Below are 60,948 nucleotides of genomic sequence, written 5' to 3'. Positions count from 1 at the left end.
CAAGGAGGAGTTTATTTTTCTCATATTTCAGCCATTCTAAGTGCTAGAATCTGTAATCGGTACATTCACGAAAGACCCAAAAAATGTGGGTGAAATCTTGAACTTTATCTATATATAAACACCCATTAATACACAGTGACCTAAAAGTGCATAGCCATATATAACACATAAAAATAATATTTTTATAATGCTTTCATAGTTTCCAGTTATTTTTCCACTGCTACTCATCCTTTGGCAATTGGAATAACAATAAAACAAACAAATACGAAAGTACAGAACAGACCATTTTCAGAAAATATTGCAGACAATTTGATTTAATAAATGGCGACTTGTATTTACAGGTTCAGTAATCATAAACACTGATCAGCTACAACATTAAAACACCTGCCTAATACCATGTTGTTCCCCTTGTGCTGCCAAAACAACTCTAAAGCATCAAGGCATGGACTTCATAAGACATCTGAATGTGTCCTGTGGTATCTGGCACCAAGCAAGGACCTTTAATGGTGGGGCCTCCTTGGATTCAATTTGTTGGTCCATCACAACCCATAGATGGATTCCCAATCGGATTGAGATCTGGGAATTTGGAGGCCAAGGCAACACCTTGAACACTTTGTCATGTTCCTCGAACTGTTCTTGAACAACTTTTGCAGGGTGGCTGAATGCATTATCCTGCTGAAAGAGGCCAATGCCATTGCAATGGAGGAGTGTACGGGGTCTGCAACAGTCATTAGGAGTCAAAGTAATATCTACATGATTGCCAGGACCCAAGGTTTCCCAGCAGAACATTGTCCAGAGCACAACACTACCGCCGCTGATCAATGACACATGACAATGGCCCATGACCGTGATGCTGGTTAACCGGTTGTCCTTCCTTGTGCCACTTTTGTTAGGTACTAACCATTGTACTGAACACCCCACAAGACTTGCTGTTTTGGAAATGCTTTGACCTAGCCGTCTGACCATCATTAATTCTCAAAGTCACTCAGATCTTTTCACATGCACTTTTTTTTTTCCTGCTTCCGACACATGAAATTTAAGAAATAGATGTTCACCTGCTGCCTAACATATCCCACACCTAGACAGAGGCCATTGTATAATCAGTGTTATTAACCTCCCCTCTCAAGGGTTTTAATGTTATGGCTGATCAGTTTACAACTAGTTTTAGTAGTTTTATTTGGGTTATTTATATTAAAGATGCAGATTTTTTGTACCAGCACATCCAAAATACCAAAATAGTGATGAAACTTACTGTGAGAAACACAATATAAAGGCAGAAAAACAAACGGTCAATGACTTGGCCCAAATGCATCCAATCCTCTGCGCTCTTATCAGTTGTCAAATATTTTTCAACTTGCTGACGGATGGATAGTAACTCGTTGCTTATCTTCTGAAGTTCCAGAAGAGTGGGTGTCTTTTGTATCGCTTTCCTCTGAGGGGTTTCAACTGCAGGTTCACAGTGTTTGGTCTCAGTTTGGTGCTCTACAGGTACAAGAGAAGTTACTGAAATATTTTTTTTTCTTCAAACATTTACTCATGAAAACCTAATTAAAGGCGACATCGGATACCCATTTTCCACAGGTTGGTATGACTCTTTAGGGTTTTCATGAAATGTCTGCAACATACTTTGGTTAAAATTCCTCATTGGTTGTGTAAAACAACACCCTTTTTACCTTGTCAAAAACACTTCTGTTCGCAGTGACCCATTTTGTTGATAATTATCTGAGAGTGTCACAAATTCAGCGCACACTGCGTTTGCTGCTACGACCTACGTCTACTGACTAGCCAATAAAATGTAAATAGTGTGAAATGGCATGTTGATCAATGCAACATGGTGCTAAAACTTAAAACTGCTTGTTTAGCAGCTTCCTCGTTTTTTCAGCAAACATAAAAAGTACCACTGCCAAACTGTGGTTCGTCATGCTCTTTTTATTTACTGCTAGTGCATACTGATGACATTTTATTCTTCTATAGTAAGAAGTATTGCATTTGCACTACTATTGCATTGTAGCCTACCTACATAACACTAGGTGTCATCGTTGTAGAATCTGCATACATGTCGTACACAAGTTTATTAGGTCCATGTCACACAGTGTGATTTGAAAAGATCTTATAAGATTGCTGAAATTGCACAGTCTTAGAAGGCATTACGACTCTTACAAATTGTGAGAGTATTTACACTGGAAGCGTTTGTACAGTGTCACAGCAGTGGTGTCAAACCGGGCCTTATGTTCACTTTTTACATCCAACTACAATACACCTGCATTGCTTGTAAGTCATTGTTGTCGCTACAGCTACTCAAGCGCTGAAAAAATGGAGGACAGCATACAATTGAGGGTTTAAATGTGCTAATAAGGTCTCTAATTAGAGTACTCTTAAATAACATTTGGAATACTTAAGATGAACAAAATATTCTTAATTTTGGCTGCTCCTGTTAGGAGTTGCCACAGCTGATCATTAATTTAATAAGCAAAACTAGATAGACTTAATACATTTTACATGGGATGAATCACCTTCAGGGTTGCAGTTTTGGTCACTGGGTTTCTTGCTTAAACAAACAAGTCTGGCGACATAGTTGAGGAAAAGCGCATTGGCCCATTGAGGTAAAGGTCCATAGTGAATGGAGCCACACTGGATATTAGTGATGAGGATTGTCTCCAGAAGACTGGCCACCATCAGAGCAAAGCAGAGGGAGAAAAATGCATCTGGAAAGAAATTGAGTTTAAAAGAGAGGTAATCAGCTAGAGAAGAAAAAGGCACTTTAAAACTGTTGTAACCAGCAGTGACTGCGATGAGTTACGAGAAAACCTACATGTCACTTGGCTGATTAGAACACAGTGAAATGCTACAACAAAGCTTTTATACAAACTTATGAGAGGTAAGGAGTTTCCAGTGACGGGCAGCAAGTCGTTCATTAGCAGCAGGAATACAGTGTAACCAAAAATGAGGGTCATTTTGAAGGCAGAACGATCCACATTTTGGGGAGGCAGAAGAAAGCTGAACAGATCTACAGTAATGAGGAAGCAGCTGGGAATCAGGAGGTTCACCACGTACATGGTGGGTCGGCGGCTGAGAATGACCTGAATCATAAAAATATTTGTTACTAATTATTTTAAGTGATTTACATTCCAATAAAAAATAAATGGAAAAATGTTTAAATAAAATTCAGGATTTTTTTTTTTTTTCAATTTATCCTTATACAAGTTATAAAATTGAACCAATTTGTGTTCATACATGGTAAATGAGTGCATCGTAAGTAACATTTAGCTCTTCAGGAAGTATCGGAGGTTTCTCAGCATGCATGTCGACAAGCTCCCACTCTCCTATAGTTTTCATCACAGATAAAGAATTCTGAAGTGTTTCCTCCACTGGTTCAACAAAGAACAATTGAAGATGCACTGCTGTAGAAAATGCCAAACCAATGAGGATTATGAAGTTAGGAGTTATAACTAATAATGCATCCTTCAGTCGTGCCAACTTACCAGTGAGCTTGTATGAACTAAAGGTGAATGTGCAGTTCTGAATATCAAATGGAAAGGTGTAGATGTCCATGTTGCAGGAACTGATCACATGAATGGGAAGATCATCCATTACCCAACCAGTATGATCAACATAGAGGTAGTGTGCGTCTGGGGATTTACTTTCATCCATGCTTTAAAATAAAACAAAACATTAGGAACAAGTAGTGTTGAAATGTTACAGAGCATTTCTTCTATTGTCCATCATATTTTGAGTCTGTCTCAAATGTACTAAAGTTCTAACATGTCTGGTGGCATTTCATGAAATGCAGGAGAAAGATTTCAGATTTGTATGCAGTGTTCAGCATAACATAAATATAATAGCTTGATATGTTTGAACTCACAATTCATTAATCACAACATCAGGCATCCACAGTTTTTTTCTTGGCAGTGAGATTTTATCTGTTCCACATTCAACAGGATCCCAGTTCAAGCCTTCAATATTCCAAAACTACAAACACACAAAATAAAGTTGCATGAAAAAGCGGGAAATCGCACCGCTTTCACAGAAGCCTAAAGACAGGTACAGAAGGACTTACCAAATACACCCAAATGAATGAATCAAATATTTGAGCTTTTTCATCCTGAAAGAGAAAGATTAAGAACATACAAAATTTTATCCCTCAATTGCCCGAAGACCTGCTCACTAACATGTGTGTCTTATAATGAATTATGGAGTATCATTGTCAAACCAATTCAATGTGACTTCAAAATGGTGAGTTGGCAAATCCAGTGTTTAAAGGAAAAAAAAACAAACAAAAACCTTAAATTTAAATGACAAACTTCAAACAGTCCAGTTTAAAAAAAAAATAAAAATCTTAATAAATACTAATACATAATTTTTTAAAACCCCAGGGTTCGGTGCTTGGCCTCTTCCACTTTTTGAAATACACAACCACAGTGCCTTTCCAATTACTGCTATGCAAATTATATGCAGCTCCATTTATCATTCCAGCAAGACAACTCAACAATGTCTGATCGTATTTCTGGCTGTCTCGCCTTTTTAGACTCTTGGCCCTAATTCTAGAATATGTGGCTTACCCTTTTGCGCTACTTTCCATGTTTGTTTGTCACTGATATTAAATAAACTTACCACACCTAAAATGCCATACAGAGTGAAGCTCATACTGATGTTGGTGGGAGTTTTCTGGTAATAAACTGGCCTCACATCAGTTTTATCCAAGATGCTGTCCTTCAGGGCAACTAAAAGAGCATCTGAAGTGGGTTTGGAGCAGTTGATAGTCCCCACAGATTTCATTAACAGAGCTGCAAGAATAAATTAATACATTAAATAAAATGAGATATAATCATGAAAAACAGCTTTGAATGAAATATGAGAAATGAAGGAAATATCAATTAAAGAACATCAGATGTTTTTCAGTGTTTTAAAATGTGGTCTAAATTTGAGACCAAACAGTAGACAACACGTTATACCATTTTAGAATAGCAACTGAATACTGTAGAAATCATGAACATTTATCACTTAACATTCATTATTTATTCAAAAAATAAATAAATAAATGCAATAAAAATAAATAAATAATTAAATAAAGAAAGAAAATAACTTAAAAAAAAAAAATCTACTATTCCTTCAACTTTACATATGATTAAAGTATTTTTCAAAATACAGGATTAAAATCTACACAAACAACTATGTAAAAGTTGAACATTACATGACTTAATGTAAAAAGTGATAAACTTGTATTCTTAGTGAAATTTTAATTTGATCTTACATTGTATGAGGAGACAGTAGATAATGAGTTGGAACTGTGAAAGAACAGCTATGAATCCAGCAGCCTATAATGAAGATTAAATAAGTTATTTGTTGAATTATCAAGTATTTTCTTTCATCACATGTAATAAACACAGAAATAACAACAGTTAATAGTGAATCCCTACACCTCTGACAACAGATTATTTTTTTTTAATCTTATATGTCATTGTACATTTGACATTATAGAATGTTTACTGTTATTAAATGTGAAAAGAGAAATGGCAAATATTTATTTTTCAATACAAAAATTCCTAAGATTTGTGAACATTTTACAGAAACACCTAAATGTGTAAACTGTTCCTGGAAACGATTACATATTAAAAACAGTTAATTGCATATGTAATAACACCATAATGTATAGAAGCCGAACAAGAGTATATTATCAATAATTATTGTATTAATATTTTATTCAACAATTTGCATGCAGTAGACAGTGTTGAAAATAAACATTCAGAATAATATCAGAAATGTACTATTTTAACGTTATGTCTTACCTGTGGTCGTGAGAGCAAAGCTACAGCCATCATCTTCTTAAGAATGTAAAAACAGTTGACAAAATCTTACAAAATATCTTTAAAAATATGATTAAATCTGTAGTTTCATGTTGTCTGCAAGGATTCAAATAGAGTGTCAAACTATATACCAAAACTGATTTGCCTAGATATTTGTCTGTCCCATAGTCTGAGAAGCCAACAACATGCAAAGCAAAAAATATGTGGTGTAAATCCCACATTACAAATATGGTGGTTTCTGTGTTTTCCATTTGAAGAGCAAAATGAATAACTGGTAAGGATTAAGAATTTATTTTCAAATTTTAATGAAACAATAAACAACACAAATCAGTAATAACTAATAAAACCATCTTAGTTTTACAGTTAACATGTTTTCCTTGACATTTCATAAACCTTGTTAACACTGATTAGTTTGTGGTAGTTGCCGAATGAAATGTTCATTTTCAGATATTGTTAACCAAATCCTGATAACATTACTAAAAAGTTTAAGTGTTAGTGTGATAAAGATACAAATATGAAATTCCAGTTCTGATTTTAACTATAAAAATTCTCTTCATGTAATAAAATTGAGTTTTATTTTAGCAATTTGAAATGAAATGTGCAAACACAACAAAATGAACAGTCTCGATAGAAAATACATTTCAAATATGATTGAACCTGTTTTGATTCTACTTTCAAAAATGACTCAAATGCAAAGTCACTCATGTTGAGTCTTGTGGAGTGACTCAAAAGTCTATTTTTAACTTTCGAGTCATAAGAAACAAAACCGAACCTAGTGCTTATGCTATCTGTTTTGATTTCCAAAGGCAAGATTCCAAAGGTCAAATTAACAGAGATAGTGGACTATAGCAGAATAAATTATAGTATAAATATGTGATTTTAACTGTAACCTCCTGATTTTTAAGCTAATACCACATCCAGTGTTGGCTGATTGAAATTGCATGAAAACTATCACAAGACAGTTATCTGTCATAATGTGTCCGTTATCATATCACTGCATCTGTCACAAATCATCAAGTCTGTGATAGCAGGAATCACAGAAATGAAACTGAAAGTTAATTTTCAGATTAAGTGCAGATAATGTCAACATGAATTTGCATTCATAATTTTTGCTCCTATCCTTATTGTGCATAATCATAAAGTATAAATGATTAAATAATGAATTATAAAATAAAAAATTTAAATCTTTCTTTTAAACATTTTTCTCCACCTCTGAAACAGCTTTCCTTTTCCCTTCCTTATGCCAAAAATCCCTCCTTGCCAAAAATCCCACTTTTCCCACAATTAACATCCAGTCAATTCCTAATAGATGACTTCAAATCCTGCCCTACATTTTGTTCTTTCTGACTGAAATAGATTATGTCCACACACATGATATTTTCTTTATGAGGGGAAAAAAAGAAAACTACAAAGTGACAGATAAGCGACAGTAAAATCATTTTTTAATCCCAAAAACATTTTTTTAGTCTATTTAACCCATATTATAGCATTTCATTCATTTAAAAAGGATTTAAACATTACAGAATTACATTTGTGACATTTTTATTTCCAACAGCTCAATATTGTTTGTGAACCGCTAGACCACAGCTCTGACAGGACTACAAATTTATGAATTCATAATTAATTAGTTGTGTAATAAATACAGCAAGCAGAGACAAAATACAAAAAGTAAAGAAATTTTGCAGAAAATATTAACTATTAGCCATACATCAGTATTACCTTGCATTAATAAATAAGCAATATAGGTTCAGTAGTCATATACTGTACTCATCAGCACTCATTCCTATATAGTTGTATTTGGTTTATTTATATTAAAGATGCATTTTTGTTATACCAGTACAACCAGAAGGCTAAAATAGTGATGAAACTAACTGAAAGAAATACAATATACAGGCAAAAAAGCAAGCGGTCGATAACTTGACCCAAAAGCATCCACTCATCTGCGCTCTCATCAGTTTTCAAATGTTTATCAACCTGCTGACGGATGGATAGTAACTCGTGGCTTATTTTCTTCAGTTCCAGAAGAGCTGGTGTTTTAAACGCCGCTTCGCTCAGAGGGTTTTCAACTGCAGGATCACAGCATTTGGTATCAGTTCTGTGCTCTACAACAGGCACAAGAGAAGTTGTTGAAATAAATGTATTCTGGTATTACAGGCACTCTGAATACTTAATTCTGATTGGCCAGTCGTTGCATTCAGTTATTCATGGAAACACTGATTGACTGCTGATGTTTTCTAAGAAAGACAGCTGTTGATATCTTCCATTTTAGTTTTGTTGCAGTATGCGTCTAGTAGTTGCTTGATTGTTTTTTTCAAATTCACATTATTTCACATTCAAATAAGCAAAATAATATACAGTCAGTGATTCATTATGGCAATATATAGAAGCTTTTTCTGCCATAGAAAAAAAAAAGTTATTGCGTATTTTCATTTCACAGTTCACTTTTCCCCTTGCAATCTTGAGTTTATATCTCACAATTCATTAATTTTCTCAATTCAGAATTGTGAGATAAAATTATGATTCTGAGAAAAAAAATCCTGGTTACACTTTATTTCGATAGTCCACTACATGTCAACTAATTCTCATTAATTTGTAACTACATGTCTACTAACTCTCAGTAGGGTAGGTTTAGGGTTAGTAGAATAAGTTGACATATACTTGCAAAGTTTCTCATAGTCAGTATGTTGTATGTTGTGGACCCATCAAAATAAAGTGTTAGAAGATATTAAACAGACAGTCTACTAATACTCTAATGACTGCTAGTTGACATGTAGTTGCAAAGTTACTTAATGTTAGTAGAATGTCTAAAGTGGACTATCGAAATAAAGTGTTACCAAAATCCAAATTGCAAGATGTTACCTTGCAATCGTGAGATATAGCCTATAAACAGTAGTCCAAATAGTGGAATTATAAACTCGATAATGCGACAAAAAGTCACAATTTCTGTTTTACATCGGAATTGAGTTTATATTCTGAATTAACATTAAAAACCCAGAATTGAAAAAAAAAAAAAAAAAAAGTCAGAATTTTAAGATAATTTTTTTATGTGATGGAAATAAGCTTCCATAATATAGATGCCAAAAAGGAGCGCATGACAAGACTCACTTTCAGGATCACAGTTTTGGTCACTGGGCTTCTTGCTTAAACGAACAAGTCTGGCGAGATAGTTGAGGAAAAGTGCCTTGGCCCATTGAGGTAAAGGTCCATAGTGAGTGGAGCCACACTGGATATTTATGATAAGAATTGTCTCCAGAAGACTGGCCACCATCAGAGCCAAGCAGATGGAGAAAAAAGCATCTGGAAAAACATGGATACTGCTTCATTAATTCATTATAATATACTGTATAAATTTTTAGGTAATGTATTTTTTCTTAATGTATAACATTTAAATAAGTAATATAAATAAATAATGTCTTATAGTTGACTCAAACTGCAACACCAAGAAATATTTTAACACCTAAAAAACAACACAGTTAACAATGTTGATGTATGGAGTAGAGAAGACACAAATACTTTAAATTTATAATGACGCGTCTATACAAACTTATGAGAGGTAAGGAGTTTCCAGTGACGGGCAGCAGGTCGTTCATTAGTAGCAGGAATACAGTGTAACCCAAAATAAGGGTCATTTTGAAGGCAGAACGATCCACGTTTTGGGGAGGCAGAAGAAAGCTGAACAGATCTACAGTAATGAGGAAGCAGCTGGGAATCAGGAGGTTCACCACGTACAGAGTCGCTCGACGCCTGAGGACGATCTAATAAAGGACAAAAGTAATTTAATCAACTTCAATTAGAATGCAATGCATATAATTAAAAAAAAAAAACAATTCTACAATTCCCTGAGTTGGTATGAATTCATACAATTTGATTTGTAGAAAAAAACTAATCATGAGGGTCCATCCCAAAACCTTAACTCTTTGAGATTGTATGAAGACATTCAAATAAGAGTCATACGAATTTGCTGGCAATTAACCAAAATTTTAAATAGTTATGAATTGCCATGATAGAATGTTGGCCTTGACTAACATTATTTTTTAGTTTAAATGTAAGTTTTTAATTAAGTTAAAATGATAATACATAGTAAGTAAGCTTGTCCCGAGAGACATTCATTTCCTGGGGAGGTATTGTAGGTTTTTCAGCAAGCATGTCGACCAGCTCCCACTCTCCTTTAGTTGTCATCGCTTTAAGAGAATACCTGAATGCTTCCTCCACCGGTTTATAAAAGGACAACTGAACATCCAGCACTACAGAGAAGAGCAAAAAATGAGAGTTATTGGGGTCATACCACATGGTAGTTGTTATAAGAGACATTTTACTCTTCAGTCAATATAACTTACCAGTGTGCTGGTATGAATTAAAGGTGAATGTGCAGTTTTGAATATCAAATGGAAAGGTATAGATGTCCAGGTTACAAGAACTGATGACATGAAATGGAAGATCATCCATTACCTTACCAGTATATTCTACGTAGAGGTAATATGTGTCTGGGACTTTATTTTCATCAATGCTTCAAAGTAAAAAGAGGTATGGGTGTTATGATCTTTCTGGTGTCCATACAAAGCTTTAAAGTTTTTTAAATAAGAAAAGGTCTCCAAAAATCTAGGAATCTAGATTCAGAAATACAGATATGTTTAAACTCACAATTCATTGATGATAATATCAGGCCTCCACAGTTGTTTTCGTGGTATTGAAATTATGTCTGTTCCACATTCAACAGGATCCCAGCTCAAGCCTTCAATATTCCAAACCTACAGAACACAAAATGTCATTATCGGTAAATTTATCAGTAAATATGGATCCAACAGATCTACTACTGTGTCTCCGGCAAGGTCACTATACCATCGAGGCCTACACATAGTTCTTCTGTGTGTGGATGAGCCAGTCAAGCCATGTCTGCCAAGAAGCATATGTGACTTCAACCTTGAACAATATGTTGACTTGGCCTTAAGACTTTGTCTTTCTCCTTACACTATGAGCTATGGCTCACTGTCCCCTGTGAATCCCAGTATTTCTCTCTTAGCACTCCCAAGACCACTGGTCTCTGTGTTCCCTGGACTGGTGGTCTCAAGTTCATTGGTCTCTGTGCTCCTTGGCCTAGTGGTTCCAAGTCTGATGGTCTCTGTGTTCCCTAGCCTGGTGGTCCAAAATCAATTGGTCTCTTTGCTCTTTGGCCTGGTGGTCCCAAGTCAATTGGCCTCTGTGCTCACTGGCTTGGTGGTCCAAAGTCAAGTGGTTTCTGTGGTCCCAAGTCCACTGGTCTCTGTGCTACCTAGCCCAGCATTCCCATGTCCATTTGTCTCTGTGCTCCTTGGCCTGGTGGTCCCAAGTCCATTGGTCTCTGTACTTCTTGGCCCGGTGGTCCCAAGTCAATTGGCCTCTGTGCTCACTGGCTTGGTGGTCCAAAGTCAAGTGGTTTCTGTGGTCCCAAGTCCACTGGTCTCTGTGCTACCTAGCCCAGCATTCCCATGTCCATTGGTCTCTGTGCTCCTTGGCCTGGTGGTCCGAAGTCCATTGGTCTCTGTACTTCTTGGCCCGGTGGTTCCAAGTCTGTTGGTCTCTGTGCTCCCTAGCTGGTGGTCCAAAGTCCATTGATCTCTGTGCTCCTTGGCCTGGTGGTCCCAAGTCCATTTGTAACTGTCAAATACATGTTTTCAAATAGATGTGCATTTATATCTTTCTGTTACAAATTCATATAAATTTGAGTTAATTTATTGTTTAATAATATTTGATTAAAATGTACAAATGTGATTTACAAGTTAATAAATAGAGAATGTGCTCCCTTAAAATGTTTAAAGTTAGGGGTTCTTTAAGAAAGATTACTATTGAAACGTAATAGGTCACATGTCCAGGTTGAGTTGAGTGCGGGACCGTTGCATTATGGGTCAAACTAACATGGATGTAGAGAAACGCTGATGGTATACAGTCTGAAAAATAGTTCCTTTATCTGCATGGTCTAAAAGAGCACACACAGTAATTCATGTTTAAATGTTTTGCATTTTGTGTATAATGTTGTTTTATATCACTTTACGTGAACAATGTGATTTGTTAATAGTGATGTCATTGGATTCGGATTTAGAACATGTGTTCACTTGCATATCAGCGGACATTTACATAAGATACTTGAAAAGGACTGTAATAAATGCATATTTTGAGCATTATATGCTTTTATTTCTTGTAGTATTCAGAGTGTCTGCTGAAAAGAGAGCGAGAGATACAAATAAACAGCAAAAACACATCTGTATGAAGCATGGCTATTATTTCATAGGACCAATGCAGCTACACCATTTGTGTCTGTGCTCCGTGGCACAGTGGTTCCAAGTCTGATGGTCTCTGTGCTCCCTAGCTGATGGTCCCAAAGTCAATTGGTCTCTGTGCTCCTTGGCCTGGTGGTCCCAAGCCCATTGGTCTCTGTGCTCCCTAGCCCAGTGGTCCTAAGTCCATTAGTCTGTGTGCACCTTGGCCTGGTGGTCCTAAGTCAATTGGTTTTTGTGTTCCTAAGTCCACTGGTGTCTGTGCTCCATAGCCCAGCAGTCTAAAGTCCATTGGTCTCTCTGCTCCTTGGCCTGGTGGTTCCAAGTCAATTGGTTTCTGGTGCTCCCAAATCCATTGGACTCTGTGCTCCCGAGCCTGGTGGTCCCAATTCTAATGGTCTTTGTGCTCCCTAGCCCAGTGTCCAAAGTCCATTGGTCTCTGTGCTTCTTGGCTCGGTGCTCCCAAGTCCATTGGATTCTGTGCTCCCTAGCCTAGTGGTCCCAAGTCTGATGGTCTTTGTGCTCCCTGCCTCGGTAATAATAAAATAAGCTAAACTGTCCCTGAACTCACTGAGCTCCCTGTCACAGCCATAGAGGCAGCCCCTGAACTCCCTCTCCCCTGTGCTCCCTGTCTCTGCACCCGCCATGGCCTACAGATCTCTAGTGGTCTTCAGCTCCACCTTGTTCTCCGGCTCCACCCTGACTTCCCGCTCCGCTGGCTTCGCCATGGTCTCCAGCTCAACTGGCTCCACCGTAGTGGTTTCCATCTCTTCCGTGGTGTTCTTCAGCTTCACCAGCTCCACTGTGGTCTTCTGCTTCACCTTGGTGGTCTCCTGCTCCTCCGGCTCCACTGTAGTCTCTTCCTCTGCTGGCTTCCCAGTGGTCATCTGATCCACTGTAGTGGTTTTAAGCTCCACTGCCACACTGTGGTGGTACATGGATCTGTCTTCTCTGTCATGTTAGTTTTCTCCTCTGCCAGCTCTCCCTTGGCTTCCTGCTCCACCAGTGTTCCCATTCCTCCCCCTGGTCCACCTCTGCTCCTCCACCCTCTTGGACTATTTGTTGTTGTCCTTCAGTGGGGAATTATGTAATGTTTTGTCTGTTCTCTGTGCTCTTGTTTTTATAGTCTTTTAGTTTGTAGTTTTCCCTGTTCTGTTCCTTTTTCCTGTGCCTTGTTCTGTAGTCATTTTGTAGTTTTTATTGTGATTGGTTACACTTGATATTCCCCCCAGGTGTGCCTTTTTATCTTAATAGCCCGTGTAAGCACCACTGTTCTTGTGTTCTTTGATAGGTCTTGTCCTTTCTATAGACAATTTTGTGTTCGAGTTCTTTGTGTTCTTGGATGTCTTTATTTTGTTTTCTTCGTTATTAAATTTCTATCTGCAATTGGATCCTGCTCTTATATCATCTCTGAGTCTCTTGCGCATTACACCTTTTCACACTTTTGTACTGTTCTCATTTTTAAGTTAAAATGAATTAGTTTAATTAATTTATCAGTTAACAAAATAAGAGATATTGCTGCAGTTGCAGTATGACTTACCAGATTCACCCAAATGAATGTGTTAAGTTTCTGTGCTTTTTCATCCTGAAAGAGAAAAACTGACTTGATTTTGTCACTATTACCAATAAGCAATTGCAATTCATAAACCAGTTATCAGTATGGTGGGTTTGCAAATTTACTTGAAGTCATGAAATTATACAATTTTAAGTATCACAGTACATGTAGTAGTGTTGAAATATATGTTTTTAATCCATTGTTTTATAAAATATAATTTCGACCTGAATTATTTAAAGACCCTTTATATATATATGTATAGAATGCACGACTGGTTGCAAATGGTTGAGCACAGTTTCTAAAGCAATGAATACTGATTTAGAGTGGCCATAATTGAGAATTGTTGGATTGATTAGAACTTACCACATCTAAAATCCCATACAGAGAGAAGCTCACACTGATGTTTGTGGGAGTTTTCAGGTGAATAACTGGCCTTATTTCAGTTTTGCCGAAGATGTTTTCCTTCAGGGCTGTTATGAGACCATCTGTAGTGGGTTCGGAGCAGCTGATGGTCTCTGCAGATTTCATCAGTAGAGCTGGAAGAATAAAATTGCAAATTAAATATTAAACGTTTTGTCTGTTGTATTGTCACATTCTGGGTTAAAGGAAACCTTAATATGTTGAAACACTATTTTTAGCTGTTTTTTGTAACAATTAAAAAAACATATTTATGTATATTATTCATGTTGTAAACATAATTAATAACGTAAACCATCAATGATTACAACACTATTAAAACAAATATGTACAATAATTATAATTTACATTATTTGTAAAGTTGCAAATGTTAATAATGTAAATCACAAATGTTTACTACATTCATATAAATAAAAACATTAAGAGTCATGAATCAAATTATATACAAACTGCTGTGGGTTTTTGGTTGTTGGTTCTTACATAGAGTCTATGAATTTGAAATCAAATTTTTTTCTTACACTGCATGATGAGACAGCAGATAATGATCTGGAAATGTGGAAGAATAGCTGTGAATCCAGCAGCCTGTGATAATGGTTTTAACATTTTCAATATTATACACTTTAATAAAAAACTCAACAATACTATAAACTTTAACTATTGCATTACTATTTCATGACTATGACTTACCCGTGGTCTTGAGAACAAAACTAAAGCCATCAGCTGAAGAATGAGAAGGCAGATAACAGTAAAGATGCTATAAAATATATTAGGCTTTTACCTCACAGTTTCATGATCTCTGTGAGGACTGAAATGGACCCTCAGGCAAACTATATACAAAAACTGATTTGTTTAGACAAACCAAAACCAAAAGAGACATTTGACCACAACATTTCCATTTATTTCATAATCCCAGAATACAGAAGCAACAACATGCAAAGCACAATATATGTGACATAAAACCCATAATAAAAATAGGGGGGTTTCTGTGGTAGCGTACTAGTTTACATTAAGCAGGGCTGCAGTGAATTCAGTGAAAGTGAAAGATTAAAACGTAGAATAATCGATTAACAAAGAATAGAAGTCAACTGACAAGCTTAATCTTGGGCAGTTAACAAGTTGTTCATTTTAGCGAATATTACAAATGTTTTCAATAATATAGAATAATATAGTCACTTAGAAGATTTGAGCAATGAAATCAGTCTCAGTTGGCTTGACTGCAGATGCCAAGCCGACAGGCTTCACAGTGAGCACTTTCATGTGGCCCATTAAGTCTGCCATCAAACACTGAGGATCTGTTTGTTTCATCCTTTTCTCCGTAGCATTTCTTGCGGATATTTCTAACCAGTCTCTCAACCAGCACATCAGTGTTTTCCACTGGGAAGTTTGGATCCTCCCACTGAGCTTCATTGCACGTCTTACACTCCTGTTTGTAGCATCGTAGTTTAATGGTTCCCTGTCTGCTTTCTCTGTTCAGGTGGAAATGAAACACCACCTGCACTCTACTAGACCCCCAGGTTCTTCTACAAAGAGAACACCTGAACCTACAATCGAAAGGGAAAATAAAACAGTTTATGCATCTACTGATACTTCCAGGTCCAGTCATTACTATGTATGATGATTTAATGATTAAATAATTTATTATTATTATTATTATTGGTTGGGGGTATTTGGCACCTTTATGTAGTATTTAAAAATTATTAATTAATTTATGTAATTTTAAGTTTTATCTGATAAAAGTTATACAGTGTAGTTTAACTGTAATACAATAGTTGTGAGGTTTATGTGTATATGTGTAGATTTCTGAATAGTGTACTTCCTTATATTTCATTTTCATTCCATCAAAATATCTCATAAAAAAAAAATCAATAAGCAGCCTATTTTAGTTGATGGCTTAAATTGTCTGTTCAAAAAAATAAATGTATAGTAACACTTTACAGTAATGTACCATTTGTTAACATTATCTACATTTCATTAGTTAACATGATCTACATTTACTAATCATTTTAAAAATCAAAAGCTGTATCTGTTAATACTAATTAACAAACCTGAGCTAACATGAACTAATAATGAACAGCTGTATTTGTATTAACTAACATTAACAACATCATAAATCTTAATACAGTAAAAACACTGTTTAATATCTTTTACTGTAGTAAAGTTGTGCTCTTACTCTGCAAAGGAGCCAGAAATGTACTGGTCCCAATTAGGAGCCAGACTGTTTTCCACAATAGTCTGATCAGTTTCAATGTTCCAGGTGTCGCCATGAAGATCACTTGCTTTCTTCTGTAAAGAACTGTTCCACAGCGATACCATGTCTGTTTTCTCACCGAGATCTCGTAGGAATGATGCTCTGCCTTGTTTTTACCCACTGACTATTTATACTGTAGCTATCTCTCAAAAAGCAGAAACAAAACTGAAACTACGTATCTAAGTATGTATCTGTTTTCCACAAAACAAAAGTGAACACTGCTTTTTAAAGTAACAGATGGTGAATAAGGAATATGGCAGAATAAGGACTTATGAACTGTAAACATCATATTAATTTATACACATGTATGGTATTTATTGTTTTATTGTATATATACACAGATAATTAATTTAAGAACTTCCTTGTCTCCCTGGTTACATACACTGCTTAGACTAGTCTTACAAGTTAGTCATCTGATTTTTTTAAATATTAAAAGACAGGTCATAAGACAGTTACATAAAAGGTAGATTGATCTAATTTGAATTTGATAAGTAAGACTGATTAAGACTTGGTTAACTGCTAGTTGGTCAGACTGTACCAGTCTGATTCAGTCTTAACATAACCCCAAGATCAGTGTTGAATCTACATTTCATAAACACTGTGTAATTTCCACCCAATTGGCTCAACGAAGGTATCTAGGAAAGGGCACACCCTCTGCAGTAAACAAAATATCTCTAAACCCTTAGAATCTGTATTACCTTATAGCAGGGCCCTTCAACTCGGCTCCTGGAGGGCCAGTGTCCTGCAGAGTTTAGTTCCAACCCTAATTAAACCCACCTGACCAAGCTAATCAGTGTATTCAGGACTATTTAAAAATGATGAACAGGAGTGCTGCATAAGGGTTGGAAGTAAACTATGCAGATCACTGGCCCTCCAGGACCTTAAATGAGTTATTGATAAAAACATCAGTGCAGTTGTTATTGTTTACCTCTACATACTGGACAATATGGTATATGCAAAAGGAATATACAGTGTTCATTGTGTGCAATGAGTAATCAGTATGTGCATATTTAATTATTTAATCTGTGTTTTATTCATCTTTAATTATTATTTTTTTTAATTTTGTTATTTTTTAATCTTTGATTTTATTTTCCAGCACTTTGCATGATAAATTGTTTAAAATAGCTATAATTATGAAAAACTCTAACAATGTGATAAGCTGACAGAGCCCTCCATAAAATTTATATCTTAAAATATGTATTGTCTTTTTATTTCCCCCAATATTTTAACGTTTATACTCATCTTCATGAAAACCGAGTGGCATCAAACACACCTAAATACCGTCTCTCCCTCACTTTTTCTTAGGTCCTTAGGTTCAAGAGGCTTGTCAAGAGACACATTAAGACCCTTCTGCCCTCTAGACTGGACCCCTTAGAGTTTGCATGCTGCTGCAAACGTTCAACAGGCGATCCTATCACCGCCACCCTCCACCTAGCTCTCACTCAACTGGACAAAAAAGACACATATGTAAGAATGCTGTTTACAGACTTCAGCTCAGCATTTAACACCATCATTCCTCAGCAAATGATTGGCAAGCTGGCCCTGCTGGGCCTGAACACCTCCCTCTGCAACTAGATCCTGGACTTGAGACCTCAGACAGTCTGGATAGGAAAACGCTTCTCCCACACTGACACCACTACTCTGAGCACAGAAGCCCCCAGGGCTCTGTGCTTGGTCCATTGCTGTTCACTCTGCTGACTCACGACCGTATTATTAAATTTGCAGATGACATGACTGTAATGAGTCTCATCAGCAAAGGTGACGAGTCAGCACACAGGAAGAAAGTGCATCGACTATCAGGCTGGTGCAAACGTTGCTGAACGTGGACAAAACAAAAGAGATGGTTGTTGACTTTAGAAGAGCACACAATATCCACTCTCTGCTGAACATCGATGGCTCAATTTCTTGGTGTTCATCTGGTGGAGAACCTCACCCGGTCTCTTAACACCAACCACATAGTGAAGAAAGCCCAGCAGTGTCTCTACTTTCTATGAAGGCTGAGGAAAGTTAATCTCCCACCTCACATGCTCACCATGGGCCTCATTTATAAAATGTTGGGCAGAAACCATCCTATAATTGATCTTACGATCATTTCTCAAATATGCATATGTGTGATTCATAAAATGAATGAACGTACAGAAAACGCACGTACGTGTCTCTTTCAGATGTGAAATCAATGAATCACAAATGATCTTGAACTTGTGCTCAAATGAATGGTTTCAGCTCTCTGCCTTGCAAACGACTCCTAATTAATGTCAGTAACATGTAAAAGATCACAGTCATCAACCACATTATTTAATTTAGAACAGTGAGCTGCAAGAACAGCTTACATTTCTAAAAACGTGCAGTACTCCGACAAAAAAAAGTGCTCAGACCCTGATGTGACGCTAAGCACTTTTCCTCTTCAAAGACCGTTTTTAGAAATATGAGCGCTGGTGTTGATTTAAGCATACGCACACTCTAAGATCAAATCTGAGCATACACACGCTTTATAAATGAGGCCCCACATTTTACAGAGGGACTATCGAGAGCATCCTGAGCAGCTGCGTCACGGTCTGGTTCAGGAATCGACCCTTCACAGGGAGTTTGATTGGCAGGTGATCTGACCAATCATAACACCGAATCTGCCATTTTTGTCTGAAAAACAAACCAGACAGAGGAGAGTAGATTAACGTCGTTGGCTTTGAATTTGAAAAAAAATGATGTGTATTGATGTCTTTCCACGATTGAAACAGAATACCTTCTGATGTTCATTCATGTTTATTTCATGCTATAACTAGTAAAGAGGAAGAGATGATCGGTTCACATGACACATTAAAAAGCCACAAAACGGTATTTATTGTTTGAATTTCTTAAAAATGACAAAATTTCGACACTCAGACTTTTTTTCATACCTAAGGCTGGCTACACTTTAGAAGATTTTAAGGCAGATTTTAAGCATGATTTGCACCCCTGAACGATCAGGGTGTGTGGCCCGATTCAAAACAATTGGAAACAATTTTTGTCCAAAGAAAAACCATTGTGTGGTGTCTTTACGATTATTTAACTGCTCCCGAATGAGACGGAGCATCCCCGAGCTCAAATCGTGATCGGACTTGAACCTTGTATATTCAAAGCATTCTTGATCAGGCTGCCTCTGACGTGATACCTGTGATAGCCAATGAGAGCAAGCGCCACCCACTGGATGTTGCGTGCTTCTATAGCTGAAACTTGGCAGCCACAAAAATGCCACAAAAGCAGAATACATCACCCATATTCTTTTTTTATACTTTGTTTTTCACTGTGAAACAGAACGCATGTCGGGAGAGCCAGCTGACAATGTTGCTTGTTTTCCATTTGTTTTTTCTTCTCTTTTTCCGTGAGATCTCGTGTCACTGTGAAATCATTCCTACAATCAACAAGTGTGTGGTCTGGTCGAATTGTCTAGTATGCATGTTCAGAGGATTACAGTATAAGGAAAAAAAATGGTTAAAACTCATTATGTCTGTGGCCTCCCATGGTTTTAAAATCGGTTAAGATTTGAAAATAGTCTAGTGTGTGGCCAGGCTAAAGTAACCTGCTCTGTATTGCCTGTCTGCACATTGTCAGTTTCTTCTTTGCTCTGTGATGTATTTTTCACTGATGTGTTGCATTAGAATGCAATGGCTTGTCGCAACGGTAGCGAAGGGGGGCGGGTCAATTGCACCATCTCGGAATGCAAGATCCTGCAGCGGATAGTGAGGACAGTTGAGAAGATCACTGAGGTCTCTCTTCCCTCCATCACTGACATTTACACCACACACTGTATCTCCAAAGCTATCAGTATTGTGGATGACGCCACACACCCCTTGTACTAACTCGTCACCCTCCTGCCATCAGGCAGAAGGTGCAGAAGTGTACATGGCCAGAATGTGGGACAGTTGTTTTTCCCAAGCCATCAGACTCCTGAACTGTAACCACAATGGGCAATAACTACACCCACATACAAACATCCATTTTAAAGCAATCTTTGCACAAATAGACTTTGCACAAAAATATTTTGTATACCATGTATGCTGCTCTCCCACTAATGTACCCTGTCCCTCTTATACTGTTACTTTTTTCTTCTCAGGTACACACAATTGCACGTGATGTAGTCTTGTGAAGTCAGCGTTTAAATGTTCAATTTTTCTGTTTTTTTCCTGCTCTTCTCTTTTATCTTTCGTTTTAGTCTGTTTAACATAATTTAAATTATGTACAGTTTGTTTTTGTAATCCTTGTTGTTTCCTGTCTTATGTAGCACCATGTTTCACTGTGTACAGGCTGTATTGAGCTGAAATGACATTTCAAGTATCAGTACACATTAGTAAAAGGATCTACTCTGGCCTGTGATTTCATCACAAACAGAAATATCTATTATTGTGTAATTTTACTATATATTATGTTATTTACTCAATATAGTATTATCTTACTTAAAATATTATGTATGGTTATAAAAGTAATCAATAGACTGATCAATATGCTGATTATTACAATACTGGATGTCTTAATACAGATTGTGAGTCTTAAGGGGCCATCCAGTGGACAGTACTGGTGTCTTCCATTAGATTGTACCAGTGAACTTAAATAACCCGATGAACTTTGGGTGATTTCCAGGATATGACAGGTACAAGTAAACAACTTTGATATACGACTCATGTGACCACCTCCAACCAATCGGAGGCCATAGAATAAAAGTTTTTAAAAAATGGTGGATCTGGCCAAATACCACCATTAAAAATGGACCAGGTGGGCTGGTAATAAATTGTGGCAAACCAGACAGGCGTAACCAATAAAAAACCGGAACTACCAAATATGGTTCTCTTAGACAGATATAAAAGTGGATGCCCCGACGGACAGAGATTAGATGCGGCGGCCGTCATCTCGGCTTTGTTGCTGTGGTCAATAAAGTCTTATTTTGACGTCTGGAACTCTGCTTCTTGAGCTTTATCGACAAATTTGAGAAGACCATCGTTTGTTTCCACAACAAATTGGCGTCACGAACACGATTAGAGTAGTAAAGAGTTTTTGTGTGTGCACAAGAGGTGCACGGTGCCTAAGAGAGGCATAAAAGCCCGTGGTTGACGCTTCCTATGTGGGGGCAAGGGATACCAGGGAGCTGCTTGTGGGATGGTTAAGTGTGGCTCTGGTGGACCCCCACAGCGGAAGGGCTGCTCGGACGGGTGTCTGCAGACGAGAAAGAGTTAAACTGTTAGTCTTTGTCTGTCCATTGAATGTTGAGAGAGAATTGTGTTTGTGCATGCTGCGCGCTGGATACATTAAGCGCTGATTGCTTGGCTGAGATACTAACCACATTAACTGTACTGGGCTTGGCATGAAGCTAAATGTGCTGATTTTATATGTTTTATGTGACTGTTTATGATTGCAATAGGTATGAAAAACCAGTGTGAACAATGGTAAAATAATAATGAAGGCAAGATGGTGATTGGAATGTAAAGAGTGTATAAAGAAAATTATAAGAGTTGAAAGAACAAAGAATATTCCAAAGAACTGGCTTTGTTGGGTGTTTGGACATCATCCAAGTTGCCGACGATGTGGTCCAAATTGTGAAACAATTATTGATAAAGAAAAATGTAAAAAGTAAAAAGTGACTGGTTTTTTGTTCCTAGAACAAAAGAGAGACCAAAGTTGGTTGGTGCTTCTTTCTCATCTGATCTGTGTGTGCATGACAGAGGGAGTGGAAGCACTGAGTGGGAGTGAAGGAGTAGCTGTGTGTGTGTGTGTGTGTGTGTGTGTGTGTGCAAGCAAGGAACCTCTGTGTGAGTGAGAGAGTGAAAGTCAGAGGAGTGTGAGTGTGTAGAGAGAAAGACAGAGAGAGCATGCATATGTGTGCCTGAATGCATGTGTGTGTGCACCCACGAAAGTGAGAACCTGTATGTTGGTCTGACTTTGTGCGTGTGTGTGACAGAGAACAAAGAGCAAGTGTTGTGTGCATGTGTGTGTATGGGTGTATGTACGAAAGAGATTGTGTGTGTGTATGCATGTGTTTGTGTATGGGTGAGAGATAGCGAGAGAGAGAGTTTAGTATTGAGAAATTACACATTAGATACCAAACAGTTGCAAAACACGTGAAAATCCTTTGCTCTCAATTATACTGTTATTGAGGTCAATATGACCCCAAACATTATATGCATGTATGTCATAACGGACATCAGAAACATTATTAAGTAAAAACAAATTCCTAAAATAATCTTATGTCATTAGGAAATGCATTAAATATCAGGATAATCATAATAATAATAATAATAATAATAATAATAAAAGATAAAAACGAATGATACATATTTTCACCACATAAAGTGGGTCTGGGGTCTATGTTATACCCCAAGCATAACATAAGGTTTAGTGTAAATGAGACAGGGAGTGCACTGGCATTGCATAAAACCGTCAAGATACTGAGACGGCAGATGATGATGATGATAATTGTGTTGAGAAGTAGACCATTACACATGTACATATGTTGGTAGAAATCCACCAGCATTAAGAAATAGAACAGCAGATGTTGAGATCATTACTTAATAGATTTAAATAAAAATAAAAAAAAAAAGAAGGGAAAAAAGATTTTCCATATAGTTAACCCCATCTTTCACTTACTCAATTTGGGCAGGAGGAGTGACGGCTACAGGTCAAATTTCATTTGAGGAGGCTGTGGAGTTTTGAGGCATTTAGCTCGGGAGAAAACATAGTTTGGACGAAAAGTAATTTGCGATGGAAAGAACCAAACGGCCTTGAGTTACCCTCCACATTACTAACTAGAAAACATATTGTAATTATTTTGAAATATTTGAGACAATCTAACCAAATCCCACAAAAGTGACAAGTCCTCCGCCCAGCAAAAGTCCAGGTGGAAATCAGGGGTCGGATACTTTTAGTGATCCTAGTCTGATGAGTCTGGTGAAGATTAACTATTAATTAGGACGCTGGGATTAGAGAGGTAAAGCACTGAGGGAAAAATAAAAAGAAATAATTAAAAAATGTCAACTCCAGTGGAATTATTGGCTTCTAAACATCCAGCCTGTGAAGAGATAATAAGGGAACTCTCGAAAAGATGGGCAGAGAGAACAAAGAAATTGGCTACTAAATGGCCAGCGGAGGGAACATTTGATGTGGTAAAGTGTAAAGAAATGGAGGTCCTTTTAAAAAATTACAAGTCCAATGACAAATCTAAAAAGAGAAATAATAAAAAAAAGAGAACAAGAATTAAGGGTATTGACCCTGTTCAAACAATATGGAATAAAATTATTAAAATTTGAAAAACTAGAAAAAGAGAATAAAAATAATGACACAAAAGAAGAAAGGCCACCTCCATATGCTCCTTCCTGCAATCAAGATGTGAACCAATTGCCTTTAGTACAGGGAACAATAGATTTAAAGGGGCCAACAGAATTTGAGAGATATGTAGAAGATATAAGTACAGAAACTGAAACGAATGAGTAGAGCTGCAGAGGTGAATTGAGGAAGAATGGCAGACAACAGGGAAGAAAGAGACACACACAGCCATGAGGGAGGGGCTAAATCACAGGGAGAGAGACTGAGAACATCCACACCAATGCCTCAAACAAGACAGAGAGAGAGGGCAGCCCACGAGGTGGAGCCAAGGCTTAAAGGAGGAGGGGCCAAGGACCATAATGAGGAGGAGAAAATAGGTGAGCCATACACATATTTCATTATCTGTCAGAAATGCTTAAAGACATGGAAGACTGTCACAGACATCTGACGTCAGCCTGTGGAGACTTGGAAAACTATCAGGCAGGAGAGCCTGAAGACACACCTGAAAGAACAGCAACACCTTCTGACTCTGTCCAGGAAGCACTGGATGAGATGGAAGAAAGACCCAACAAAATGAGAGAAAGGATCAAAGAGACATTGGACTCTGGATGAACTCGAAGGTGGATGTGAACTAATGCAACCACACCCAAGCCCACATGATTATGTCCAGCGGAAGCAGTACAAGCAAGTACCTGGGACACTGGTTATGCAAGATTTAGAATATCCAGATGACCGGTTTCAAGTTCTCCAAACACAAAGACGAAGAGAAGAAGAGGAACACAGATCAACAAGGGCATTGAGAAGGGCTGAAACACCAAAATTTGAGTGCCCAATCCTCATCAAGCAAGGTCACGCCCAATACATACCCTGGGCAGGTCAAGATTTGGACACTTTGGTTTCATGAAGGTGCTGGAAAATGGTTCAGAACATTTGAAGAAGAAACAACTGGAAAACTTCTGGCCCTGGGTGAAATTAAAGCCCTGCTTGCCAAATGCCTGGGAGCCTCCAAGATGAATGACATCCTTAAGCAGTCTGGCCTTCTTCAAGCAGTAGACAGGCCTCAGGCAGACGGAGTATCCTTTGACAAGCATCGACGTGACATCTGGTTGATGCTGAGGGCTGAATACCCAATGCAAATGGGGGAAACTGAGAACCCCACCACCTACATCCAGAGACAACTGAGACGCTGGAAAGAGAAGCTGGAGCGAGATCCAGAACAAGACAAGGTACTGACAGCACTCTACGGGACTTCCATTGTGGAATCCATGCCTACAGCAGTAAGAGCTAAGCTAAGAGACATGGTTGGTCTGAACTTAAAGACACACAAAGAGTTCAGAGACCATGTGGTCCATGATGTGGAACAGTACAGAAGACAAGAACCAAAGATGAAGAACCAGGAAAAGGAACTGCAAAGAAAGCTGACTCAGCTACAGCTTGAGGAGCTGCTCAACAAGAAGAAAAAGGTCCAAGCTGTGCAGAAGGATGATCATTCAGCAGTGATGGCACCAGTTAACACTCCAGTGCCTATCAATCCACCTGCAACAGTGAATGTGCCTGCATTAGCAAATCAGATTACAGCAGCGCAGGCAGCACCCACTGGAACAGTTCATTCACAGCAAGGACCAGCACCAGTTGTCATCTATATCAAGCCAGAGCAGTCAAACAACAGGAACTGGAACAGACAACAACAAGAAGGAGGACGTGGCAGAGGAAGATTCAACAACAATCAACAGAGAGCTGGTGGCGCACCAGGAGTATGTTGGGGTTGGAATCAACCTGGACACAACAGAAGAGACTGGCAACTGAACCAACCAATGGCCCCAGGAGTCAACTATGGACAACAACAAGTGTAAGCTCAAGCTCTAGGCCCTGTCAACCCATGGCGTGGGCCTGACCAAGGTTATTAGGGCTGCCCAGAGAATACTACGGGGAGGAATCAGCTTCCAATGATATTATCTGATGCTGACAAAGAAACAATGTTGCAGGTTAAAATCAAAGGCAGGGCTAAGCCAGTCATGATCAATAATGGGCTGCCTTTACTTGATTTAACAAGTATGCCTTGCATTTCCTCAAGTCTGGAAAATAAGTAAAGCCAATATAATTCCTGAGATTAATGCAGCTGGTTCCTATGATGGCCCCTGTAAGCATAAACCTAAAAGAAATAAGAATCCAACTTCTAGTCTCAGAACTAAATTATTATTAATAAGTTCATTAATTTATTGGGCAGAGACTTTATGTATGGACTAAAATATGCAGAATATGTGCACACCAGATTTAATATACATAGATGATAGGAGTATCAAGCCGATGAGAGTTTCTGCATTGTAACAAAGACAAGAATTGTGTGTTAATATACTGGGTAGGAGATTTAAGAAGAAGTAGGGGGAAAAAACACTGTTTGATTTTACAATGAAGTATAATCAAAGTAAAAATCTAAGTTTTGAAAGAGCTGGCTAACAGACAGAAAAGGGTTAAATATCCTTATAATCTCACAGTACATAATAATAGGACCAAAAGCTGCAGCCTTGCAGAAAGATAAGAAAGAATTTATTAAAAATTTGAGGTACCAAATTCAGTCCCCCATTTAGCTTTATATGCAAACACAGGGTGAGTTTCCAAAGATTTGCGCTAGGCTTAATGATGCAAAAAGCAGGAAAAACTATAGATAATCCTCTACTTTTTCAATAACCAGACAGAGCAAATTTCAAAATTTTGTGTGCTACCCCAATGATCAGTACTCCCAGAATGGTCATAAATACAAAAATTGAGCAAAAAGTTAAAGAACAGCATGACACAGATTTGGGGTTAGTGAAATCAGCTAATCCAATTAAGAATAGCACTTAGACCTGGAGCTAAGTTCTATAGTTCTAAGAAAATTGCAGTACCCATTGAACCAGAAGTAGAAGAGGGAATCAAAACTAGAGGGAGTGCTTGTTGAAACTACAAGCTATTGTAATACCCCAATACTGCCAGTGGCTAAAGCAGATAAGTAAAAATAGTGTTTTATGCATGACTTGAGAGCAGTGAATGAGGTTGTGGAGGACTGGCCTGCTGAAGTTCCAAGTACATTTGAATGGCCAATTAACGGAATACTAGAGCAATTTAAGGCAAGAATGAGATAAAATATGGATTTAAGTCAAAATTCATAATATAGATAACTCCTATCAAGAATATAGAGCAGATAAACTATATTTATTGCAATCAGCAAAGATTTATTAACTATATTGATGATGCATAGAAAAACATTGAACTGGTTGTTGGTTGAAAAAGGCGTATGTGTAATGTTTGGACCTGACTGTTGTACTTATATTCCAAATAATACAGCCCCAGATGGATCATTCACCAAAGCAATGGAGAGACTGAAAAACCTGAGAGATGAAGTGACTGAGAACACTGAAACAGACATACATACTTGGGATGGGTTTGATTCACTTTTTGGGGCTTGGGGAGAATGGTCAACTAAAGTGGGCATCATAATAGGAATTGCCGTTGTTGTGTTTCTTCTGTTGTACCTTTCATCAGATCAATGCTGGCCAGTGCTGCAGCCAAACAGATGATTAATGTGTCGGTAAGACCAACTGGAATTGACATTGGGTGTTTCACCGTGCATACAGTGGGACCTGGACTGGATGAATTGGTGTAAAGCCTTAGTGAAAAACAATAGAGTGGTAGGGAAGGGTGCCTTTTATTTTCTGTTCTTTATTTTATTTGTATTGTAACTTTTGATAGAAAGGGAGTTAATGTCTTCATTGTATTTTCTTTTTCATATTATGTAGTAGTATTAGAATACTTGGATAGAGTCGGCAGGAAGTTAGAGGGTGTTATGTATTTTATTTTGGCATATGCCCCTTCCTGAAGTCATTTATTTTTGAAGTCATTTATCTTTGAATCATTTCTTTTAAAGAGCATTTATTCTCCTAAATAAATCAAATGTAAAATGTGATTATTGTTGGAAAGAAAGGGGACGATGAAGGTCTTAAGCAGGTCATTGTCCGTGTCAAGAGGCAATGCGTCCAGAAAAGGGGACGATAAAGAAAGATTGCATGTTTACTTATTATTTGAAAGTATTCATCATTTGACCTCCATTATCAGTATATAGCCTGTTTCTTTTAACGCTGGAAAGTCATCACTGGAAAATATGAAAAGAAGAAAGGATCGACGAGCACCTCAGTGCTTAACAGCATGAGTAGATTCAACTGGAGGTTTAAAAATCCACTATCTACTCCAACACCAGATAGCGCTGGAGGGCAATGAGATCTGCCTAAAAGCTCCTCTGGCAATGAAGGACAGCATCACCAGATAGCGCTCCAGGCTACCGGAAATGCTTGGAGTTCCTCTGGCAGCGTGGGATAAACCAGTGCATCATATATTGCATTACATTACTTTGTTTTTACTCATTTTGATATTTGATAAGTTTAATCATTTGACTAATCATTCATATACTTTACATAACCATGTCAACCATAGGCAAGTCTAAATCGTTCCATGCACATGCTTTGATACACATGGCTGATTGATTCATTGTTCATTGACCCCCAAGAATGTATAGGTAGAGAAGCTGATTCTTTTACTCTTCTCTAGTCAATCGTGAGGAGAGATGTTTGGATCCGACTTCCTCTGGAGTGCAGCATCATAAAGAAGCCATTTGTTAAGAGGTAATGGAGGACCATTATTGGTTCATAGATGGATAGAAGGATAGGGGGACTTGTGGTGTTGCACTCTGGGCAAAGGGTTTAGTGGTGAGACTTGGTAAAGTCTCAGAGGGGGGAATATATTGTGCAATTTTACTATATGTTATATTATTTACTCAATATAGTATTATCTTACTTAAAATATTATGTATGGTTATAAAAGTAATCAATAGACTGATCAATATGCTGATTATTACAATACTGGATGTCTTAATACAGATTGTGAGTCTTAAGGGGCCATCCAGTGGACAGTACTGGTGTCTTCCATTAGATTGTACCAGTGAACTTAAATAACCCGATGAACTTTGGGTGATTTCCAGGATATGACATGTACAAGTAAACAACTTTGATATACGACTCATGTGACCACCTCCAACCAATCGGAGGCCATAGAATAAAAGTTTTTAAAAAATGACGGATCTGGCCAAATTCCACCATTAAAAATGGACCAGGTGGGCTGGTAATAAATTGTGGCAAACCAGACAGTCATAACCAATAAAAAAACGCAACTACCAAATATGGTTCGCTTAGACAGATCGTTTGTTTCCACAAAACTATAACTCAGTGTAAAATAAAAGGATAGTTGTCATTTGTGACATTCCATTGCAGTAAAGCCTTTAGTCACCCAATACACCTTTTAATACATTTATTATTTTAGAGTATTATACAAAATAAATATCCCGTAATTTTTTTTTTTTTTTCAAGATTTATTTGTGTTTGCATTGGTTACAACATTGGTAAAAATATTTTATAATGATAAATAAAAACAAGCCATTTATTCATTTAGATCAATAAATTAAATCAATTTCAGTTGGCCTGACTACAGATTCCTTTATGACAGGCTTCACAGTGAGCACTTTCATGTGGCCCATTAATTTTGCCATTGAACACTGAGGATCTGTTAGTTTCACCCAGGTCTTCTCTGTAGCATTTCTTGCGGATATTTCTAACCAGTCTCTCAATCAGCACATCAATGTTTTCCACTGGGAAGTTTGGATCCTCCCACTGAGCTTGGGTGCATCTCCGGCACTTCTGTTTGAAGCGTCGCACTTTAATGGTTCCCTGATTGATTTTTGTGTCCAGGTGGAAATGAAACAGCACCTGGACTCTTTTGGACCCCCAGCCTTTTCTACAAAGAGAACACCTGAACCTACGAATGAAATGGAGAATAGATCAGTTTAGTGCACTCTGATACTTCTAGGACCGATCATTAGTACGGCAGGTTTGATGTTTTAATGATTCATGTATTTTTGTTTTTACCAGGTTGGCAGCTTTTGGCAGTTTTTTGTAGTATTTCTAAATGCTGTAGTTGATTAACTGAAAATTTAACTGATAACGACTATAAACTTTTGTAGCAAGTTAACAATAATAGTTGTCATTCAGACAGCAATTGCATGTGACAGTTATGTGCACGTTTATTTTACCGTACATAGGGAACCATCAAAATATCTCACAAAGTGTCATATTTTAGCTAATGGCTTAACTAACTTGTCTATTTCAAAATGGCAAGACTTTACAATTAGGCTGCATTTGTTAACATTAGTTAACTAGTTAACATTAACAACGAAAAAAATACATCTAAAGCATTTATTAATCTTAGGTAATGTTAGTTTTAACATTTACTAATACATTATTGAAACCAAAAGATGTATCTGTTATATTACTTGTACTTGGATGTGATCTTACATGATCTAACAATGAACATTTGTTTTTTATTAACTAACGTTAACAAAGCAATAAATTATTACCGCAACAAATGCTCTGCTCATTGCTAGTTACTGTAGATAATGCATTAACTAACGTTAACTAATGGAACTGTATTGCATCTATTCACTGTAAAAAGTGATAAGTTGACTTAACTTAAAAAAATTGAGGAAACCTGTTGCCTTAAAATTTTTAAGTAAACGATAATTAAAAAAAAAACAAGTTAAGGGAATTGTCAAGTTCACTTAATTTTTTTACATTTTTTTTTAATGATTATGTGCTTAATAATTTTAAGGCAAAGGGTTTCCTCATTTTTTTAAGTTAAGTCAACTTATCACTTTATATGTATAGACCACCAAGTTATCCAGATAGCCAACCTCACTTTATGATATCTAGCAGTTTCCTATGAATATTAGTGAAAATTGCATAAAAAATTCGCATTTCCGGGCATTTATCCTATTCAGTTGTAAAATGATCAGTCCTGCCCTCTATATCAAACTTGTTCTATCTGTCTGTAAGACCTATACATCTTTAAATTACAAAGCTTTTAAAACAAGAAATAATGTACTAAATAAACAATAAGCATAAGACACATATGATATATATATATACACATCATAAATCAGTCAGAACACACATTGTGCAAAGAAATGTTTGATATCTTTTACTGAGGTAAAGTTGTGCCCTTACTGTGCAAAGGAGCCAGAAATGTACTGGTGCCAATCACGAGCTGGTCTGTTTTCCTCAATAGTCTCATCAATTTCAATGTTCCAAGTGTCGTCGTGAAGCTCGCTTATTTGATCCTGTAAGGAACTGTTCCACAGCGATATCATGTCTGTTACTCAAGAATGATGCTCTGCCTTGTTATCATCCGCTATATATGCAGCTAATCTCTCGTTTCACTAAAAACGAAACTGAAAGTTATAATAAGTATCTGTTTTCTTTCAACACAAGAGTGAACACTGCTTTACAAGTAAACGTAACAGAGACAGTGAATGAGGATTATGGCAGAATAAGTAATTTATGAGCAGTACTAATGTTTGAATAGTATTTATTATTTTACTGTATTCGAATGGAGTTTCTGATGTCTAAACCAACAACCAAAATTTTATACTCTGCATTTCTTTAGCACACAAAGCTTGCAACGAACATTTTTTATTTCTTACTGAAGTAAGTGTGTAGATAAACATTGTGCATTCCATTAAACATGCATTATTATGTATTTAACTTAAAATTATGGAATTATAACTATACCATCTATAACTATAGACTACTAGCAATAACAACTAGCCATTTATATCAAATAATGTCGGATAACAGAGACAGTGGTAAGACGTTTTTTATTACTCTTTCTTAATTCTTTGAGAAACTTCACAAAATTTGTCATATATATAAATAACAAGCTGTCTTATCAACGCAAACAGTGAAGAAACCGTTAAGAAAGTTAACAGGAAGAAATGGTTATTACAGTTTTACCTCCACCTACTGGACAACATGGTGTATGCAAACGGTAAGTGGTGTTGATTTTAAGTGTTTTGTGTTTGTACTTTGATGACTTTTGCAGTTTCTTATTTAAATGTGTTCAATCTAATATCATGTAGGTCTATTTTATTTTAGAAGTCGCAGATCTCAATAAGTAAGTGATAAAGTACAGTAAGCTGGTCATGATTGCAAAATAAACCACAGTAATGAGTTCACAATATGTGAGAAGAAAGAGAGTAAGAAATGTTACGAGAGACACATTAAACTAGCACGGCTGTGAAGGAAATCATGTGTGTAGATCAACAGTTGGTCAGGTTAGGTATTGTGTTCATGTTGAAATGCAATATTTTGAGGTGGCGTCCAGTTAAGTTTTGGATCAGCTTTGCTGGTATGGTTAGGTTTAAGTGTAGGTTTGACAGTGTAGATGTAACAACAGAAATCAGTTTCTGTACTTTTGTAACTACAGGAAGGTATTTTTAAATAAAAGTACAATGGAAAAACGTGTATGTACACAATAAGTGCACTGTATCAAATATTTAAAAGTAAGTACATAAAGAATCTTAATATAATGTGGGGCACAACATTTAGGTAGATTAGTTACAAATTGTAATCTGTTACTGATTACAAATTACATTATGAAAACTCTAGTCAGTATCGTAATCTAGATTACTCATTTCAGGTAATGTATTCTGATACTTTTTACCTAACTCACGAAATGCATTAAACGTGACATTTTTCCAGGGTTTCTCAAACTAGCGTAAATGAGAGAACTGCAAGGGTTTTATGAGTTGATGAAAAGCTAATAATGAATTAATTAATAAAAATGTAAAATTAACACAAATTAATGCATGGCCATGTGACCATTACTGTGAACTGTGAACATGAATCGACTTGACTTGTGTTTCACACCTGATAGACAACAGAACAGTGACACTGTTACTGACCGAAATAATGACAATATTGTCATCTGTAGAGCTGTTTAGATCTGAAACACGACTTTCTAAGTCTTATAAATAATAAAGGTTATTGCAAAATACTTTGTTACTATTGCACAACATACTACATGTATTATTGCTTAATTTTTGTAATAAAGACCTACCTTAACTTTAGTAGCAGGAGGCAGCCTCAAGGAGGGCCGTCAATGCAAAATGAGATGCATGGTGTCTATAAATGCTTAACCAGTACTACGGTTTTGTTGATTGAAAGGAAACATTTCACTATCAGCTTAGAAAAAGTGAAACTTGCATGCGTCGATATAGGTCGGCCCACCGGTTTTTTTTTTAATAGGCCATATCGCGTTTCTCATTAGATATTCAGGACAAGCCTGTGTGGGTGCTGGAAACTCTTCGCCATGCAGCTTACAGTCATGCTTCTCTTGGTGTGTGCATATTTTGCGGTTTGAAATGTTAGGTTTTGATGCTCGCAGAAATTTCTGAAAGACGTTTTCATTTTCTCCAGCTCTCGGTTTAAAATGCAGTATATGTGACTCCATCAACACTCCTACTCACAACTGCCAACACATGCAGCCACATCTGATGTTATCTTCATGGCCGTGTTCATGTGAACCTTCACACAGAAGTAAACAAAATCAAACGCTCTCTGGTGTTCAGGAGGGAATGTAAAGTGCATTTGTTTCTTTTAGTGTTAAATCAGGATGCTTGCATTCAAAAATGACAGACTGTCTATATTTTTAACTCCACTTAGCATTTTTATACATTTTATGAGATTCCTTCATGGCTATACATTCATATGTAGTACAGAACTCATTCAAGTACAATATTTACACACATAGTGCAATAATCAGCATATACAATTTACATAATACACAAACTGCTGTGACTTACATTTTAAGATAAATAGTGTTAGGATACACAGAAGCATTTTAGTAGCACATAAGAAAATGATAACAGGAGAGCGACAAAATCAAAACTCATCTTCACATTTTCTGAAGAAAACGTAAGTGATGTCTTTGAATGCAAAACTTGCCGCCACACTCTCCAGTCTCTGGTCTCGAAATGACTCAGGTCCCTCCATGAATGTAAGTTCCGGGGATTTTTGGCCAGTTTTATAAAATCGTAAGTCTTATTTTTAATAAATGTAATAGCACAAAAACCTCTCCTCATGAGCCCCACAGTTTGAGGTATTATTCTTGTGTATACCACAGATGGTGCAAGTATGAGAAATAATATGCTTGTGGTTGCAACATGGGCTTATTGGAAAAAACGTGCCTCTATATTTTTGCAAAACTCCACAAACGTACTTATGCATACACCTCACTGCAGTTTCCAGTTGCAATGAACACTGGTGTTAGTAAAACACCAACAACTTTAATTCCTTTTCATACAAATTATGATTAAAGAGTCAGATTATCGATTTTTCATGCAGTGATACTATGACCTCAAAACACTTTCACCATTGTGCATGAATTGTAATTGTGATGAATTTGCATCACATAATCAGCTCCATATGTATGGTGTATGTCACATAGTAAACTTGCTCAGTAGTGCACCCGGTACAGCATTGCACTTGCTAAGGTACAAGTCTTGTGAAGCACAAGCCACGATTAAACAGCTCAAAGACTTGTAGTAGCAACCTCAAATAGCACACTTGCTTCAGCAAATACATTTTTACCTCATGTTTGCTTTAATTATCACTATTGTTAGGTGTAGCGGTACGATATTTTCAAATGCGCAGTTCTGGATTGTAACTGATTGCATGTATTCTGGATTATGTAATCAGATTCCAAAAATGAAGTACTTGTAACTAGATAATATTACATGTGAAATATACATAATCAGACTACAGTTACTTTTTACTGATTACATGATTACATATTATTCACACAATAGCATTAAATTCTCCCTAATTCCTCCTTTTCATCTTTTAAATGTTCCTTTCTAAAACAGCCTATCACTATCGCAGATTATGGGCCAGATTTACTAACAGCTTGTCCCAGCGCAAACCTGAAACGACGTGGACACAGTCATTTTTGCGACTGACCTTATTGCATATGCATTTGTAGGAGTTTACCTTTCAGATGCAAAATTTTGTGAGAGTATTTAAATGAATCACGCAACATGATTTACTAAGGTTTGCACTAGTCAGTTTACTAGTATTTGCGTGGTTATTTCCAGTCTGTGTTCTTTAATGCGCGCATTGTCAATAAATCATCTGCGCTTTTATGGGATTGCGCACTCACGCTAATTTGCCTTGTTTAGTAAATCTGCCCCTATATTACCTAAATTGTGCAATGTAATGGATTATGTCGCTAACTGCTAATTTTATCATGTAATTTGTAATCAGTTACAGATTACAATTTATAAGTAATCTACCCAGCACTGCAAATGCGGTAGAGCATTAACCTTTTAGTGCCACCCACCAGATATTTCATTCATGGAGTGCTCAATAAAATGTTGCCAAATTCACATTCATCTGTTTTAGATTGAATTGAACGTCCTTTTAGCACCACTCACTGGACATTTCACTTGGAAAGTGTTGCGAAATGTGAAACAAACCAACATACTATCATTTTGCAGACAAGGCACGTTCTTTCCAATGAGCCTGGGTTGCGTAATACTGTACAAATATATTCAAGTGCCTCTTTATGGGGGCTTCTGTGGTTAGCACCTCACTATGACTCAGTGTTAAATTTGTGGCACGTTTACAGTATCATTATGAACTTGTTAACAGTGAGAAGATGACTTACAGTATGTGGCAGATTGTGATCATGTAATTATTATCAAAAACCATAACAGTCTTAAGATTTCTACTCACTCTCAATAAAACTCCCAAATAGTATACGGTATATTAGGTTTACATGAGCAAACGTTAAAACAGACTAACTTTAGTGGAAAATGCATGATGTGGTTTTATGAGTCTGACTATCGCTTAATAGCAGGTACTTGCTGTTTATTTCTCATCCGCCCACTCGGTGGCTGTTTTTGCTGAGGGAAAATGATGGCAGCATATTCCACTCCGTCCTGGTCCTTTGATGTCGCCTCGGCAGGTTTTACTCTGTCATCTCTTTCAGATCTATTTTGAAAGTCTAACTCTCCATACTCCACACAGCTGACAAACACAGCACCGGATGTCCCACATTGCCCCTGCTAACAGCCCAGGACATAACATGCAAAACGTGAAGAAAACAAAGCTGAAATGTAATAAGTTTTAAAGTGTAATTTAATGAAATAAAGAGGCAATTACGTACCGGTTGTGTTGATCTGTTGCTGTGAACTGGTGGGTTTTCTGCATCTGAGAAGCCGTACAGTTACAGTCAGCATACATGTTTTTAACACATTAAAAATTTAGTAGCTTTTTATTTGTAAATATCTTTTTTTGTGTGTGTGTGTGTGTGTGTCTTTGTCATGAGGATGTGTGGGGGACTAGGGGGCTATTTTAGTAAATCTGCACATTTACTTATTAATTTAATATTTATTTTTTTAAATTTCCTTTTCAGACATTTTGTCTATATTTTTCCTCTATTTTAGATATTATTTGTAACACAGTGTGATACAATGTGCTTTTTTTTTTTAAAATATTGTGTATCAAATGTGTATTCTACCATATTTATTTTTCACTTTCAAAAGCAATGAACTACTCCATAAATCATTTTATTTTATGTTTTACAGTAATGAACGATTGATAAATGTCAACCCTGTTACTGTGGTTTTGAAAGCTACAGGAAATTAAGAAGTGGACATTTGTAGAAATCTAAAACAAGCATCTAGTTTATCGATTTTGAGCACAAGGCTTGTAAATATTAATCTGTAAATCTTCAACCCTGTTACTTTTCTGAAAGCATAATTATATACTAACATAACATTCACTACCATTCAAAAGTTTAGAGTGTTTTTGAAAGAAGTCTCTTTTGCTCATCAAGGCTGCATATATTTGATCAAAAATACAGTAAAAACAGTAATATTGTGAAATATTATTGCAATTTAAAATAACTGCTTTCTATGTGAATATACTTTAAGATGTAATTTATTCCTGTGATACAAAGTTGAATTTTCAGCATCATTTCTCCAGTCTTCAGTCTCACATGATCCTTCAGAAATCACTCTAATATGCTGATTTGCCGTTCAAGAAACATTTTTATTATTAGTTTTTGCTGTGGCAACATTGCATTATGGATCTTTATTTATTTTTTTATTTTTATTTTTTCTGGACTTTGCTTTAAAAGTGGTTTAAAAGAGCAGAATTTATTTGGAATAGAAATCTTGCATAACATTACTGATGTCTTTACTCTCAGTATTGATTTCTTTCTAAAAACATTTTATTGATCCCAAACTTTTGAACAGTAGCGCATAATAATAAAAGTTCTGAATTTAGCCTAAGATGGCACAATGCAATTCAGTAACGCTTAAAAACATTATATGTCTGATGGACAAAAACCCATATCTTTAAGATCACCCTATCAAACTGTAAAATCAGCTGTTTCATAGAATAAAATATAATAAATTTGATTCAAAACAATGCAAAAATACTACATTACCTGATTTTCTTGGATAGGTCCTAAAGAGCCAACACAATATGCCCACAAAAAGACATATAAATATTATGACTGATGCACTGAAGAAAATGAAGAACGGTTTTTGTTCCGAAAGCTCCACTTTAGGTGAATTAGTCACTACTTTCTTGTGCACAGCTGTGGTTGTAGTTTCTGAAATAAAAATCACTTTGTTTTTAAAATGGTATGCAACACTTGTTTAACTGTATTAATATTACTATAAATAAAACATTCATTTTACTCATCTAAAAATGCAAACCAACAATTACAGTAGCAACAGCACATAATATATATGTGTATTTCATTCAAAAATATTTTGGATTCTGTACAGGATTCTGAGGTTTTGAGAGAAAACATACCTGTTATTTTATTGCCTAATGTGACTTTAATATAAATTGTATTGCTCTCAATAAGAGAGACAGCACCACGTGAAAGCACTACAACTTGATATGTTCCTTCATCTTCCAGTGTGAGATTTGTGATGTGTAGTGTGACAGTTCGGTTCTCCACATCACTGAGTGCAAACTTTTCTGGGCTGATTTCTTTGTAACTTCCTATCTTGTTCCCATTTTTGTACAGACTAGGTTTATCAGAGATTTCATGGATAACATTATCTTGTAAAGTGAATGTAACAGTGATATTTTCTTCTGATGTACCATTGACTTGATGCGTTGATTCCACTGAAATAAAAACAACACTTGGTCACTTCAACAGAAAGCTTATAATAGACAGTTTAATGACAGGTTCATCAATGAACTCATCTTTTTTTTTTTTTTTTTGCAAATGGAATCAACAAATCAACAGCTTTTTTGGTAACCAAGATTTCAACCTTTGTGTCTATAAATAAAAAAAAAAAAAAAAATCACCTTACATCACGAAAACTGAAATCTCAAACAGTCTGCGTCATGATGTTTCTTTTTAGCGTTAAATAAACCTACTCGCTGTTATCTCACTGATGGTATGATACAGGTACGAAACTCTTCAAAAGGAGAAAGAGCTGTTGTTTTGCAGATCTCGCTCACATTTTCCGTGAGTCAAAGGAAATTTCTTGGTACTTCAATTGTCTTGTTTTTTTTGTACAATATAACAAATCCTTTCAATAAAAGTGGCTCAAAAAGTTTTGAACACTTAAAAACGCTTAAAAAAACTAATTATTCATCAGATTTAGCCTATGGTTCAAAATGAAGAACAAAGTGATGTTTGATATGTGTTGCAATAAAATGAATTCATTTGATTTAATCGTTTGCTCCAACCTGAGTGCACAAAAGCGTTCAGATTTCTTAGGTATCGTCCCTTAATGTGAGAAACATTTCAGAAAGTTGAAGTGAAAATACCGTACAAATCAACAGCCAGGAACGAGAACTCAACATAGAGGAAAGACAAAACCCAAAAAACGATCGTGACCTCTTTTACTCACCGTTAAGAATCAAGTGCAACATGAATGAAAAAAGTAAGAGTTTCTTCTTGAGGTCACACTTCATGCTGCAGAAGGAAACTGAACACAGGCAGCCACCGGAGATGCAAACGTCTTCCCGTTTCTGCTGATTTATGCTTTGCACCAACATGCTGTTTAGAAGAAAACCTACGTCTTTCAGGGGGAGGTACAGACAGGAACTGAATGCCATTACACTTGTAGAAGCAGTTTTTTAAATTTTTTTATTGCATTTTGTATTTTCTTTTCCTTTTGTTCACTTTCAGATCTCTAGAAACCAAAAAGTAGATGTAGCAATTAAAAAAAAAAAAAAAAAATATATATAAATATATATATACATACAGGTGCTGGTCATATAATTAGAATATCATCAAAAAGTTGATTTATTTCACTAATTCCATTCAAAAAGTGAAACTTGTATATTATATTCATTCATTACACACAGACTGATATATTTCAAATGTTTATTTCTTTTAATTTTGATGATTAGAGCTTACAGCTCATGAAAGTCAAAAATCAGTATTTCAAAATATTAGAATATTTACATTTGAGTTTGAATAAATGACCATCGCTACAGTATAAATTCTGGGTATCTCTTGTTCTTTGAAACCACAATAATGGGGAAGACTGCTGACTTGGCAATGATCCAGAAGACGAACATTGACACCCTCCACAAAGAGGGTAAGTCACAGAAGGTCATTACTGAAAGGTGTGGCTGTTTACAGAGTGCTGTATCAAAGCATATTAAATGCAAAGTTGACTGGAAGGAAGAATTTGGGTAGGAAAAGGTGCACAAGCAACAGGGATGACCGCAAGCTTGAGAATACAGTCAAGCAAAGCCGATTCAAACACTTGGGAGAGCTTCACAAGGAGAGAACTGAAGCTGGAGTCAGTGCATCAAGAGTCACCACGCTCAGACGCCTTCAGGAAAAGGGCTACCAAGCCACTTCTGAACCAGAGACAACGCCAGAAGCATCTTACCTGGGCTGTGGAGAAAAGAACTGGACTGTTGCTCAGTGGTCCAAAGTCCTCTTTTCAGATGAAAGTAAATTTTACATTTCATTTGGAAATCAAGGTCCCAGAGTCTGAAGGAAGAGTGGAGAGGCACAGAATCCATGTTGCTTGAAGTCCAGTGTGAAGTTTCCACAGTCAGTGATGATTTGGGCTGCCATGTCATCTGCTGGTGTTGGTCCACTGTGTTTTCTGATGTCCACAGTCAACGCAGCCATCTACCAGGAAATTTTAGAGCACTTCATGCTTCCTTCTGTTGACAAGCTTCATGGAGATGCTGATTTCATTTTCCAGCAGGACTTGGCACCTGCCCACACTGCCAAAGGTACCAAAAGCTGGTTCAATGACCATAGTGTTACTGTGCTTGATTGGCCAGCAAACTCGCCTGACCTGAATCCCAGAGAGAATCTATGGGGTATTGTCAAGAGGAAGATGAGAGACACCAGACCCAACAATGCAGAAGAGCTGAAGGCCACTATCAGAGCAACCTGGGCTCTCATAACACCTGAGCAGTGCCACAGACTGATCGACTCCATGCCACGCCGCATTGCTGCAGTAATTCAGGCAAAGGAGCCCCAACTAAGTATTGAGTGCTGTACATGCTCATACTTTTCATTTTCATACTTTTCAGTTGGCCAAGATTTCTAAAAATCCTTTCTTTGTATTGGTCTTAAGTAATATTCTAATATTTTGAGATACTGATTTTTGACTTTCATGAGCTGTAAGCTCTAATCATCAAAATTAAAAGAAATAAACATTTGAAATATATAAGTCTGTGTGTAATGAATGAATATAATATACAAGTTTCACTTTTTGAATGGAATTAGTGAAATAAATCAACTTTTGATGATATTCTAATTATATGACCAGCACCTATATATATATATATATATATATATATATATATATATATTTATATATTTATAATAAAATAAATAAATATAATTTATTTCAATAAAAATAAAAATAAATAATCATTAAATAAAAATTAATTATTATTATTAAGAATAACAACAATAATAACCAAATCTTAAAAGAAGTCATTTTTATAATAAACTGCGTATTTTGGTGGTCTGTAACATATTTGTAACTGTGGATCCTACATTTTTTGTCAAATCATTTCATCTCTGATCACATGCTCACATATCATCTCACCACAAGACCACCGCGAGACCACCTTGAGTTTCACAATCCCACAGAGGAAGTGTTTGGGTCTTTATAGCAGACATGTGTTTGTGTACACTGCCACAAAACAGACAACCTTACAGCTTACCGACGGCATGAAATTATAACGTTTAAAACATCTTCAAACAAAATAAACATTAAAAAACCTACCCAAACCTAACATTTAGGGTAAATTCCCTTGCTCTAAGATCACAGTTGACCGTTTCAGATAAAATCTACCTTCATTGGGCCTATATAGCTCACCCTAACACATGAAAACATACTATAGTAATTTATAGTAAATACTTTAGTGTTTTTGAACCATACAATAGTAAAGTGTATTATAGTATAGTATTTATTATAGTATTTACTCCTGTAAATAAGTATACTGTAGTAACTATAGTGAACCGATATACAAATACTGTAGTATACTTTAGTTTTTACTACAGTAAACTGTATTGTAGTATAAAATAGAAAACTTGGTACAGTATTGGGTAAAGTAATTTGTTTATATTACTAGTTGTTACATTACCACAGCATCTATAGAATTACCACAGCAAATTAATTCAAGTACTTTACTATAGTATGGTTCAAAAACACTATACTATAAATTACTATAGTATTTTTTTATGCCAGTTTGGTTTTACTGCTTGATAACTAATTTATGTCCTCCAGACTGAATATGAATTTATTTAGGCTATTTCTAGAAATCAGACTTAAGGCAATGGGAATGTATGAACTTTAAATCGGCGGCTCGTGGTCTTTTTTATTTTTAATTTTATTTTTAATTTTATTTATAATTTCTTTAATGTTTTTTTTTATTAATGCAATACAACACAGAGCTGACATTTCAAATAATACTTTTCCATAATACACAAAGTATCATAAGTATACAATGTCAACTGAAATCAAGTACTCGGCGGCTCGTGGTCTGAAGTGAACGCAGCCGGTGCGTATGACGCCATGACGTTAGAGCGTTCCCCGGATGAAACCGAGTTGCTATGACAACCACGGTAAAGCAGTAACGCGAAAGTTCCGTTGCACACGTTAAACGTCTGAAGCGTTTCATTCATGGACGCGGGAGCGAACACGTACCTCATTAGACCGAATTATAAAGACAAGTAAGACGACCTTCTTGTTTAAACGTTTCACGATGAACTTAGCCGGCTAAAATAGCAGCTAGCTCAGCTTAAGGCTGGATTCGAGTGCTTCTAACCTGCGTTTATGAAGAAGTGTTTACGTAAACATCTGCTGAACTTTTTCTCGTCCACTTTCCCCTGTAGGTTCAAGGCAGGAGTGGCGAAAGAGTGCATTAGAGAAATCCTGAGGGAGCAGCTGTACGGGGTGCAGTACAATCCTGAGGAGGTTCCCACATTATCCAGATCTCTAGCAGACTCGATTAAAAACAAGCTGAAAGGTGAGAGGCGCTGATACTGCTCCGTGTCTGACTGACAGGGGTGTTAATTATTTGATGACTAACGTATGTGGGGGTAAAATGTTGTTTTCTCAGGGTCGAAACAGCTGTTAACATAAAAAGTCGTTTAACTGCGTTTAAAACGGGCCGCTACTCCGGTTATTCGTATTATTATTTTTCGTTAATGAAAACGAGGCTGTGATGGATGGACTGTTCACTGGGTTCATTGTGTTGCTATAACATGTCTAATTTTAACAAGATGTTTTTCCCCCTGAGTTTCTTTCCTTCTTTCTTTTTTAGGAATGTTTTTGGAAAAACATCCAAATATTAGTTAATGTTAAAAACTGTCCTGCTATTATCCTGGTTTTCACCTATCTATCTATCTATCTATCTATCTATCTATCTATATGGTTGGCATCTATCTATCTATCTATCTATCTATCTATCTATCTATCTGTCTGTCTAAATGGTTGGTATCTACAGTGAGGAAAATAAGTATTTGAACACCCTGCTATTTTGCAAGTTCTCCCACTTAGAAATCATGGAGGGTCTGAAATTGTCATCGTAGGTGCATGTCCACTGTGAGAGACATAATCTAAAAAAAAAAAAAATCCAGAAATCGCAATGTATGATTTTTTAACTATTTATTTGTATGATACAGCTGCAAATAAGTATTTGAACACCTGAGAAAATCAATGTTAATATTTGGTACAGTAGCCTTTGTTTGCAATTACAGAGGTCAAACGTTTCCTGTAGTTTTTCACCAGGTTTGCACACACTGCGGGAGGGATTTTGGCCCACTCCTCCACACAGATCTTCTCTAGATCAGTCAGGTTTCTGGCTTTGAGCTCCCTCCAAAGATTCTCTATTGGGTTTAGGTCTGGAGACTGGCTAGGCCACGCCAGAACCTTGATATGCTTCTTACAGAGCCACTCCTTGGTTATCCTGGCTGTGTGCTTGGTCATTGTCATGTTGGAAGACCCAGCCTCGACCCATCTTCAATGCTCTAACTGAGGGAAGGAGGTTGTTCCCCAAAATCTGGCAATACATGGCCCCGGTCATCCTCTCCTTAATACAGTGCAGTCGCCCTGTCCCATGTGCAGAAAAACACCCCAAAGCATGATGCTACCACCCCATGCTTCACAGTAGGGATGGTGTTCTTGGGATGGTACTCATCATTCTTCTTCCTCCAAACACGTTTAGTGGAATTATGACCAAAAGTTATATTTTGGTCTCATCTGACCACATGACTTTCTCCCATGACTCCTCTGGATCATCCAAATGGTCATTGGAAAACTTAAGTCGGGCCTGGACATGTGCTGGTTTAAGCAGGGGAACCTTCCGTGCCATGCATGATTTCAAACCATGACGTCTTAGTGTATTACCAACAGTAACCTTGGAAACGGTGGTCCCAGCTCTTTTCAGGTCATTGACCAGCTCCTCCCGTGTAGTTCTGGGCTGATTTCTCACCTTTCTTAGGATCATTGAGACCCCACGAGGTGAGATCTTGCATGGAGCCCCAGTCCGAGGGAGATTGACAGTCATGTTTAGCTTCTTCCATTTTCTAATGATTGCTCCAACAGTGGACCTTTTTCACCAAGCTGCTTGGCAATTTCCCGTAGCCCTTTCCAGCCTTGTGGAGGTGTACAATTTTGTCTCTAGTGTCTTTGGACAGCTCTTTGGTCTTGGCCATGTTAGTAGTTGGATTGTATGGGGTGGACAGGTGTCTTTATGCAGCTAACGACCTCAAACAGGTGCATCTAATTTAGGATAATAAATGGAGTGGAGGTGGACATTTTAAAGGCAGACTAACAGGTCTTTGAGGGTCATAATTCTAGCTGATAGACAGGTGTTCAAATACTTATTTGCAGCTGTATCATACAAATAAATAGTTAAAAATCATACATTGTGATTTCTGGATTTTTTTTAGATTATGTCTCTCACAGTGGACATGCACCTCGATGACAATTTCAGACTCCTCCATGATTTCTAAGTGGGAGAACTTGCAAAATAGCAGGGTGTTCAAATACTTATTTTCCTCACTGTATCTATCTATCTATCTATCTATCTGTCTGTCTAAATGGTTGGTATCTATCTATCTATCTATCTATCTATCTATCTATCTATCTATCTATCTATCTGTCTGTCTAAATGGTTGGTATCTATCTATCTATCTATCTATCTATCTATCTATCTATCTATCTATCTATCTGTCTGTCTGTCTGTCTGTCTGTCTAAATGGTTGGTATCTATCTATCCATCCATCCATCCATCCATCCATCCATCCATCCATCTATCTATCTGTCTAAATGGTTGGTATCTATCTATCTATCTGTCTGTCTATCTGTCTGTCTATCTATCTATCTATCTATCTATCTATCTATCTATCTATCTATCTATCTATCTATCTATCTATCTATCTGTCTGTCTGTCTGTCTAAATGGTTGGTATCTATCTATCCATCCATCCATCCAGCCATCTATCTATCTGTCTAAATGGTTGGTATCTATCTATCTATCTATCTATCTATCTATCTATCTATCTATCTATCTATCTATCTATCTATCTATCTATCTATCTATCTATCTAAATAGTTGGTATCTAGCTATCTGTCTGTCTAAATGGTTGGTATCTATCTATCTATCTAAATGGTTGGTATCTATCTATCTATCTGTCTGTCTGTCTAAATGGTTGGTATCTATCTATCTGTCTAAATGGTTGGTATCTATCTATCTATCTATCTATCTATCTGTCTGTCTAAATGGTTGGTATCTATCTATCTATCTGTCTAAATGGTTGGTATCTATCTATCTATCTATCTATCTGTCTAAATGGTTGGTATCTATCTATCTATCTATCTATCTATCTATCTATCTATCTATCTATCTATCTATCTATCTATCTATCTGTCTAAATGGTTGGTATCTATCTATCTATCTATCTATCTATCTATCTATCTAAATGGTTGGTATCTATCTATCTATCTATCTATCTATCTATCTATCTATCTATCTATCTATCTATCTATCTATCTATCTATCTATCTATCTATCCAAATGGTTCTATCTATCTGTATTCCATCTCTCTTACTTCAGACATGGTGAAATTTGGAATACATTTAGAGAACACAAGTGTAGACATTGTTATGAATGCTTTATATGAAAATATTTTAGATACAAATGCAAAGTTTTGAAAGTGTTGAAAGTTATGAGAATTTATAAAGCCATGAAATGATTTGATAAGTTCAAACAGTATGATTTTGTTTGACCCCCTACCGTGTATACGGTCAAACCAAAATTTATTCAGACACCTTCAACATTTCTCCCATTATCACAGTTTATTCACTATAGTTTAGAAAATGGTAATAAAATATGACCTGAACCAAACCTGAACTTCAGTATTTTCCCAGACTCGCTGTTGGTTTTTTGGCACTTCATCCAGGCAGCGACGTTCCATCACCTCCCAGAGTTGCTCAATCGGGTTTAGATCTGGACTTTGTTGTGGCCAGTTTAATACTTTAATCCTCTTCTGCTTAAAGAAATCACCAACCTTCTTTGCAGTCTGTTTGGGGTTGTTCTCATGCTGAAAGATGTAACGACGGCCCATGAGCTTCCTGGCTGATGGCAGCATCTGACATACGTTTGAGTTCATAGTTCCATCAATGAAATGTAGTTTACCTACTCCACTAGCTGCCATACACCCCCACCGTGCTTTACAGTAGGAGTAAGACACTGGGTTTTGTCCTTTGGTTTGCCACACTTCAGTTTTTCCATCACTGCCAAACATGTTAAATTTACTCTCATCGTTCCAAAGGATTGATTTCCAAAACTCTGCAGACTTGATATTCTTTAGCAAACTGGAGGTGTCTTATTTGATTTCTCCTGCTGATCAAGGGTTTCTTCTAGGGTATCTTCCCATGCTGCCCATTGTCATTGAGCCTGTTGCGAATGGTTTGAACTAGGGCTGTGCGATATGACGATATATATCGGATGGACGAAATAAAAAGTCTATCTTTTCATATTATGTTCTATCGTTTATTTCGTGGTGTCGCAAAATACATTGTTTACGGGAATACTTTTTAATCATTTGGACGACTGAGATCTTCACACACCACCACGGGGCGTGAAGGGGAGACAGAACCAGGTGGAGAACGACCAGAACAAAACGACGAGCTCATTCCTAAATGAGGGACTACATCTGTAGCATGGGCACGCGTTTTTAAGCACTGCAGTTTTAAAACAACCGATTTTAAGCCGTTGAAACACAAACAACAGAGCTATATGCGTGCGCCATCTCTGTTTCTGTGTGAGAGTTTTTTGCCGCTTTATTGGCTTTGAACATAACATAAACACACTTATATGCGTCAGAATCCCCGTCTTGGCAAGTATCCTCATAAAGACAGCTCTTTTGGTCTTAAGAGAGAGGAAACAGCTGAAAGAGAAAACGCATATGTAACAGTGTATTGGATCTGGACTTTGGTCTTAAAGGGGAAGCTGTCCAATATTCGTTATGACTGCCATTCATATTAATCATAGCACATTGCTAGAAAATCTCTCGCTGCTCTTGACTAAATCACTTTTGTAACTTTAATAAGAAGAAATAATAATAAAATGTTTTTATATATATATATATATATATATATATATATATATATATATATATATATATATATATATATATGAGAGAGAGAGAGAGAGAATCTATACATAATACGTGTTAATTAGATATAATTAACACAGTGAAGACTAATTAATTTACACAATGTATGTAGCGTTTCTTATTTATTGTAGTTTTTTGTCCTATTGCTTGCAATTAGTTTCTTATACTTATTTCATCACTGACTGTTTATTTATTTTCAGTGAGCTTGAGTTTTTTTTTTTTGTCTATTTTTAGGCTTGTATTAGTTTGATATTGACATTGGTGACAAGGATTATGAAAATTCTATGGTATCAAATATTTTAATATAAAAACCTTTTTAAAAGAAAAAAAAATACTATATCGTGATATATATCGTTATCGTGATATAAAATTAGTCATATCGTGATATAAGATTTTGGTCATATCGCCCACCCCTAGTTTGAACACATAGCTCTGTGTCAGTGGCCTTTTTGACTTTTAGCAGAATTTTTTTTTGCTAAATGTCTTATAAGTCTGTCTGCTCTGGGTGTTGTCTTTTACCAGGCACATTCTTCACCTCACCAGTCTCTGTAAATTTCTTCACAATGGAAAAGACTGTCCCTCTAGGCGTATCTAATCTGTTTGCTATATTTCCTATTGAAATCCCCTCCTTGTAGAATTTGACTACCTTTCCTCTCAAATCAGTTGATAGTTCACTGGTTTTGGCCATCCTTCTGTTAGACTGTCTCACAAATGAATTCGGTTGAATAGTTGTCAGCTGTTAAATTTAAGCACACAATTAGATACCAATACCAATTTGGATAAGCCAATTACCAAGGCAGCGATTCTTAATTTTGTTCAGTCTGTGGTGTAAAAAGGTTGAATTAGCCGTTAAATAAAATACACAAAGTGCCCCTATTATGCCATTTTTAAGGCTCTTAATATTGTTTTGGGAGTCTCCTACTATAGGTTTACATGCATGCAAGGTGAAAAAATGCTTTTGTTTTCTCAAAATATGCGTTTAATATCACCTCGTTTTCCAGCAATTCTCAAACGATTAGTTCGAAGCAGTTCTAAGTCTCTCTAAACCCCTCCTTTCCGTGAGCCTTCTCTGCTCTGATTGGTCAGACAGCGCGTCGGAAACGATAGGCCCATTGCCATAGTTCTGTATTTTGAGCGCTCGGTGGAAATGTAAGCATCTATTATTCATCATACTTACAGGTTGTAATTCAGTGGAGCCGCTGGTCCAAATAAACTGGGTACTGAACCATCTTTCAAGAGCAAGCGTTCTTGCTTTTTGTTTCTCTGTTGTAGTATGTATTATTATGATAACACGTATATCTCAGTCTGTAAGGACTTATAGTTTTATTTTATTATATTATTGTTGAAATAATAATAAAACAACAACAACAATAAAGTCCACTGCCGGATTTCAACAGTCAGTGTCTGAAACTAAGAAAAATCGTTTTACATACAATTGAACATGGAAACTTTTTTTTTCTTTTGGCTAAGCTTTGATTTTGATTGATACTTGAGTGACAGCAGGTTGTTGTATTTTCAGACGTGGGCTTTGACAGATACAAGCTCATCGTGCAGGTGGTCGTTGGAGAGCAGCGTGGAGAAGGAGTCAAGTAAGCGCAATACTTCTTAAGAAAATGAATGAATTGTAAAACGAGCATGGCTTCAAACAGACCCTTAGCGCTTGTGCAGTAGACCCATGACCACAGGCATTTTCACGTGCAAGACGCATCCTCAGATGTCTAGCTGTGACCTTTGGGATGTTTGTCATGTATCTAGGTTTCTACTGATCTTTCTAGGACACCCACATTGAGTAAGATACAGTCTTGACTCTCTGTGGGCTCAGGATGTGAAACCAATATTGTAGGGCATCTGAAACCCAGAGTTGTTTGTATTTGAAGGTCTGACTTGTCAAGATCTTGAGCCATCACCACCAAAAAAAAACTAAATCTGCAGTGTAAAAAATGTGTTGTTAGTTATATAAGGCTCACCTTTCGGATTTCATTTTTTACGTATTTTACGTGTTTGGGTGATTATAATTATTCTATAAAATAAAATAAAATAATTTATGTATATTAATTAGAATTGTTTTTTATATTTATATAATTTTTTAAGATATAACTTTTCACTGAATATGTTTTCACAGGATGGCTGCACGCTGCTTCTGGGATGCAGATACAGACAGCTATGCTCAAGATATATTTATGAATGTAAGTGAAGAATTATTTTTACATTAATGTGATTTTCACTGCGTATTTGATCGTTTTGTGTTCTTTTTTTCTAACAGGACAGCTTGTTCTGTGTGGCTGCTGCGTTTGGTGTGTATTATTACTGAAGACACACAGGAGATGTGCTGAGGAACAAACATTTGCAGTTGATTTTCTAATAGATTTTATGTGATATTTAATACCATCACTATGTTTTAGTATCAATCGCATCCATGTTTGTTTGTCTGAATACCTCGCTGTATGATTTTTCCTACATTACCGTCTTTTGTCACAGTTATTTTCATCTTAATAAATATTTATATAAAATACATACATTTTTGTCACTGTTCTGTATTAGTTGGTCAAGCATTTTAAAAATAATATTTTCACTTTTCACAAATTTGATATGATTGACCGTGATATTGTTTTGTTATATTATTAAAGCAAATTCTAAAAATTTAGAATTATATTATTTAATATTAATAATATATGACACTGGACCACAAAACCATTCATAAGTGTCATAACTTTTTAATAAACAAGCTGAATAAATAAGCTTTCCATTGATGTATGGTTTGTTAGGATCGGACAATATTTGGCTGAGATACAACTATTTGAAAATCTGGAATCCGAGGGTGCAAAAAAAAAAATCGCCTTTAAATTTGTCCAAATGAAGTTCTTAGCAATGCATATTACTAATCAAAAATTAAGTTTTGATACATTTATGGTAGGAAATTCACAAAATATCTTCATGGAACATGATCTTTACTTAAAATGATTTGTGGCGTAAAAGGCGATAATTTTGACCCATACAATGGCTATTGCTACAAATGTACCTGCGCTACTTATGACTGCTTTTGTGCTCCAGGGTCACATATTGTCATCTAACAACATATTATAATAGCTTCAACATGCACTTGCATGGATATAAATGGCGCATTAATTAAAATAACGCTATTATAATGGTTAAATGTGTAAGGGGGCCCCCTACTGATTGTTTGTGTGACTTACAAGAGCCAATTTATCCACTTTCACCCTACTTTAAAAACATTCGACACCATACTGCAGAAGATTTCTAAATGACCTGTGACCCTGCAAGGATAATTATTGTGTTGCGTTACTATGCAAATCTGAAAAATCAGCGGTTACATTTTCAGGCAACTCATTTCTTCTTTTCCTAAAAATTGGGCTGTCATTTCTGCATTTCAGTCTCTGTTGATGAGATGTAATTTTGTGATGAGACTGGTGTACTTTTCCCTGCCCATCGGTCACTGGCCTTTTGTTTTGCAGCTGTCTGTGTTGCTGAATAGCAGTCAGTGTGATCGCTGGACTGACAGTGATGGACTAGCATAGAAAGCCCACGGGTGTGAAAATAACAACCACAGATGAAAACAGATCAAACACTCAGAGAGGACACTGAAAATTGCACTTAAGTGGTCAGATATCAGAAACATGCTAAAAGGCCAGAATTCTTGCAAATGGATCCTTGTTTAAGGAAGGTTTAAATGAAGGATTCTTAATTGGTTTAGATATTGAACATTTTTAATAGTTAATAAATAGTTTGATGAATGGAATCCAGTACTAATTTTGGGGTGCTGATTTTGAAAATATTTTGCTCAAGCACGTCAGATTTTCTCTCAAAATATGATTTGCTCTTAGCATTTTTGCTTTCGACAACTATCATTAAGGTGAAGAAGCCTTGTATTATCATTTAATCTGCAGAAAAAAAATGCCAAAAAGAAATTATTTCTGTCTTCCTCTGAGCCAAATTACAACTATTTGTTCAATTCTCATCCCATTTTCACATGAATTATGCAGAAATTCATACACTGTAAAAAGTTATAAGTTGACTTAACTTAAAAATTTTAAGGCAACAGGTTTCCTCAATTTTTTTAAGTAAATGATAATAAAAAAAAAAAATAAGTAAAGTGAATTGTCAAGTTCACTCAACTTTAAAAAAAAAAAATATTATTTACTTAATAATTTTAAGGCAACAGGTTTCCTCAATTTTTTTAAGTAAATGATAATAAAAAAAAAATAAGTAAAGTGAATTGTCAAGTTCACTCAACTTTTTAAAAAAAAATATTATTTACTTAATAATTTTAAGGCAACAGGTTTCCTCAATTTTTTTAAGTTAAGTCAACTTATCACTTTTTACAGTGTATTTAGTCCTGATTTCAACTTCCTTAGATTGTTAGTTAAATGATACATTAACTGATTTTTGTCCATAAAACCAAAAAACTTTTGAGATTTGATGCTTTTGTTATTTTGATAAGTGCATTAAAGCTAATTTGAAAAATATTCATTTTAATTTCATATTCATATTCATATTCAGGTGAACATAAATCCCGGCTACCCATTTATTAGTGTGTGGAAAACAAAATGATTTCTCCTATAGATTTAGCATGCTGAGGAGATGTTGTATGATATCTTACCATGGTAACTGATTTGTTTGCCCATCATACCCTCCATAAATAAAGATTTTAGCCTATCTCTGATGGGAAATAATATATTTTTTAATAAAAATGGCATCAAAGGCTTTGATCAGTCTGTCTGATCAGAGCTCCTCCGCTAAGATTAAAGTGACCCAGAATTATGAATAAACCTTCTGAAGCACAAGTATTATTCATGTAGGAGTACAGGATATTTCTTTTCGGCTTTTAGCATCACTTCAAAAATATTCTCAGGGACAAAATAACCTATATCTGTCTTCCCACACTCTATTTACCTTGCCTTAGTGAACTGTGTCATTATCCATCCATCTTCCCTTTATATCCGGACTTTCACCAAGGCTACTTTTATACATTTCATAAAGAAGGAAGCTGCCAGCACATTTATGTTATTATGGATGTGTTTGTGTTACTGTAGATATCAGCAAATGGTTTGAAAACATCCCACTGTGTTTTGCAGAGAAATATATTTTATTTACAAAGCTTTTCACAAGAGGAGATACCTTTAGTTTCACAGTCTGAAATATAATACACTATTGGACATTAAACATTAAATATAAAATATTTCATCATAAAATAAAGCTTTTCTAGTATATTGTCTATGAACATTCCACGTAAGCCTATGTAATTGTTGAATAGTAACTCTTTTTATACACTGACTTGAAATGGATCGTGTAAATGGTCTCTATATGGCTGGTTGTGATTTTCATTCTTGGCAATAATGTGCACTGATAAATCATGGGCAATAAGATCAGGTATGTGCTTTAAGAAAGTAAACAGGGCCACTTTTGACACTTTCGAATCACAATACATATTAAAACAGTAGCACATGTTTCCATATAGAAGGATCTGTGGTTTGCATTGACATTTGCTTTATGTCAGGTGTGCATGGTTCATGTCTGCAGTATATGCCCTTAGCCTTCTGTCTCATTCTTCTTTCTGTAAGAAAATTTAAATTGTTCTCTGTATCTAATGTCAAATGTCATATTTTAGGTCATGCAGCTGCACAGCAAATACTCTAAATGAATTATTTATACATCTTACACACAGAGCCAAAAATACAGGTAATACTCTTCAGAGAATTCACAAACGTTGCGCCACTACCTATTCACTAAACACTTCAATTTCAAATAACCCGAAAATCACGTGGAAAAAAACGCTATCAGTAGGCTCAACTAATTTTTACTTTATAGATATTTTATTATCGGATTTCACTATAAAGCTTTATACAACACTTATCCAATTAAGAGTCAGTTCACTTAATTGCATTCACAGCTTACAGACAGACTGTCTCTTTCAACATATAATGTTTTTGACTGTCTGTGTATTAGAGATGGGGATTTTCACTGTGCACCAGTAGGTGGTGGTCTTTTGAGTCAGTTATTAATTTAATTGATTCATTCAAAGCGCTGATTAATTCTGGAACAAAATAAGTGTTTTTTATCATGACAAGAGTTAAGCTTGGTAACATACATGACAATGTTCATGTGTCTTGGCAGAATAGATCTGCTACGCTGCTGCGACAGCAGAGCAAGTACTGAAACTTGCTACTGCCAATACATCCACAACATGCTGCTTTGAGCATGTAAGAAATACTGCTGCTGCACATATAACATACATGAAATAACCCCCCATACTTGAAATCACCCCATAGCAGACCTACACAGGTGGAGCTAGGGAGGTGGAGGGTTTCCGAAGTGCGCTGCAACTGCTACTGCAAGCACTAGCCATGTATCTGAATGTTGAGCAGCAAGCTCATTGGCTGCTGATACAAAAAGTAACCAATAAGCTGTGCGGTTTGAATAATTATGATTGAGTTATAAACAATCAACTCGTGCCATCTAGAGTTTCTTGACAGAACTTTGTATTTATGAATGATTCATTGAATTATTCACTCAACTGCTTAATTCAAAAACACATATGCATTCAGTATAGGTGTAACAGTTCTGCTGCTTTGTTTGGAACTATTTGTATAAGACAAGCAGCTGCCAATACAGGTTGCTGAACATTAACTTTTGCTTATTAATCTGTTTTTAAGCAATATCACAAGCAAAAATACCTGCAAAACTTTGATACTGTACATGCGATCACCGTTATTCAGAAATAGGTTACAGAACTTTTACTCATATAATAGCCTATTGCTTAAATCTGTCAGGCTATATTCATAATTCATTTCTTGACTGTGTTTTTAAACAGCATGTGTTAATGCAGGATTTTATGTAAATGGCTGTAGTGTCATGACACCAATTTGTGAAATACAGATTTTTAAATGTACTTTTTCATGTAATACAAAATTGAATATAATTGGGGCTCGGTCTTTGACAGCGCTGTAAGTGAAGAACGTTGTCTTGAAATGAATTTTAGTAGATACTGGCAGCCAGTGCAAGAAACCTGAATGGTTTTATAATGAGACAATTTCCAGTGGGTAAAAACAAGCCGATCTGCATCACTTGTTATGCACTCATTGGAAAATATGCTGATAAACCAACAAAGAAAGAGCTATAGTTGGGGATCAATGGGAGAGTCACAGATTCTTTATGCTTGATTAATCTCAGAAAATCACCAAGCCATGTATTTTACCCAAGTGTTTGTATACAACAATTTATGGTTTTGGATTCATGGATCTTTTATAAAGCTGCAGAGTTAATTTCAAGCACAGACAATCAATGACAAGTTCATTTCTTAGGAGAAGCTGGTCTTATTTTCCTGGCATTCGTCTATATCATAATCTTCTCCTTCAGTAGTTACAGTGCCATTGCAGGGTGGGACATCACTCAGGGTGCTGCGTACAGTAACCCTTGTCATGCTCAGAGAGCGTTTTCTTGGGACGGGATGCCATTTGTGGTGACACATCACCTCTTTAAACATCTCCCTGAAGCGGGTGGACATGAGGTTGTAGAGAATCGGATTAATTGCTGAGCTCAGATAGAAGAAGACCCCAGAGATGACATGGACGTATTCATAGATCTGGAAAATCTTCATGTGCTCACTGCTCTTCTGGTCCATGAAACTCCACATGAGTCGATCGGTGTGGAACGGAGCCCAACAGATGCCAAACATGACCACTAGTACAACTGAAGAGAAAATACTGTGTTACATATACAATTTAGACTTAAATAATGTTTACCCAAAATATTAATTCAAACTTCCTGTTATTTCATTTTTTTTTTCTAGCATGCTCTCTGAACATTATCCTATTGAATATTATTCTGCATTTCACTGTGTAAAGCCTCAGAAATGTGTGTTTTGCCTTTTCACTGATTAAATCAGGGGAAATCTAATATAAATATTCACTCACTTCAAAGAGTGGTGCTGAGTGCTGATACATCCAATTTAATGTTAATAACAGCCCAAATTGGATATGACTAAGAGTTCTTCAAGGAAGGTTTTCTATGCCGCGGGAAGACTTTATTAAAACAGCTTGTGAAAAACCTTACATTACCTCAGAAAATTCATTCAATGCCTATTGCTCTTTAGTTAGCTAGAAAAAAAGACTTCATACAGTGAGAATCATACATTGTATATATGCACTATAAAAAAAAATAATTATATTTTTACGTAGTTATTTAATATGTTCGAATAAATCGTTAAAATCAGTTTTTTTGTGACAACCTTCCTATATGTCAACAATGGTTTGGAGTATAAACCTAACAGTTATATCATTGAAATGCAGAGTCTGCAGTCTATTCAGTGCATAAAACTCAAGATGTGTTTCAAAACGACTCGAAGGGATGGACCAGGTCACATAAGTTAAGAATATGCTTGCGGGGGGTAATATGATCTAAAACAGCCAAGGCACTGTTATACATGAGAATTCAGTTATTGGCCAGCTGGCCTACTTACACAACATTTTAGTGACCTGCTGGCGACGTGTTTTTTGCTGCTGACTGCGCACATTAGAGGAGCTGTCTTGTCCCAGACTGGCTTTTGCCTCCAGGACCTGCAACATCTTTTCGCGTTTTAGCTGCATGCCGATGAGCAAATACAGCACGCTGATGGTCAACATGGGCAGGAGGAAAAACAGCAGAGTGGTGATTTGGATGATCAGGTTGTACATCCAGCGTGGCTTGACCAGCATGCAGGTGGCGGAGGTAGACATGGCACCTAATCCTTTCCCTTTGGGAAGAGGGAGGGTGAAAATGCCGTGGAGGCTGGTGTTGGGAATGGCGCACAAAATAGACACGCTCCACACGCTCAAGATTACCCGTTTGGCGTGAGTGCGCGTAACTACGTATTTGGCCCTGAGCGGATGGACCACAGCTATGTAGCGCTCCACGCTCAGTGCTGTTACATTCAGGATGGAGGCGAAGCAAACGGTCTCAAAGAGGAAGGTCTTGAAGTAGCAGCCACCTTTGCCGAAAAGAAATGGATAGTTACTCCACATTTCGTAGAGCTCCAAAGGCATTCCCAGAAGAAGCACCAGCAGGTCTGAAATCGCCAAACTGAACAGGTAGAAGTTGGTGGGCGTCCTCATGACCTTGTTGCGAGCAATAACGATGCACGTAAGAATGTTCCCCACTGCTCCCACCAAAAAGATGAGCAGGTAGGTGATGCACACAGGCAGAAACATTGGGGAACGTCTAGGCCCCAGATATTTCTCTAAATATTCATCTTGGTTGAGGCAAAACTCTTCCATTTCCACCTCACTAAGGTTCAACACAACAGTTGTGTTGCACAATAGATCTTGGATGCATCTTGATGCAGAGAAATCTGTTGAAGAACAGTTGGGTTTGGCAATCATTCTGGACCTAGTGAGGGAACATGAAAGGGTTGGAGACATCAGATAAGGAACATATTTGCTTGCTCTTGGCAAATGGGGAAATGAGAACCTGGATGTTTTTGAATAGTTGAAGGTTAGGCAGAAGGAACTTTGAAGAAATAATAAGGGACTGTGTTAGATTTTTTTTTTTAAATTTACATTAAAATATAATTTATTTTAATTCAAATATTGGGAGGAAAATAATGCGTTGATTTATACACAAAGCACATAAGCTGTAGGCGCCAGTTGGTCACTGATATTATTGCAGAATTCATTCCCTGAGATGAATCTGATGAGGTTCATCTTCCACTGGCTCATGCAAGCAGGCAAATGAGACAATTTTTTCAAGGCTGTAATTTGCCCTAAATAATGAAACATTCTTTTGGAAATAAAAGATGAGAGATTAAATATCCTTAACACTATATGGTATGATATATGGTTTAGTGTGTTGCAGCATTTCAGTACAAGTACAATCTGTCCTAAATAATAGGCCTATGCAAGATTGGTGCATCCCAAATCCTAATAAACTGAGGGTGAATCCCATTTCTCTGTCTTACCCCTTCCCCTTAGCCCTTCCCCTTAGTTTTGCGCGTTCACGTGAGAGTAAGGGCTATCCCAATTCTCGTTTTGATCGAGGGGTAGGGCCAAGGGGAATTTAAGGGGAGCTTACTTGAAACCAAGGGGTACCCAGAACACACTGCGCAACCGGCAACAATGGCGGCCAGATCATCAAGTATTCAAGTATTTTCGGCTTAAATAATTTATTTAAAAATTACGACAGTCTTGTTTTGTGCTCTAGACAGTCCTGTACATATATATTTGCAACCATGTTCTTAATTGAAATGTTTAAAAAAAATCGCTAGTTTGCTACACTAACGTTACATTGCTGAGTTGCACAACAGTCCCGCAGACTAGCCTTGAATGGACTCCATGCATGTCTACAGTTTTAACAAGTTTGTAAAACGATCCAAAGTTTGTGGTCAACACTTGCCGGCTCTGGTGACGTAGCAGCCAGCTAGCGACGGTGTATGATGACGTAACCGTAACCAAGTGGTGTCTCATTTCATAGGGGTATGTGTTCACCCCTAGCGCTTACCACTCGGTTTCGAGGGACAAGGGCTAGGGGTAAGACGAAGGGGTAGGGGAAGGGGAAGGGGTAAGACAGAGAAATGGGATTCACCCTGAAAATAGTTTAGCAAAGCTCATGGTAGGTGTGTTTCTCTATGGTTTTCTGGCTAATATTGCCTGGAATTTGTGACTGTTCTTTAAAAAAAATATATTGGAGTGTCTATTTACACTAAGTGCAAATAGCCCGCCTTGTTAGCAGAGCCTTTCTACACTTACTCTGCCCACTGATGTGTGGTAGGGTAGGGTAAGACAACACATCAAAAGACGTTTGTTATGCAGGAGCTCCAGTGGCGTAGGTAGTAAACCACGCAGCAATATTTGTTTTGACAGGATAAACCCGACTTCGAATCTGCCTTTTGCCAAACTCGTTCTTCTCCCTTTTCACATCACATATCACATCGGAAAGACATTTATTTTTTATAAAAATGAGGGAAATTATTGAAAAATGGAAAATAACGTGCCTCACGGGTATTTATCGGTTAAGGTTAAGGTTTGGTGTAGGGCAGGCTTTATTGTCCCAAAGAGGCATCCATTTAATAATTTTAATAAAAACGATAATTTACACTCAATACTTTAGTACTGCATACTATTTTATAATGTACTACTGTAGTGAGGTGCAGATATTATTTGCACTAAGTAGTATAAACAGCATGTAACTACTATTATTTGCAAAGAAAATATTCATATTTTTACATAGTGTAAATAGAATGTATCACTATTTGCACTTAGTGTAAATAGCATATCGCTAAAAATACTGTTATTTTCACTTAGTGTAAATAGCATCTATAGCTAATAAAATATGCTGTATAGCCAAAATATATAACCCACAATATATATATATATATATATATATATATATATATATATATATATAAATTATCGGTATGTGTCTTTTGGTTTGGTACGCATGTATACTGAACAAATGCAGTATTGTTTTAACCACTGCACGAGTGAAACTGCGTGGTGTGGCAGATTGCTGTATAAACGCCTCAGTTCAAAAGGCAGCGCGGAGCGCAAGTGAGTGCGATCATCCCTTCCTCTTTACTACTAGTTTTTATGTGAAATAAACTTGAATGAACATCTCATGCCTCACACATTCGTTCAATCAGTGTTTCAACTGAGGAATTTCATTTACCTCGGGCAAGTCATCAGTGTCCACAGCTCGTTAGTTCGCTAGAGAAATGAAGTCTAGAAAAGAGCGTTTCTCGAAATATTAGACTATATACAGTACATATTTTACTTTACATGTTAGTGATGTCTTATTTAATGTATGTTTAATTAAATCTGTTATGACAGCCACTGTGTAAATTTATATTTCAACAACAAATATAAATGTTATATATTAGAAGTTAATTAAAAAATGTATTATGCATAATTTACATGTTTGCATCCATTTTTTTGATGACTATATTTACAAATAAATAGTAGTTAAATTTAAGTTTGGGCTCTGTTGTTAATTATCACCTTAAGGTCTCACTATAGTTTAGAGCATAAGCTGAGGTAGATTTTTTCCCTAAGAAAATTTTAATTTCAATTGAATTTATTTAAAGAAAGAACAATTTGTTTAGTTTCCTCCCCCTGCTGTACCAACTGAGGTACGTACTGAACCGCCATGTCTGTGTACCATTACTCCCCTAATATATATATATATGTGTGTGTGTGTGTGTGTGTGTGTAGCCAAAATACAGAACCCATTTATTGGAAATTTGTAGCAGTACTACCTCAGGGGAAACAAAGGAGGGAAAAAAGGAAGCAAAGGAAGCTATATCCCAGTATGACAGTGAGGTCCCCAGTGGACACAGGTGGATGGTGACTTGTGGAATTGGAGGGGAAAGAGTGAACGGCTACAGGTACAAAGAAATAGTTATAATGAAGGGCAGAAAATTTGAGAAGGACTGCTGATTTCCCAGCAGGATCTGACTTTATGGTTGAGCAGCGATGCTATTAGTGGAAGTACTAGAGGTGGTCTTTGGCGAGTTGGAGGAATGAAGTAGAATAAGATACATTTAGTTTAAGCTTGCACAATTATATTAGCATGCTCATTTCCAAGCCAAAGCAGCTGGTATATAGCCACTTTAATACATCATTTTTTAAAATAAAGATGATGTTGGGATCAGCACATACAGTAATAAACTCTACTGATTGATTATTATGCTTGCGAAAATGAAGTATACTTTAGAATATTTTAAATTTAATATCAAATAACAGAACAGTCAAAATTACAATCAAGTACTTTATGTGTGCTTTAGTATGGTAGTCAGCATACAGTCAAACAGTCAACATAAATGTACTTCTTTAAAGCACAACAAAAGATTAAAGCATAATGACTTAAATGCACTTTAAAATAAATGAGCTGCAAGTACAAAATTTGAAGTGCACTAAAAGCGCACATTCAATACAATTAAAGTACACAATGACCTAGATTCACACATTCATAAATTCAATCATGGCAACAGGCTGTATATGACAATAAAATAGTATTTATTAATGTTCTGTTTTGTTTTTCCCAAGCCCTTGCATGAATTAAGAGAAAATAAAGTATACTTTGTATTTTTTTTAGCATAATCATCAACAAGTGTGTCATATAAACAGAAAGAGCCCAGTCACTGAGAACAGATCATTCCGTCTGAGGGCTAATTTATACGTGTATTCCCTGGAGCATTTCATTAAGGAAACCAATTTCCATTCCAATCATGCCACTAATATCTGACAAGACAGCTATAAAGCGATAATAAAAAGTCTTTGAATAGATTGTCACATACACCAAATACACTATATCAACATTAACAAGAATCTTACCTTATAGTTTGACACAATTCACAATCCACTGTTAAAACATCAGTGACATGAAAATTAAAGCTGAAGTTTCAGAAGGTTCTCCTCAGAAGCCCTGAGCTGATGCAAAAATGCTATTCTAGTTTAAAAGACTGACAATAAGCCCATCACACGTTATAATGGGAGTGTTTCCTTGGTTATACAGAGAAACACAGTTATGCACGCTCTCTCTCTCTCTCTCTCTCTCTCTGCCCCTATTCTGTATGTCATGGCAAGACTTGTTTAACCCTATACAAGCATGAGCATTCTGTTTTGTCCCTTTTTTATCTTTCATCATACTCTAACAATGATTTAGCGCATGATAATCTATTTTCATTTGTGCTATTGTGCTGTCAGCAGATCTATGTTTGAATGAGCTGGATTGCTGAATTGAATTTAGCTAGCTAATTAAATTGAGGACCTTTTTCACAATGCATCACACCTCTGGTTTCCATGATGATTATGATTCTCAAAGATAATGATCATCTGAGGGTTCCCTTCATTCTTGACTGTCTGTGACGTTATCAGTTTCAATGGCATTTAGGAAATTAAGGGGAAAAAAAAAATGTAGCAGAAATCCGATCCTCCTTAATTATCCCAATCATCTGACAGAGCCGAGCTTATTCAAATCAAATGCAAATCTAGCTTGTGCGTAAAGGGGTACGTTCAAACAGAAATAGAAATTCTTTCATCATTTGCTCACCCTGATGTCATTCCAAACAACTTCTCCATTCGTAATTTCCATTTCCATTCATGTTACGAAAGTCAGCGATGTCCCTTCCTGACTCATTTACAATTTAACAAGGGGCTGTTCACACAGAATGCATTTTTGCATTGTGCTGTGCTGCTTTTTAATTATTTTTCTATGTAAATATATGCTAGGTGGACATTTGACATTTTCACTTTTTTTTTTTTGACACAACATTCTAAAAACATGGTGCTTAAGTTAAAAGTTGTTCAAGTTGTTCAACTTTAACAGGGTCATG

The 60,948-nt window shown here is 36.5% G+C and overlaps 8 protein-coding genes across 8 annotated transcripts; 1 reads left to right on the top strand and 7 right to left on the bottom strand.

Moving 5' to 3' along the window:
* Positions 1-229: 229 nt before the first annotated feature.
* On the bottom strand, positions 230-3,089 carry LOC131531063 (5-hydroxytryptamine receptor 3A-like). Its single transcript, XM_058761614.1, has 3 exons — positions 2,870-3,089; positions 2,514-2,705; positions 230-1,482 (listed from the first exon to the last, which is right to left on the bottom strand). The coding sequence occupies exons 1-3, from the start codon at positions 3,087-3,089 to the stop codon at positions 1,187-1,189; spliced, it is 708 nt and encodes a 235-aa protein (XP_058617597.1). The 3' UTR covers positions 230-1,186.
* Positions 3,090-3,228: 139 nt separating this feature from the next.
* LOC131531062 (5-hydroxytryptamine receptor 3C-like) lies at positions 3,229-4,776 on the bottom strand. The gene is made up of 5 exons (XM_058761613.1): positions 4,612-4,776; positions 4,058-4,102; positions 3,863-3,969; positions 3,483-3,652; positions 3,229-3,401 (listed from the first exon to the last, which is right to left on the bottom strand). The coding sequence occupies exons 1-5, from the start codon at positions 4,774-4,776 to the stop codon at positions 3,229-3,231; spliced, it is 660 nt and encodes a 219-aa protein (XP_058617596.1).
* Positions 4,777-7,303: 2,527 nt separating this feature from the next.
* Positions 7,304-14,764, bottom strand: LOC131531061 (5-hydroxytryptamine receptor 3E-like). The gene is made up of 9 exons (XM_058761612.1): positions 14,546-14,764; positions 13,974-14,146; positions 13,596-13,640; positions 10,446-10,552; positions 10,142-10,311; positions 9,882-10,048; positions 9,349-9,559; positions 8,910-9,101; positions 7,304-7,906 (listed from the first exon to the last, which is right to left on the bottom strand). Exons 1-9 carry the CDS (start codon positions 14,628-14,630, stop codon positions 7,611-7,613), a joined length of 1,446 nt encoding a protein of 481 aa, XP_058617595.1. The 5' UTR covers positions 14,631-14,764; the 3' UTR covers positions 7,304-7,610.
* Positions 14,765-14,899: 135 nt separating this feature from the next.
* On the bottom strand, positions 14,900-16,365 carry si:ch211-276k2.1 (uncharacterized protein LOC565147 homolog). The gene is made up of 2 exons (XM_058761044.1): positions 16,198-16,365; positions 14,900-15,568 (listed from the first exon to the last, which is right to left on the bottom strand). Exons 1-2 carry the CDS (start codon positions 16,338-16,340, stop codon positions 15,229-15,231), a joined length of 483 nt encoding a protein of 160 aa, XP_058617027.1. The 5' UTR covers positions 16,341-16,365; the 3' UTR covers positions 14,900-15,228.
* Positions 16,366-28,935: 12,570 nt separating this feature from the next.
* On the bottom strand, positions 28,936-30,856 carry LOC131529667 (receptor-transporting protein 3-like). Its single transcript, XM_058759476.1, has 2 exons — positions 30,648-30,856; positions 28,936-29,403 (listed from the first exon to the last, which is right to left on the bottom strand). The coding sequence occupies exons 1-2, from the start codon at positions 30,788-30,790 to the stop codon at positions 29,061-29,063; spliced, it is 486 nt and encodes a 161-aa protein (XP_058615459.1). The 5' UTR covers positions 30,791-30,856; the 3' UTR covers positions 28,936-29,060.
* A 133-nt stretch (positions 30,857-30,989) lies between these two features.
* On the bottom strand, positions 30,990-38,557 carry LOC131529665 (uncharacterized). Its single transcript, XM_058759475.1, has 5 exons — positions 38,366-38,557; positions 37,308-37,628; positions 36,934-37,101; positions 35,647-35,690; positions 30,990-35,545 (listed from the first exon to the last, which is right to left on the bottom strand). Exons 1-5 carry the CDS (start codon positions 38,511-38,513, stop codon positions 35,321-35,323), a joined length of 906 nt encoding a protein of 301 aa, XP_058615458.1. The 5' UTR covers positions 38,514-38,557; the 3' UTR covers positions 30,990-35,320.
* Positions 38,558-41,509: 2,952 nt separating this feature from the next.
* On the top strand, positions 41,510-49,124 carry dynlt2b (dynein light chain Tctex-type 2B). The gene is made up of 5 exons (XM_058761043.1): positions 41,510-41,676; positions 41,839-41,972; positions 48,148-48,217; positions 48,751-48,814; positions 48,892-49,124. Exons 1-5 carry the CDS (start codon positions 41,627-41,629, stop codon positions 48,937-48,939), a joined length of 366 nt encoding a protein of 121 aa, XP_058617026.1. The 5' UTR covers positions 41,510-41,626; the 3' UTR covers positions 48,940-49,124.
* Positions 49,125-53,910: 4,786 nt separating this feature from the next.
* nmur1a (neuromedin U receptor 1a) lies at positions 53,911-56,002 on the bottom strand. Its single transcript, XM_058761201.1, has 2 exons — positions 55,105-56,002; positions 53,911-54,335 (listed from the first exon to the last, which is right to left on the bottom strand). The coding sequence occupies exons 1-2, from the start codon at positions 56,000-56,002 to the stop codon at positions 53,944-53,946; spliced, it is 1,290 nt and encodes a 429-aa protein (XP_058617184.1). The 3' UTR covers positions 53,911-53,943.
* Between the last annotated feature and the right edge of the window lie 4,946 nt (positions 56,003-60,948).

Source organism: Onychostoma macrolepis, chromosome 22 (genome assembly GCF_012432095.1).
Source record: "Onychostoma macrolepis isolate SWU-2019 chromosome 22, ASM1243209v1, whole genome shotgun sequence".
Lineage (NCBI taxonomy): Eukaryota > Metazoa > Chordata > Actinopteri > Cypriniformes > Cyprinidae > Onychostoma > Onychostoma macrolepis.
Note: the sequence above shows the minus strand (reverse complement) of the source record. Positions and strands in the feature narration are given on the sequence as shown.

What these genes read in the sequence shown, in the direction of transcription:
- LOC131531063 (XM_058761614.1), bottom strand. Translation starts at nt 3,089, where the DNA reads ATGATTCAGGTCATTCTCAGCCGCCGACCCACCATGTACGTGGTGAAC. An exon ending in AAACTCCTTACCTCTCATAA is followed by an intron (nt 2,706 to 2,869) that starts GTTTGTATAAAA and finishes ATTTCTTTCCAG; the next exon opens with ATGCATTTTTCTCCCTCTGC. An exon ending in CCAAAACTGCAACCCTGAAG is followed by an intron (nt 1,483 to 2,513) that starts GTGATTCATCCC and finishes TTGTACCTGTAG; the next exon opens with AGCACCAAACTGAGACCAAA.
- LOC131531061 (XM_058761612.1), bottom strand. Translation starts at nt 14,630, where the DNA reads ATGTTAAAACCATTATCACAGGCTGCTGGATTCACAGCTATTCTTCCA. An exon ending in CTGCTGTCTCATCATGCAGT is followed by an intron (nt 14,147 to 14,545) that starts GTAAGAAAAAAA and finishes TTATTCTTCCAG; the next exon opens with CTCTACTGATGAAATCTGCA. An exon ending in TGTATGGGATTTTAGATGTG is followed by an intron (nt 13,641 to 13,973) that starts GTAAGTTCTAAT and finishes TTTCTCTTTCAG; the next exon opens with GATGAAAAAGCACAGAAACT.
- LOC131529667 (XM_058759476.1), bottom strand. Translation starts at nt 30,790, where the DNA reads ATGATATCGCTGTGGAACAGTTCCTTACAGGATCAAATAAGCGAGCTT. An exon ending in ATTTCTGGCTCCTTTGCACA is followed by an intron (nt 29,404 to 30,647) that starts GTAAGGGCACAA and finishes TTTCATTCGTAG; the next exon opens with GTTCAGGTGTTCTCTTTGTA.
- LOC131531062 (XM_058761613.1), bottom strand. Translation starts at nt 4,776, where the DNA reads ATGAAATCTGTGGGGACTATCAACTGCTCCAAACCCACTTCAGATGCT. An exon ending in TGTATGGCATTTTAGGTGTG is followed by an intron (nt 4,103 to 4,611) that starts GTAAGTTTATTT and finishes TTTCTCTTTCAG; the next exon opens with GATGAAAAAGCTCAAATATT. An exon ending in TAGTTCATACAAGCTCACTG is followed by an intron (nt 3,402 to 3,482) that starts GTAAGTTGGCAC and finishes CATTTTCTACAG; the next exon opens with CAGTGCATCTTCAATTGTTC.
- dynlt2b (XM_058761043.1), top strand. Translation starts at nt 41,627, where the DNA reads ATGGACGCGGGAGCGAACACGTACCTCATTAGACCGAATTATAAAGAC. An exon ending in AGACCGAATTATAAAGACAA is followed by an intron (nt 41,677 to 41,838) that starts GTAAGACGACCT and finishes TTTCCCCTGTAG; the next exon opens with GTTCAAGGCAGGAGTGGCGA. An exon ending in CAGCGTGGAGAAGGAGTCAA is followed by an intron (nt 48,218 to 48,750) that starts GTAAGCGCAATA and finishes ATGTTTTCACAG; the next exon opens with GATGGCTGCACGCTGCTTCT.
- LOC131529665 (XM_058759475.1), bottom strand. Translation starts at nt 38,513, where the DNA reads ATGTTGGTGCAAAGCATAAATCAGCAGAAACGGGAAGACGTTTGCATC. An exon ending in GACCTATCCAAGAAAATCAG is followed by an intron (nt 35,691 to 36,933) that starts GTAATGTAGTAT and finishes ACGGCTTCTCAG; the next exon opens with ATGCAGAAAACCCACCAGTT. An exon ending in GCAACAGATCAACACAACCG is followed by an intron (nt 35,546 to 35,646) that starts GTACGTAATTGC and finishes CTGGGCTGTTAG; the next exon opens with CAGGGGCAATGTGGGACATC.
- nmur1a (XM_058761201.1), bottom strand. Translation starts at nt 56,002, where the DNA reads ATGATTGCCAAACCCAACTGTTCTTCAACAGATTTCTCTGCATCAAGA. An exon ending in GCAGGTCACTAAAATGTTGT is followed by an intron (nt 54,336 to 55,104) that starts GTAAGTAGGCCA and finishes TTTTCTCTTCAG; the next exon opens with TTGTACTAGTGGTCATGTTT.
- si:ch211-276k2.1 (XM_058761044.1), bottom strand. Translation starts at nt 16,340, where the DNA reads ATGGTATCGCTGTGGAACAGTTCTTTACAGAAGAAAGCAAGTGATCTT. An exon ending in ATTTCTGGCTCCTTTGCAGA is followed by an intron (nt 15,569 to 16,197) that starts GTAAGAGCACAA and finishes TTTCGATTGTAG; the next exon opens with GTTCAGGTGTTCTCTTTGTA.